The 72,089-nt window shown below is 34.7% G+C and overlaps 2 pseudogenes; both read right to left on the minus strand.

The window, feature by feature from the left end:
• Positions 1-16,595: 16,595 nt before the first annotated feature.
• On the minus strand, positions 16,596-17,898 carry LOC100470563 (annotated as a pseudogene).
• Positions 17,899-19,376: 1,478 nt separating this feature from the next.
• LOC117797287 lies at positions 19,377-20,517 on the minus strand (annotated as a pseudogene).
• Between the last annotated feature and the right edge of the window lie 51,572 nt (positions 20,518-72,089).

The raw sequence follows: 72,089 nt of genomic DNA on the forward strand, positions 1-72,089 counted from the left end.
TCAGTGATTGCGCTGGAATAGTGGTTTTAATCTAGAACTAAAGATGACCCTTCCCAGGTATAACTTTTCATGCCAGGTTTTCAGTTGGTAGCAGTTCTACTCACAAATCAAATGAGACTATTGTCGAATCTGGCTGAAAAGCAGCATTATGTAGCAACGATGTTACCAGTCTCTGATTTCCTTGGTTCTATTCAGAAATAGCTATGAAATTTGTGCAATATGCTACATTGCCCAAACTGTCAATGAACCATTCTTAATTATGCCCAAAAGATTTGCTGCTGTTGTTGTTGCTGTTGTTGTTTTTCCCCATCCCCTCCCCTGGTGGTTTGAAAGTTAGTAAACATTCCTCATTCATTCATTTACTTGTTCAACTAGTATTAGTTGAGCCCCTAGGGTGCTAACCACTGGGATGAATTTTTAGTTCTGGTCCAACTGAAACAGAAACTACCTAGTAATATAGAGAGAGAATTGTTTGTGTGTGTGTGTGTGTGTGTGTGTGTGTGTGTGTAGATATACATACATAAGTAAAATAGAATATATGGAATATATATGTATATAGGATTGTTAATATTAACAGGGAACTAGAGTAATAATGAATTGATACTAGGAAGAAAAGAAACAGCTGAAGAATACAGAGACAGCAGATTTAAAGAGCATTCACTACACTAGGGCTTGGAGAATGCCCAAGGAGCAGCTCCTTACCCCATGCTGAGATCTAGCCAGTGATGCTGAAGGTACAACAATGACTCACTGAAAGAGGAGTCACTGTGGTGCCACACCAGTGCCAACCGATGCAAGTTCGCATTTAGGTTGTGACGGAAAGCAGTTCAAGGATGTATAACTTACCAGAGGCACTCTGAAAGAGTTGTTGATGAAAGTTGACAGGTGGTGGATGCTGTGGGCTACCAGGTACTACGGGAGCCAGAGAGAAGTTGTCCAAATTGCGGGAGCCTAGCAATGGTGAAGTCTCCCATGCAGTAGGAAGATTGCAGTGGTTTCCTACGTCTTATTCTTCTAAACTGCTTGATGATTTTCTAAAGCATGTTATACTATACATTATTTTGCAGTGATTCTATGTTTTGATATAGACCCATGAAGTATTATCATACAAGACAATGGGCAGTGATAAATTTTTAAGGCAAAGTTCCATTTTTTTTTTCCACCAGTTGCAATGTCCTGTAGTGATTGGGTAAAGACATAAGTGAAGTTCTTGGGTATGAGCCTTAAATACGGAATATACAATCATCCATTTTTATATGAAATGGTTCCTAAAGCTGCTTCTGAGGTTCTCACTATATTATACAGGTACCGTATGCATAAGCATCTGCAAAAAGACCACACTGACGTACTTTGGTAATAGGATGGCTCAGTGGAGTTTGGCTAGAGGATTTGCCAGAATAGAATTATGTCCTCCTTTCTCTGCTACATTGAGTTTTAGAATGGGGAATCTTACTATTGTTTTTATTTTCTAATACTTAGGAAATTTGTAAATTAAAGCTCTTAAAAAGAACATACCTTTTTCCCAATAAAACTCTTAAATAAAATATCCTACCTTCTATGGTGGGACCTAATAAATCACGGGAGCTTTCTCAGTTTTTATATGGTGAAGACTCTGACTGCCATGAGATAGTATGCCAGGTTCACTAGAGAAATTTTCTGTAACATGGCAATGTGGCAATAAATGGCTAGTAATTCTGTACTAGTTTACTATTATTGCTGTAACAAATAGTCACAGATTTGGTGGCTTAAAACGAATGTTTTCTCTCACTATTCAAGTCAAAAAACTGATATGGGTCTTGTGGGGCTAAAATTAAGGCTCTGGCAGAACTACACTATCATAATTGTTGCTGGAAAATATGTTGTTTAATTTCTGCATACTGGTGACTTTTCCGGTTTTCCTTCTGTTATTTGTGTCTAGTTTCATTCCACTGTGGTCAGAAAAGATGCTTGGTATTTCAGTCATCTTAAATTTATTTCGACTTATTTGGTAATATAACGTGATCTATCAGAGAATGTTCCATATGCATTTGAGAAGAATGTGTATCTTGCTGCTGTTGGGTACAATATTCTATATATATCTATTAGGTCTATTTGGGCTATGGTGTTATTCAAGTTCACTGTTCTATATTCTATATTCTATTTTCTATCTGAATGTGCTATCTACTGTTAAAAATAGGATAACAGTCTCCTACTATTACTAGATATGTGAATGTTTGCTTTACATACTTGTGGCTTGGATGTTGGTGCATATATATTTATGATTGTTATATTCCTGATGAATTGGCTCTTTCATAGTTAAATAATAGCCTTCTTTGTCTTTTGTGAGAATTTTTAACTTAAAATCTACTTTGTCTGATAAATATAGTCATCGTTGTTCTCTTTTGTTGATCATTTCATAGAAGATAAAACAGAATTTTTGCTTTATTCTTTTTCTCTTTATCAATATTCTCATTTTGTTCCTATATCATTTTCCTGATTTTATTTGGTATTTTAATCAATGTTCTCTTGGAAATTACTGAGCTTGATACTTACTTTGAACTTTTTGTCAGTAGTTCCTAGATCTCTAATTCCTTAGCCTTGGTAAATAGAGATTTATTTTGTCCATTTGATTGTGTCATGTTTTCCAAACGTTCTGTAGCTTTGCATTGGTGTCTTCACATTGAAGAAACCGTCATCTTTCCCCAACTTTGATTGGGAAAGACCAGCACCAGTCAGGCTAGAGATCCTGAGCTTTTGTTCCTAGTTACCTCAGCTGTCCAGTCTTTTTATTTATTTTTCTTTCAGGAGCTCACTATCACTTTTTTTTTGTTTTAGATTTTATTTATTTATTTGAGATAGAAAGTGAGTGAGAGCCAGAACACAAGCAGGGTGGAGGGGCGGTGGGTGGAGAGAGAAGCAGACTCCCCGCTGAGCAGGAAGACTGACTCAGGGCTCGATCCCAGGACCCAGGATCATGACCTGTGCCAAAGGCAGATGCTTAAACGACTGAGCCACCCAGGCGCCTCATGGAGATCACCATCTTATATGTCATTCTTCCGTTTTGATTTTTAAGTCTTTGTAATATAGCATTGTTAAGCAGCTTTTAAAACAGAAAAAGTGCTAAAAGGCTAACATTTTAGTTTCAATGAGTATAAAACTATAACGAGTGAAAGTAAATTTCTACTTGCTTAGATCAAAGCCCTCTTATCATTCATTGTGATAAACATTTCAAATAGCCATGTAGATTGACCACTGAAAGAAATGAAGTTTATTTGGAAATTCATAAATTTTAGTCATTGTTCCAGTAAACCAAAATAAAGAGGCTCTTGAGAGCATGAGCAATACCTCCGTGTAGATAAAAAAGATGGAATATTGCTTTAAACTTTAAGATTAAAACTTTTCCTTTAGGATATTTCAGGTAGGAGATAACAGTTGTTGTAGCATCGTTTAATAGAGGCAGAAGTAAATGACTTTGCACAATCTGTTTGTCTCCCCAGGAGAACTGTTGTGTTATTATTAGCACAACCAAGGGAAATAGATTTTATGTTGGTGAATAAGTTGACAATCTGAATGACTGACTCCATTTTACAAAGTCACATTATAACGAAAAAGTTATATAATAATGCATGGAGCCTGTCTCTGTGAATAATTGGCTTCTTTACAAAGCTCCAGATGATAAATAAATAAATTTAAGCACCATCAGTGATAAATTATTATGTTTACAAAATTAAACTCTAATATACATAATAAATTACATGGTTTCCAAAACACTCAATTTTTGTCTTGTCTTACTGGTTCTATTACCACATTTAAACAGGTTTGACGCTTCAGTCAAATGTCTTATTTGGCTTTTTTTTTTTTTCCCCCAAAATGACTGGCATAGAATGGGGTCTGGTCTAGTTTATTTAGTTTCCTCATCTTTCCTTATTATCTATTTTCTGAGATAACTGCTTAGCAACTTCTTTTCTCTCTTCAAGCTTCCAGTGTATCAGGTGCATGGATGGCTCAGTCAGTTAAGTGTATGCCTTCGGCTCGGGTCATGATCCTGGGGTCCTGGGCTCAAGCCCCACACAGGTCTCCCTGCTCAGCGGGGAGTCTGCTTCTCCCTCTGCCTGCCCTTCACCCTGGCTTGTGCTCACTGTCTCTCACTCACTCAACTCACTCTCTCAAATAAATAAATCTTAAAAAAAAAAAAATCCCAGTGTATCATGTTCTCCTAGTTTTTCTTCTATATGGCCCTCTTTTTTTGTTTTTGTTTTTGTTTTCCTATTTCCTCACCCTACGGAAACTCTGCATGGAATCGTGCACGAGAGCTCTGACTACATCATTATCTTTATTAGATGATTTTATCTAGGTGTTTAGATTTAAATCACATTTATGCACAAATACTTCCAAAGTAATACTTTACCCCAGCCTCACTCAAAATATCTCTACTATATCTCTACTTTAAAGTCTTATGAGCATGTCAAACTCCTATGTCAAAATCCAAGTATTGATCAATTCCCTTTTCAAATCTGCGCATGGCTTAGTCTTTCATAAATTTGCAAAAGCACAAACATTAACCCTATTTCTCAGGGACAGACACCTGTACTTACCTTTCTCTAAACTCTTTCTCCACATCTTACTGACCAGTTCTGCAACTCTGCCCTTGAAGTATGTCATGAAAATAGTTGTATGCATCACCTCCACCTTCATTAGGCTGTCCAAATCAGTGTTATCTCTCCCATATGTAGTAATCATCATTGTTATCCTGCCTGTGGTCTTTTACATTTTATAATATTTGATAAAACAGTATATGAGTATAAAAGTGTGTGTTTATATGTATGATATAGGAGTTTAGAAAATAAAAATTCATTCATAAACCCATCATCAAATGACTATTATTAGATCAGTTATATAAAACTCCCCTCCTCACCTTACTTTTCCTTCAGAGGAAGTAATCATTATAAAAATTTAGTTTTCTCTACCACCAGAAATAGTCGGAAAACTATATGAAGTATGTGAAACAAAAGTTTTTGGGCATTGGACAATAGTACGTGAAGAACTGTGATCTCTGAGAGAAAGATGGCAATTGAGGTGGGCCCAGTGACTGCTGCGGTTTTCGTCCTAGGAGCACACTTGCAGCTACAGTGGAGGGGAATTACAGGGGTGGTGGTGCTGTTGAGGCGAGGAAACTGGAGATCTCAGCCAAAGGGGCTCAGGGGGCTGGATGTTGTAAGACAGTGTTCCCCAAAAGAGGAAGCTCTGCAGGAAAAGAACTCCAGAAATGTGCATAGGGTTTTCTTTGAGTATCTCAGAATAATAAACTATGGGTGCAAAGGGTGATGCATAGCAAAAATTAGCCCTAGAGTAAGGCTACTCCAGATCTGTCCCTGCCCTAGCTTTCCTTCTGTGGTGGGTTGCTCTGCTACCAGTGTGCCATATATTTGTGCACTTGCTCTATTGAATGCCTCAGGTGATCAGTAAGAATCTCCATTCCCAGCTTTGGGTGGCTGGAGCTTAAATATCTCTGTGCCCTGTTTGAGCTCTGGAAATTGTTTAGCTTACGTTGCCCTGGTTGATATTTTTTATAATAATTTTGTCATTAAAATGTTATATTCTCTTTAAACATTAAAAAATTGTCTTCCATATTTACTTGTTATATCCATATAAAGTTGTATGACAAAATAGAGATTCAAATTATTTTGTTTCTTTTGGATAACCAATTTACGCAGCAAAATTTATTGACTATTTCATCCTTTCCTCCTGATCTACAATGGATTCTCTGCTGAATCAAATTTAGATATATGAAAGGATTTGGTTTTAGACCATTTACTATTTTATTGCTCTGTGACAATAATATTTTCTTACTAGATCTTTATAATATCATTATATCCTATAAGGAGTCCCTCTACCAGCAACTTGCTCATTTTAAGTGACTATGTAATTCTTAGGTCTGTTTTCTTCTTACACTTGATCCTTAAAAAAGTATCAGAATCACCTTGTTTCATGAAATAACATGTTGTGGTTTTGATTGAAATTATATTGTATATACAGATCACTATGAAATATAACCAAAAAATGTTTTTAGGAATAAAATCTAAAATTGAATTGCACGTGGATTATATATAATTCCTGGCAGTAATACCACTTAATAAAACTAAGATTGCATCCTTGAATGTGTACATATTTTTAATTAAGAATCACAAAACATGATGAAAATATTAGCTCATATATATTGATCTCATATTAGGTGTAGAGTTATTTACTTTTGATGCACACTGAGGGGAAAAAATAGGAAAAGAGGAAAATAGGCATTTATTAGGGAGACAATCCTACTAAATGAATACACGTCCAGGGGTATTCATGAGACAGAAGCCATGCTATTCCTCAATGGTTATCACTTTAAGTTTCTTTCATAGGATGCGCCTTTCTGATGTTTAAAATGTAGTGGTATGGGGGCGCCTGGGTGGCATAGCGGTTGAGCGTCTGCCTTCGGCTCAGGGCGTGATCCCGGCGTTATGGGATCGAGCCCCACATCAGGCTCTTCCTCTGTGAGTCTGCTTCTTCCTCTCCCACTCCCCCTGCTTGTGTTCCCTCTCTCGCTGGCTGTCTCTATCTCTGTTGAATAAAGAAATTTAAAAAAAAAAATTTAAAATGTAGTGGTGTAAAATTATAGTTTGCATATACATTATTTTACATATTTTTGAAATGTACATTGATTTGGACATATTATAGGGGTGTGTTACTACAATGTGTTTTAATTTTTGTTCCTAAAAGCATTTTAGGAATAAAAGGTTGAAAATTTTCCGAAAGTGGTTTTGACAATATGTGGTTCCCTTATTCACCAACCTGGGATGCTAACCATTTGTTTGAGTTATGTTTTGGTTGTAGCAGTGCTGCATAACAAACAACCTAGAAAATAAGTTGTTTAAAGGCACAACCACTGATTTTGTGCTCTTGGGCATATGAATCAGCTGCATCTTGGCTTGACTCTGCTAAGCTGTAGTGGTTCAGTTAGGTTTGCCTCCAAGATGTGAGTTAGCTCTAAATTGATTTTTAGATCCAAACTGAAAGATCATACCTTATCTAGGAAGTGAAATTCTCATGTCTGTGCACGGGAGCATAAGAGGGAACAAACCAATCCATGCAAGGACAGATAAGCCTCTGCTTGGATGTATCCATATGTCATAGGCCCTAACCTTCTTTTGGCCGAAGTGAGTCACGTAGCCAAATGCAACCTCCATGGGGTGGAGAAATAAAGTACTCCCATAGAAGGGGCCAAGGAGGATGAATATTTTCTGAATCATACCATAATATACCACACTATGTAAGTACGACTTTCCTCGTGTAAAATACCTGCAATTTTTAGGCATGACTATTATTAGAATCATGTTATTCATAAAAAAAAGAGAAAATGTTATATTTCAGAAACATTTGTTTATGTTTCCCTCAAACCTAGACTCTTTTGAGTTCAGGATTTTAATGAGATTTTAAACAGCTTTTTATAACTTCTTTGCATTGCTGTAGTTGTGAGAAAGAATATTAAACAAGTTGTTTGTTAGATATTTCAAAACATACCATGAGTCGTTCTACTAATTAGCATTACAGAGGCGGAAGTGCTGAAGTCCCATGGAAGTGTTATTTATAGAGAATCTAAATTTCATCAGAGTAAACTTGTTTACTATTAACTGCTCTTTGAAAAAAAATATATATAGCTATAGCTGGATTTAATGAGAAGCATAAATCAGATCTAATGGTCCATACCTCAGATTACCATCAATTTATGATGCTAAAATATGGATTTAGGAATCTATCTTTCTATGACTAGTTCAGTTTGTGTTGGAATATTTATAGATGGGAAGAAAAGCTTTATTCTTTTTTAAGTAGCAATAGAACATTGTATATTTCTTTTTCTTTTTAGTTTATAAATATTGAAGTAATAAATATTGCTGATTAAAACTTGAAAATGCAAATATACAGACAGGCAAGCATGTTTGTTAATCTAAAAATCCTGGGTAAGCAAAAAAAAAAAAAAGAAAAAAGAAAAAGTAATTTTGGGCTGAGGAAGATGGAAGATGAGAGAAAAAGAAGTATATGTATCAATGTTTTATTTAGTGGTATATGTTCAGTAGCTTGTGACTCTGGGTCTTTGGGCAGGATTCCAAGGGCCAGATCATACTGGCTCCCAGGTGCTTCGGAGATATTTTTGACATATGCAGTCTTGAGCGCTAAAATGTGGATGTACTCAGTTTAACGGAAAATAGTGCACTTTGAAAACAGAATGAGTATGAGAATATCATTTATACTTTTTAATATCTTACTGTATTACCTAATTTTAGCCTTTTTTCTATCACCATAACAAAGAGAGGTAAGATGAGCTACTGTGGTGCGCTTGGATGGCTCAATCAGTTAAGCCTCTGCTCAGGCAGTGATCATAGGGTCCTGGGATAGCACCCAGGCTCCCTCTCAGTGGGTTTTCTGCTCAGTGGGGAGTCTCTGCCTGCCACTCCACCACTCCCTGCTCACTCTCTCTCTCTCTCAAATAAATAAAGCCTTAAAAAAAAAAAAAAAAAAAAAGGTTAGCTATTGAGCTATTGCAACGCTTCACCCAAAATCTAAAGTTTGTGATTAAGGGATTTCTACTTCTTCCCTCTCGTTTCTTCTCTGCTTATGGCCATATGATCGCTGATCTCCTATCAATAGTTACCTAGATGTTTTCCTAGGTTTCTTCTTATTCTATAGATGGCACAGTGCTAGCTATTTAACATATGTATTCCAGCATTGATTGTGAGAGCCTGGTAGACAATATCAACTGGAAAGCCAGGTAAATTCCTGCATTTAGAGTTAACTCATTTCTAAACATAGACCATATAGACCTGTGGAGGGGACTACTTGGAAAGATAGCTTACTCTTTAATAGAAGTGACAGGTGTGAAAAGGTAATGTATTGCTGCTGTTCTTTTCCCTTCTTCCTCTCTGGAAAGCAGACTTGGTACCTGGAGCAGAGTTTGGCATATTGAAACTATAATGGAACATGTAGATGGAGAAAGACACAAGATGCTAAGGATGTCAGAAGAGAATGATAGAGCCTCGGAACTAGTTAGACTGTGAAACTGCTTCACCAACAGCAAACATTGCCTGTGTCCAATTCTATGTGGAAAATGTGAACCTCTTTTTTTAAGATGCAATTTATCAAGTTTTCAGTTCTTTGCTGCCAAAGGCATTCTCATGTAATGTAGAATATTTATGTAGAATAAAATCATAAACAGAGGATTTCCTGGTTTAAGAGACACACATTTTCAATTATAAACATTAATGTAAAATTTTCCTTTAAAAGGTTATGCAAATGTACACCCCACGAACAGCAAATGAGAATGCTTGTTTTCCTTCATTGCTAAAGTATTAAATGTTATCAGTTTATATATTCACTAGCATTTATTAAGTGCTTAATAAATGTGCCCAACACTATGCTAATTATAAGGATAGGAAAATAGGCAAAAGTAATATGGTGTCTGCCTTCTATGTTTTCAGTGATGCTCTTATGACCGCTTTATTTTTTCTTGATGAATCCTGAAAAGTTCTTAAGTTTGGCTTTGGTATTGCATATTTTGTGTTGCCTCTGTGGTTGAGATCAGGGGACAGTGTAGGAAGTTTAGGAAATAGATTCTAGAGTCAGTCAGCTCGGGATCAGGATCTTGTTGCCACCTGAAGCTATGTGGTGATGGCCCATTTAACTCTTTGAGCCTCCGTCTCCTCACCTGCAAATTGAAGATAATAAGAATATTTATTATAAGAGTTCTAAGTTATATAAAACACTTAAAATAGGGCCTGTCTAATATCACCTAATACTACCATGAGGTTTTTAACATATTTTATAATTAGTTTGTATCTGTATATATAAATGTTACAAAATTTGGTACATTAATTTGTATGTAGCTACCTTACTGAATTTTGTGCTGATTACAATAATTGATTTGTTGATTCTCCAATGTTTCTAAATATTTAATCATATTATCTGAAAATAATCATGATTTCTATTCCTTTTCAATACTTACACTATTTTTTAAAATTTTTGTTATGTTTTTGTTTTGTTTTTTTTTTAAGATTTTTATTTATTTATTTGACACAGAGAGAGACAGTGATAGAGGGAACACAAGCAGGGGAAGTGGGGAGGGAGAAGCAGGCTTCCTGCCGAGCAGGGAGCCCGATGTGGGGCTCGATCCCAGGACCCTGGGATCATGACCTGAGCCGAAGGCAGATGTTTAATGACTAAACCACCCAGGCTCCCTATGCTCCTATTTCTTTTAATCTAATGTAGAGTCACTTAGAATTTCTAGAAGAATACTACATGGTTATATTAGAAGACTTTCTAATTGAAATCCTACAACCATTTTCATATTGCTTCTGTTACTAGTCCCAATGTTAAAGGCACTCATAAAATAATGCAGTATCTTTTTTAATTTCCTTTTTGAGTATAGTTGACACACAATGTTAGATTAGTTTTAGGTGTACAACATAGTGATTCAACTACTCTATACATTATGTTCCGCTCACCACAACTGTAGCTACCTACCACTTCCCACCATACAACACTATTACAGTATCATTGACCACATTCCCAATGATGTGCCTTTTATTCCCATGACTTATTCGTTCTATAACTGGAGGTCTGGATCTCCCAGTCGCTTTCACCCATTTTGCCCATCTTCCTCCTCCTCCCTCCCCTCTGGCAATAGGTATCTGATATAGAGGGGATTTTTCCACTTAACCTGGTAATAAGAAAAAGCCCTTGTTAACCAGAGGTTAGAATGAAAAAGGCATCCCCCACACTATTACTGTGCATTTAGAAGGACTAGATATACAATGAACAATTTAATTTGAACTGATAATTTAATTAACAAATTGAATTATAAATTAAATAATGAATTAACGTTATGTAACAAATTGTTCAATGGTATGGGAAGTATGCAAAAAAATTGCAGCAAAATGGAGAGAGAGAGAGAGACATAGAAACAGAAACTAAGATGGATAAGATGGATGAAGGATGTATTCTGCAAGAAAAATCCCTATTTATAGTAGTTAGGAAACAGATATTTTATAGTCCATGTAATCACATAAAAGAAAATTAGCAACTTAAAGAAAATGTGATCAAAGATGAGCTTTTTTGATGATAAAATGGTTTTACAAGAGAGGTCGCTGTAATACTATCAGTTTGTTCTCTGCATTTATCGGTCTGATTCTTTTTCTTTATGTATTCATTTGTTTTTTAGATTCCACATGTGAGTGAAATCATATGGTATTTATCCTTCTTTGTCTGACTTATTTCTTTTAGAGTAATAACCTTAGGTCCATCCATGTTGTCACATATGACGTGATCTCATTCTTTTTTATGGCTGTATAATATTACCAGGTCAGTTTAAAAATCTCCTCTATATCAGATACCTATGGCCATTAATAATATTGTACAATAAACTCAGCAAACATTTAATGGAATAAAGCAAAAAATATTTGTTTATCATACTATTTCCATAGCTTGGTAGTTTGTGTTTGGCTCAGCCAGGCCTTTGTGACCTCAACTGTGCTCCCTCATGCTTCCTTGGTCAGCTGCTAGGTTAGTGGGGGTTGGATAAGATGTCTAAGAAGGCCTCAGGATTGACAATTCATTTCTCCTTCAAGAGTTTCTCTTTACCCAATAGGCTAGCTGAAACTCGTTCAGTTGTTAGTAAGTGTTTTGAGAGAGAAACCTGGAGCCCAGCTTCACAAATAGACAATACTTTTTTTGTGGGAAGGACTCCAAATGAAGGTACATGAATACAAGAATAATTACAGTTAATTTTTGCAAATTATCTATATGACACCATCTTTCACTCTTACGGAGCTATAGTAGATCGTATTTTGCAGTGAGTTTTTTAAGATTTATTTCCTCATTTGTGACCTAAAGTATTTGAATCATATAGAGTTTAATTATAAAATAACTGGATGAAATTAATAACAATTTGGCAATTTTTATTTAAACACTAATTGTTTGATATGTAAATGCTGATTTCTGTTTTGCCATATGCTTTAAACTCATTAGTACATCACTAGTTCCTGGATAGTTCAACACCCAGATGCCCATGTAACTTTAATTTGGTTAATCAGTATGGCAGATAAATACCTTGCCACCCTGTAGACATTTGTAAGACTGCAACTGAATGGTTCAAAAAAGGAGGCGAATAGAATTCACATTTGGTTGTTTCATATACTGTTAACTTGCTGAAGGAGCACTTTTACTTCTCTAAGCAACCAGGAAATAACCATGCATTAGTCAGAGTTCTCCTCCCCAAAAAAAAAAAAAAAAAAAAAAAAAAACAGAACCAACAGGATATGTATTTTTTGTGATAATGCATAGTTTGTTAGAATGACTCTTCCTACCTTTGCATCACTAAATCCTCCTAGGGATGGTGAGAAGCCATATTACTTAATAATCCCTTTTACTATCCCCCTCTCTTGCCTCCCATTATACCCAAACAAATTCCCTGTTCCTCTTAACTATCATTTGGAAGATGATTGGCAGCATAATGTTGGTTTGAATCTTATTTACATTTTAAGAAATTAAATCTGTCTCTTTAAGTCATCATCATTTAGAGGAAAAAAAACCTATTTTAACTCTATCTTTAAATAAAATACCATTCTTAAATATAAGAATACTTTTATTTTTAATGGATCCGGTTATAACCTTGAACTGATACTTTGCATTTTCAGGCATTAGGGAAAGTAGATATGAGTGGTTAATTCTTAGGAGCAAACTGTGTCCTTCACAGTGGCCAACATGAAACACAGATGCTGGTCATAAAAATAAAAAAATAAGGGACACCTACAGCTCAGTCAGTTTAGCGTCTGCCTTTGGCTCAGGTCATGATCTTAGGGTCCTGGAATCAAGCCCAGGGGAGTCTGCTCCTTCCCCTCACTCTCCCTCTGTGCTCTCTCATGCTCTCTTTCTGTCTCAAATAAATAAAATCTTTTAAAAAATCAAAAATAAGAGGATAAGCTGCTACATGTCAAATAGAAAGTTTTCTGGATTATAAAATATAGTTCTGAATTGGATGTGATGGAGGTTTGTGTGTGTGTGTGTGCACCCGTGCATGCCCACGTATGCTTGCATGCCGTCACAGTAGGGGGAGTTCACACACAAAAACTCCAAAGGAAAATTAGAGATGTGAAAGACATCCAAATGCATTAGAAGACAAAACAAAAAAACCTTTCTCAATAGTAAATGTAATCACTTAATTAGAATCATTAGAAGAGGGAATCCCCGTGATACAGGAAAACATGAATCTGATTTTCTTTTCAAGACTTCTTTTATTATCACTGTTCTTATACTTTCATCACTATTGGGATGCAGAAGGAGAAAAATAGGGTGGCAAATCAAAATGTTGGTGTCTAATTTTACTTTAAGCCCTGTGTAACAAATCAATGTACGGGTCAGGTGGTTTCCAGTGCATTTTTTCAATAAAATTGAAGACGACTTAATCTAGTTGTCAGTGGAGAGATCGTTAAAATGATTTTTGATGATAAGTAACCTTGTTGGGTTTCTTTTTTTTCTTGGCATGTAAATCAGTAGTTTAAAGCATTAAGTGACTTTGCTGTGGAAAAATTGTTTTATTTTTTTTTAATTATGCATGTTCAAGTTTCTTGGTGCTTATCATTGCAGCATTTAGAAATTATCATCTAAATATATAAACTGATAAGAAAAATACCCAACATGCATTTTATTAAGTGAGTCACTTCCAATTAATCTGAACTTTAGACATTTACAAATTATCTACATGTGTTAAATGTAAAATGTTTTGATCCATTGCTTGCTACTTCTAATTACTAGAATGAATACTGAAGTCAGAAGAACTTTAAAAATTAGACTTATGAGCACAACAATATGAAAACATAGAATGTTCATTTGTAATCATGGTTTTGTTGTAGAGAAATATGGGGACATAGACTTTCAGAAATATATATCACAAGGAAACAAATCTCGTGGTCAAAGTAGAATAGAAATATAAGACCAAGGAGAAAACCAGTATCTTCTAACATTCGTTTACGTCAATGATTTTTAAGCTCCAGTTTAGCCATAATCTTGGTCCATAGGTAATATGTAATAGAAGGCCTGGGGGTAGAGGGGAGTTTAAATGGGGTTCTGCTACCTGAAAGGGAATGGGACAAAAATCTATAGATCTGATCTTTTCTGTGTCCACCAGAATTCTTGAAACTGTGAATCACACTTCTGAATACATGATATTTCATGATCTCTACATTCCTTGCAAAGTATGATTATTTTATGAAACATAAATAAATAAAATATTGACTTTAAACTGGGGCATTTACACATTTCCTCTTCAGTGTGTTTATAGCCTGATTTCATAAAACTCTATGCCTGCATTGTTTGTATTTCAATTCTGTTAAAATTTCAGTAAGTGTAAGTGTTAATAAACAGTCTAAATAATGTAAAAGTGTAATGTCTCAAATACAGTCTCCATCTCATGTTTATCTTCAAATTTCCTCCTCGATAATCTAGACTCAAAGAGGTTTATGTGTATCTTTCTCCATTTTAGTGTACATATATGTGCATAATTTGTATAAATATATGTAAAATTTTAAATGTATACAGTATAAAAAAGATAAAGCAAATGTTTCCATTTCAAAAAGCTGAAAGTATTGGGTAATTTAGAGCAGTGTTTAAAATAATGTTCTGTACTTACAAGAAAAAATAGAAGACTCCGTGCTAGTAATAAAGAAAGTGCTGAGAACCCAAGTGCTGAGCGTGGAAACCAAATGGCACAGCAGTCCTGGGTAAGAGAGGAAGGAGTTAACCAAAAGATTCTAAAACATGTGTAAAGATACGAGATAAAGACTGTCTCCTTGAGGCAAGAAGTTGAAACTGAGACCCCTACACAAATACAACCCCTGCATAGAAGTCTCCATACTTTCTTGGGGCGCCTGGGTGGCACAGCGGTTAAGCATCTGCCTTCGGCTCAGGGCGTGATCCCGGCATTNTTCTCCATTTTAGTGTACATATATGTGCATAATTTGTATAAATATATGTAAAATTTTAAATGTATACAGTATAAAAAAGATAAAGCAAATGTTTCCATTTCAAAAAGCTGAAAGTATTGGGTAATTTAGAGCAGTGTTTAAAATAATGTTCTGTACTTACAAGAAAAAATAGAAGACTCCGTGCTAGTAATAAAGAAAGTGCTGAGAACCCAAGTGCTGAGCGTGGAAACCAAATGGCACAGCAGTCCTGGGTAAGAGAGGAAGGAGTTAACCAAAAGATTCTAAAACATGTGTAAAGATACGAGATAAAGACTGTCTCCTTGAGGCAAGAAGTTGAAACTGAGACCCCTACACAAATACAACCCCTGCATAGAAGTCTCCATACTTTCTTGGGGCGCTTGGGTGGCACAGCGGTTAAGCGTTTGCCTTCGGCTCAGGGCGTGATCCTGGCGTTAGGGATCGAGCCCCGCATCAGGCTCCTCTGCTGTGAGCCTGCTTCTTCCTCTCCCACTCCCCCTGCTTGTGTTCCCTCTCTCGCTGGCTGTCTCTATCTCTGTCGAATAAATAAATAAAATCTTAAAGAAAAAAAAAGTCATCTCCATACTTTCTAGTTCAACTGTCCCCATTTAGTCTAGGCCAAAGGCCCGTGATTAATCTTTTTTTTTTAATTTTGTAGGGTTTTTTAAAAATATTTTATTTATTTNCCTCTCTCGCTGGCTGTCTCTATCTCTGTCGAATAAATAAATAAAATCTTTAAAAAAAAAAAAAAAGAAGTCTCCATACTTTCTAGTTCAACTGTCCCCATTTAGTCTAGGCCAAAGGCCCATGATTGATCTTTTTTTTTTTTAATTTTGTAGGTTTTTTAAAAAATATTTTATTTATTGGAGAGAGAGGAGAGAGAGAGAGAGAGTACAATTTGGGGGAAGGAGAGGGAGAAGCAGACACTCTGCTCTGCCGGGAACCTGATGCAGGACTCAATCCCAGGACCCTAGGATCATGACCTGGGCCAAAGGCTGACACTTAACTGAATGAGCCACCCAGGCACCCTGATTATTCATTTTTGAGCAAATTTTTGATGTCCCAAGGCTAGATAACATGACTAACCAATCATGATGAAACTGTTAATAGCTAAATGGGGGGGGGAATATATATATATGGCAAGCTTACCAAAATGTAGGCAAAAAGAAATAAATTTGAATGCTCATATAAAGAAAATAAATCATTAAAGATCCTGTAATGACTATCTAGGCATCTTTTATTTAATTTTTTTAACAATCAGATAAGGAAACATTTATTTGAGGTTTAACATGAAATCATACAAATAAACTTTGTATACACCCAAATCCACATTGAATCATAACACAGATAACAAAAGACAAAGGAAAAACAAAACTAATTGGCAGCTGTATACAATTGGACACAGTTGTGTCCTGTACACTAGAAAGTCTTTTGCAAAACGATCATCTTAAGACCTTTGAAGAGCAATCTGCAATGTGGTCCTGCAAAATGGGTTAGCNTTAAGACCTTTGAAGAGCAATCTGCAATGTGGTCCTGCAAAATGGGTTAGCTTTAGCAATTTCCTTCTGTTTTCTCCAATGTCCTCCTTTAGTATGGCTGGTAACTGTTTTGGTGATTGCCACCCCCTCCAGATACCTTGCCATAAGTCTCTGTTGGCCACTGTTGTCTGCGTATCCCTGTCCATATTCATAGTTCCCATAGTTACACCCAGTATAATCATAGCCACCATAGCCACCGTCGTATTGATCACCACTATAGGCACTATTGTAATTTCCATATCCTTGATCATAATAGTTGTTAAATCCTTGGTTCCAATTTTGGCCCCGACCTTGCCCATGACCCCTAGTACCACGTCATCCACCAGCTGCAACACCTCTTCCTCCTTTTGTTATTGCTGTTGCTATATAATCTTTGGATTGTGCGACTTTGATTTCACACTTCCCAGAAACAATTTGATGATATCTGCTTTCTAACATTTTTTTTACTGGCTCTTTGTCTTTATACGTGATAAAACAAAATCCTCTTCTTTCATTTGTTTTTGTATCCTTGAGAAGTTCAATATTTTCAATCTCCGCAAAGGTTCCAAAATATTCTTTAATTTGTTCTTCAGAAGTATCTGGGCTCAACCCACCCACAAAAACTTTTTGGGGGTTCTTCCTTTTGAAAACTTTGGTCCTTTTNGTCATCCACCAGCTGCAACACCTCTTCCTCCTTTTGTTATTGCTGTTGCTATATAATCTTTGGATTGTGCGACTTTGATTTCACACTTCCCAGAAACAATTTGATGATATCTGCTTTCTAACATTTTTTTTACTGGCTCTTTGTCTTTATACGTGATAAAACAAAATCCTCTTCTTTCATTTGTTTTTGTATCCTTGAGAAGTTCAATATTTTCAATCTCCGCAAAGGTTCCAAAATATTCTTTAATTTGTTCTTCAGAAGTGTCTGGGCTCAACCCACCCACAAAAACTTTTTGGGGGTTCTTCCTTTTGAAAACTTTGGTCCTTTCGGGGTCTATCAATTTGCCATCCCGTTTGTGTTCTTTCAGTTCCAAAACCTTATCAACACTAGCAGCATCATTGAAAAGCACAAATCCAAATCCTCTTGATCTTCCAGTCACTGGATCTATTTTAATTGTGCAGTCTACAAATTCCCCAAATCAAGAAAAATATCAAGTCAGATCTTTCTTCCTTGTATCCCAGCTCAAGCCTCCGATAAATACTTTACCATCAACCTGCTGATTCTTGCTCACGTAGATCTTGGATTCNAAGCCTCCGATAAATACTTTACCATCAACCTGCTGATTCTTGCTCATGTTGATCTTGGATTTCTCTGCAAATTCCTCTCTTTCAGTGTTGCTGTATTCGTTCATGTCCTCCATGGTGTCGGAGTTGTTATAGGGGTTGACGGTGGGGGTTGTTGGCATGCAGCCCAGGTCGTGGCATCTGCGGACACACAGTGGTGTAAGGAGTTCTATAGGCAACTTTTAAACAAAGGATTTAGAATAATCTTGCAATGAACTTTTAGGGAACTGAGAAACAAGTAACTATTTCCCAAACTGCATTATGAGATCAAAATTGCAGTGGTAGTAAAGATGGTAAATTATTTATAAAACAAGAAAATTATAACCCAGTTTCCCTCATGTGTGGGAAAGTTGGCTAAAATTTTGTCCTTTGAAGGTCTCCGTGCCTGGATTATCGGAAGGATTTTTAATCTGAAGACATACATAATGATTAAAAAAAGAAAAAAAAGGAACTCAATCCACCATAAACCTTATATTGTGGCATATAGCTGAGAGGTTGCAACCTTGAACTTTATGTGAACAGGGATGTGGTTACTGGAGAAATTCAGCACCTGCAGCTCCAGGGAAAGTTCCACTAGTTACCTAGCCCAAGCTGTAACTGGATATAAATATGTTGCTTAAAGAGGAGACACTTGAGGGGCGCCCGGGTGGCTCAGTCGTTAAGCGTCTGCCTTTGGCTCAGGGCGTGATCCCAGAGTCCTGGGATCAAGCCCCATATCGGGCTTCNTTTGGCTCAGGGCGTGATCCCAGAGTCCTGGGATCAAGCCCCATATTGGGCTTCTCCGCTGGGAGCCTGCTCCTTCCTCTCTCACTCCCCCTGCTTGTGTTCCCCCACTCGCTTGCTGTCTCTCTCTCTCTCTGTCAAATAAATAAATAAATAAAATCTTAAAAAAAAAAGACACTTGAAAAAGTCTGTACCAAAAGTTTATAATATAAATCATCCTAAGAATTTTCTTTTGTTTGTTGTTTTAAGAATATAGAGAAAACAACCCCTATATGCGTAACATAATTTCTTTATTTAAAACATGATTTCTTAGGATCAAGATTTCAATACATTTTATTTAGAATCATAGGCTGCTAGAAGTGGAGGGAACATTTGGGTTATTCTAGTCTACGTTTCATGTTGCGAATTTGGGATGAGAAGGGTTAAGTGATCTTCCCAAAGTTTACATTAATTGGCAGAAAAGTTGGAACTGAAACTAAGTTTACATAGTTTTCCATAGTTTTATTCTCTCCCCTTTTAAGGGCCAATTCTAAAAACCACTTGGTCTAAGAGGATATTGTACCTCTGAAAAATTTCCTGTAGTGTTCAGTCGAATGAAAGCAGGGTTGTGAAGGAGTGGCTGCCATAAAAAGGGAAGAAGTCAGGCAGTATACTCTGTCCCAGTAGGAATTCACAGAGCAGTATATTGCCATAAAGTTCATAAAGTGAAAATACTAGAAAGAACAGAATTCATAGAGGGCAGAGATCATGGCTTGTCTCTGGAAGTGGTATTCTGCGATATTTTAAATACTATTTTGATCATTTTTTTGTCTGAGAAAATTAATTCTTTTTTCAACCAANCTCATCCACCAGCTGCAACACCTCTTCCTCCTTTTGTTATTGCTGTTGCTATATAATCTTTGGATTGTGCGACTTTGATTTCACACTTCCCAGAAACAATTTGATGATATCTGCTTTCTAACATTTTTTTTACTGGCTCTTTGTCTTTATACGTGATAAAACAAAATCCTCTTCTTTCATTTGTTTTTGTATCCTTGAGAAGTTCAATATTTTCAATCTCCGCAAAGGTTCCAAAATATTCTTTAATTTGTTCTTCAGAAGTGTCTGGGCTCAACCCACCCACAAAAACTTTTTGGGGGTTCTTCCTTTTGAAAACTTTGGTCCTTTCNAGGAAATAGGTTTGTTTTGTATGACATAACAATAGAATATGTTTTGTTTTGTTTTTTTAGTCAACGTTAGTCGAATTTTATATGCTTTGGAATCAGCAGGAAGGTAAAAAAAAACAAACAACAAACAAACAAACAAACAAACNAGGAAATAGGTTTGTTTTGTATGACATAACAATAGAATATGTTTTGTTTTGTTTTTTTAGTCAACGTTAGTCAAATTTTATATGCTTTGGAATCAGCAGGAAGGTAAAAAAACAAACAACAAACAAACAAACAAACAAANTCAACACTAGCAGCATCATTGAAAAGCACAAATCCAAATCCTCTTGATCTTCCAGTCACTGGATCTATTTTAATTGTGCAGTCTACAAATTCCCCAAATCAAGAAAAATATCGAGTCAGATCTTTCTTCCTTGTATCCCAGCTCAAGCCTCCGATAAATACTTTACCATCAACCTGCTGATTCTTGCTCATGTTGATCTTGGATTTNCAAAACCAGAGTTCAGGGATCCCATACACAAAGACTGCTTCAGTAGGCTTGTTGGGGAACCTAAGTGTTTGCATTGCCAACAGGTAACTGAGGGGATCCCAATGTATTGGCCTTAGACCCTTTTGAGAAAAATTGTTTCAAGGCATCCAAACACCTTTAGGGACATTTTCTTACCTTTGTTCTTAACTGTTGTTAATTATGTGTGCTTGTCTTTGAGAAACTTCACTGTAGTTGCACATGGTATATATACCAAGTCTGACANTCTCTGCAAATTCCTCTCTTTCAGTGTTGCTGTATTCGTTCATGTCCTCCATGGTGTCGGAGTTGTTATAGGGGTTGACGGTGGGGGTTGTTGGCATGCAGCCCAGGTCGTGGCATCTGCGGACACACAGTGGTGTAAGGAGTTCTATAGGCAACTTTTAAACAAAGGATTTAGAATAATCTTGCAATGAACTTTTAGGGAACTGAGAAACAAGTAACTATTTCCCAAACTGCATTATGAGATCAAAATTGCAGTGGTAGTAAAGATGGTAAATTATTTATAAAACAAGAAAATTATAACCCAGTTTCCCTCATGTGTGGGAAAGTTGGCTAAAATTTTGTCCTTTGAAGGTCTCCGTGCCTGGATTATCGGAAGGATTTTTAATCTGAAGACATACATAATGATTAAAAAAAGAAAAAAAAGGAACTCAATCCACCATAAACCTTATATTGTGGCATATAGCTGAGAGGTTGCAACCTTGAACTTTATGTGAACAGGGATGTGGTTACTGGAGAAATTCAGCACCTGCAGCTCCAGGGAAAGTTCCACTAGTTACCTAGCCCAAGCTGTAACTGGATATAAATATGTTGCTTAAAGAGGAGACACTTGAGGGGCGCCCGGGTGGCTCAGTCGTTAAGCGTCTGCCTTTGGCTCAGGGCGTGATCCCAGAGTCCTGGGATCAAGCCCCATATCGGGCTTCTCCGCTGGGAGCCTGCTCCTTCCTCTCTCACTCCCCCTGCTTGTGTTCCCCCACTCGCTTGCTGTCTCTCTTTCTCTCTGTCAAATAAATAAATAAATAAAATCTTAAAAAAAAAAGACACTTGAAAAAGTCTGTACCAAAAGTTTCTAATATAAATCATCCTAAGAATTTTCTTTTGTTTGTTGTTTTAAGAATATAGAGAAAACAACCCCTATATGCGTAACATAATTTCTTTATTTAAAACATGATTTCTTAGGATCAAGATTTCAATACATTTTATTTAGAATCATAGGCTGCTAGAAGTGGAGGGAACATTTGGGTTATTCTAGTCTACGTTTCATGTTGCGAATTTGGGATGAGAAGGGTTAAGTGATCTTCCCAAAGTTTACATTAATTGGCAGAAAAGTTGGAACTGAAACTAAGTTTACATAGTTTTCCATAGTTTTATTCTCTCCCCTTTTAAGGGCCAATTCTAAAAACCACTTGGTCTAAGAGGATATTGTACCTCTGAAAAATTTCCTGTAGTGTTCAGTCGAATGAAAGCAGGGTTGTGAAGGAGTGGCTGCCATAAAAAGGGAAGAAGTCAGGCAGTATACTCTGTCCCAGTAGGAATTCACAGAGCAGTATATTGCCATAAAGTTCATAAAGTGAAAATACTAGAAAGAACAGAATTCATAGAGGGCAGAGATCATGGCTTGTCTCTGGAAGTGGTATTCTGCGATATTTTAAATACTATTTTGATCATTTTTTTGTCTGAGAAAATTAATTCTTTTTTCAACCAACAGGAAATAGGTTTGTTTTGTATGACATAACAATAGAATATGTTTTGTTTTGTTTTTTTAGTCAACGTTAGTCGAATTTTATATGCTTTGGAATCAGCAGGAAGGTAAAAAAAAACAAACAACAAACAAACAAACAAACAAACAAAACCAGAGTTCAGGGATCCCATACACAAAGACTGCTTCAGTAGGCTTGTTGGGGAACCTAAGTGTTTGCATTGCCAACAGGTAACTGAGGGGATCCCAATGTATTGGCCTTAGACCCTTTTGAGAAAAATTGTTTCAAGGCATCCAAACACCTTTAGGGACATTTTCTTACCTTTGTTCTTAACTGTTGTTAATTATGTGTGCTTGTCTTTGAGAAACTTCACTATAGTTGCACATGGTATATATACCAAGTCTGACACTGATCAGTTTATTTTATTCATTTTTCTATCAGTCAAAATACATTGCGATATAAATGCATATATACTTAAAATGGCCATGTTTATTATTATCCTTGAAATATGCATCATAAACTGAATATAATCATGTATACATACNACTGATCAGTTTATTTTATTCATTTTTCTATCAGTCAAAATACATTGCGATATAAATGCATATATACTTAAATGGCCATGTTTATTATTATCCTTGAAATATGCATCATAAACTGAATATAATCATGTATACATATGTACTATGTGAAGTCCCTATAAAAGAAATTTGATTATTAGGACATCAGCTAAATAAATTGATGTTATGCAGATATGGCTTTCAGTCAGAGATTCAAAAACAGATATTCATTCCAAAATGACTCCAAAAATACCTTGCTAATTAATTGTGCCATGTTAGAGGTTTAGTTAAACTATACATCAAATTATGTATCCTAAATGCAATTTTTTTCAGAACAGTGTCTCTCTAGGAGATTTAACATAAGAATCTCCTGCAAATCTGCGTTCATAAAATTCTGATTCTGTAGGTATGGAACAGGGCATAAGAATCTGCATTTCCACCATGCTCCCAAGTCATATCACATTCTGAAAAGCAATGCTTTGGAGGATACTTCTTTCACTAAGATGTGACAACCCTGTATTGTGAATTCATTTATCATGGTATTCTGACAGTAGTGTTCTAGTGGGGTTTTGTTCAATCTATCCATGGNGGCATAAGAATCTGCATTTCCACCATGCTCCCAAGTCATATCACATTCTGAAAAGCAATGCTTTGGAGGATATTTCTTTCACCAAGATGTGACAACCCTGTATTGTGAATTCATTTATCACGGTATTCTGACAATAGTGTTCTAGTGGGGTTTTGTTCAATCTATCTATGGGAGTTCATTGAAGGTGTATGTTGGAGGTTTCTTTTGTTGAGGCAAAAAAAAAAAAAAAAAAAAAAAAAAAATTTCACTGTCTTAGGTAATTTTTTTTTTCTGTATTCATACATCAAATGCCCTGCCCATTTGTGTTTTCTGCAAGCTAATTGACCTAAAATAAGAATCACTCAACAATTGAGCTTCCACCGGGCAAAAGTGAATTTGCCAGGCTTTGCTATCTTAACCTAGTAAATCCTTGGTGAGAAATAAGGCAAGATCAACATCTTTCTGTCAAACTAAATGCCTCATCAGTGAAGAAATAACAATATTCATACTACCAGAATCTTTTGGTTGAAAGGTCAAAAACAGAGGTTTCACATTTTGTATACTGTAATAAAATAGTTGAAACATGTTCAGAGAGATATTTTGATTTATCCATTTGAAAGGGCAAAAGAAAACACTGTAGAGAATTATCCTTTCAGGAAGTCTTGAAATAGCTATTATAGATCATTCAATCTTTAAGAAAGTCTTCATACAGATTAGGTCTTGGGAAATACATAGGCACCACCCCTGTGCTGAAGTCAGAATATTATCCCATTTCCTAATTTAATATTCCATTATTCTAATTTAACTTCCTGCCTCCCACTTGCTTTTTCTGCTTCTTGCTAAAAGACCGAAAGAGCAAAGTGAGGCTTACTTTCTGTTCAGTTATTTTCCATCCTCATGTGAAATATCTCAGAGAAGAGAAACAAAATTGATATCTACCTTGAAGGTGAAGAATATTACACTAAAGTCTCCATCCTACTTTTGTGGATTCCTAGAACTCGGAGCTTGTCTCCACAGCTTTAAAATTAAAGGGTAGCTGCCATTATATTTCTTTTTTTTTAGTTAATTAGTTTGTCACAGAGAGAATGAGAGAGAGAGAGAGAGAGAGAGAGAGAGTACGCACAAGCCGGAGCAGCCGGCAGAGGGAGAAGCAGGCTCCCTGCTGAGCAAGGAGCCTGATGTGGGACTCAATCCCAGGACCCTGGGATCATGACCTGAGCCAAAGGCAGACGCTTAAACCGACTGAGACACCCAGGCATCCTGCCATTGTATTGCAACTAGAGTTCTGCACACTTTTGTCCATTCTAAAAACTCTAGTCAGAATTATTATGATTTTTGCACTGTGCCAGTGGTTTCCAGCTTGCTTCCCATTAAAGACTATCATGAGAAATATATTGATTCTTTCCTAACTGAAGCTGTTAAGCATTTAAATGCTCTGTTGTGCATAGTAATATACTTTGAAAGAAGGAAAACGTTCCTGATCTATAAACAATATAAACATATGGAATCATAATGACAGAGACATTAGAGTTAATATTGATATAACAACGCATTCATAGTATGAATTAGAAAACAGAAATTAATTTATCTCTCTAGCTTCATTTTTCTTTTAAGCAAAATGAGGCCATTTATACCTGCTTCATATCTCCTCAGACGCTATGAGGATAAAATTAGACAATGTGTATAAAGTAGGTTGATGGTATTTTTTTTTAAATTTGTTCCATAGCATTACATAGCATAAAGTTGAACAAGCAGGTCTGGAAAGTAGCTCTTGTGTTTCCTAATTCTCTCTGTTATAGCTATCATAGTATCTCAATGTACTCCCACACACGGAAACAAAAAGTGAAGCTAGAACTGGTTCTGCAGAAACACAGAGCAAGTGAGTAATAAGGAAATAGAGAAGATAAAGTTGTTAATAGTCAGAAAGTTAAAAAGAAAAAATGTTTCGAATTGTTGAAAAAGTATTTCACAGATCCTTAACCCATCATACCTATAAATTTGTCAAAACCCTTGTGTAGAGAACTACGCCTAGGGTGGGGCAGGAGTGGCCAGGAATGCTGTCTACTGCAGGGTTTCCTAATGGGTACAATATGAAAGTTGCCAGCCTTTGTTTAAAATATAATAGATATTATTTATGCTGAGAAATTCTCCTCAACTTTGTAAAATTTTCAGATTTCATCAAGTAATTGACTTGTATTAAATAACGTTCTTCATGTCCTGAAATTTATTATTTCTAATTATCAAAATACAGTATTTTTATAGTGCTGTGGTTTGTTAGTAATTTTAGGGAAAGCAACATTTTTTAATTGACATTTTTATTTACATGGACTTACACTCTTATAGAAAAGTTTGTAATGTTTCTCTCTTTAACACTTTTAAATTGTTTTTCTACAATGCTCTGGTTCATATATAAGAAAAACTTCAGAATTTTATGAATATAGTTCTGGAGAGATCTTTAAACTTACTGAAACTGAAAGTTTCAGTGTTCCATAAAATATGCTAAAATTTATTTAGAAACACACCAAACCCTTTTTGCTTAAGTGTAGTGTGTTAATCTTCATTAGAAGTATTTAAGCTGATTTTTAAAAGTGGATTCCTGTTTTACCTTTTTCTCTACCTAGTCTCACTGTATCAGATTCCTTTGAATAACGTTCTTGAATCTCTTTTTACAAGCATTACAGTGACTCTTTAAACATGAAATCTTGAGAAAGCTCTGAAAATTCCTTCCCAGCTTTTCCCCCAAATAATTTAATTCTTCATAAGAAGGATTGCCCTGTAGAAAACATAAAGCAAAGTTTAAAATTTGGCAAGAGAGATTATCACTCAGTGAAATTCAAAGTGTGTGAAAGTAAGAGCAAGGGCGATGTATCTTGTTTTTTGGTTTTTTTTTTTCTCGTGCCCTTCTCCCTCCCAGTCTAGTTCTGACTCCTGAAGCACATGCAGTGTTGATCTTTACAGTCCCTTAGAATTCTAATGACAGAATGCATTACATTTTGGATCGGGCTAGACTGAATTGCCAAGTCAGAGAAATTGACTAGTTTTCACAGAGGTGGCTAGTGTAGCCCACAACTGAGAAAAACAAACTGTCATTTGAGTTCAGAGAACTACATTCTGAGTTCAGAGAACAGCAAGCCATGAGACCAGAGCCCAATGAAAGGCACAGTTTTAAGAAAACTGTCTTTGCAATCTTCTCTCACTTGCCTTCCCCTATTTGGGAGAACTGGAGTTGAGATACAGGAGCATAGATGGTCTTTTGAGGGAGGACAGATCATGAAAAGGAGTTACCCTCAAGGAAAAGATACTGGCTGGTTCTCATTACCACCATGGCATGTAGTAGTCATTTTAGAATTTGCTTGTATTATCTGTGGGTATCTGAAAGCAGGCATGATTATCTACTTCCCGAGTAAGATAACTGCTTGGCCATTGGCCTCAGTGACTAACACACGATTTTGAATTGATGCAGGATCAGTGTAAGCAATAGATGGGTTGAAAAGAAGGTGCTATGGCCAACAAGATTAGGAAAGGGAGGGGCGCTTGGGTGGCACAGCGGTTAAGCGCCTGCCTTCGGCTCAGGGCGTGATCCCCGCGTTATGGGATCGAGCCCCACATCAGGTTCCTCCGCTAAGAGCCTGCTTCTTCCTCTCCCACTCCCCCTGCTTGTGTTCCCTCTCTCACTGGCTGTCTCTATCTCTGTCTAATAAATAAATAAAATCTAAAAAAAAAAAAAAAGATTAGGAAAGGGAAATCCTAAATGTACATTTCGCAAGGAGTGCAGACAATGGACGTTACCCTTGCCTATAAGAACACACCCCTAACCTCCAGTGTTAGAGTTGCGAAGGTCAGATTCCACACCTACTTGGCAATTACACATTTGCTGGGACTGCTAGTGTGTGATTCAGAGTTTCAGGCCTATTAGGAATGTGCCACTAGGCTTCCTTTCTAGATGTTGAACTGAGTAAGTTGACTCTTCTAAGTGCCCTCTGATGTGCTGATGTTCGAGGCATATGTTTGAACTTGAATCAACATGGCCTGCCGTGCCCTGTACTTATCCACGGTAATCCTAAAGACAATAACTTATGATGACCAGTATGAGTGGAATGGGCAGCAACTTAATCTCTTTTATTTTTGTATGATTCCTTTTATAACTAACAAAAAAGATGGTGATCAATTGATACACCCTCAAATAAATACTCATACAAAGTGTATCTTTTATTTAAACTTCCCCGCTTTTCTTAGTCTTTTCACCTAGGAAATGAATAGATGGGCAAGAAAGGTGAGTGTGAAAGACTGTCAGGTGCCCCTAACCCCTCCTCTTTCTGTCAGACCACTGCAGACACACATCTGGCCTACAGTAGTGAGAGAAGAGCTTTGAATTGAATATGAATCCTAGGCTTTATATTAAATAACCTGAAATTTCTAAAGCCACAAGAGAAGTTAACAACCCAAACAGACTGAAAATGTTAAGATTTCTACTGAGATATCATTAAGGGAGCCCTTGACTCAGGTGGAAGAGTGGGGGTGGGGCATAACTTGAAAAGGCATAGAGGTGATAAGAAAGAAAGGGAGAGAGAAGGAGGGAGAGAGGAGAAATGGATAGAGGGGAGGGAGGAAGGAAGGAAGGGAAGGAGGAAGGGAGGAAGGAAGGAATTATTTAATGTTTATGGTTCAAAGAATTGAGTGAAATTAAACTATTCGCAATATCCTGATTTTTAGTAACATCCCTTATTTAACATTTAGCTTCTTTAAGAGAGGAAGTACTAGACTACAGTCCTCTGTTGAAATAACATATTGAAGAGGCTAAAAGATTTGGATATGTAACATATCATCTCCAAACATTATTTCCCTCATTCTTTTCTTTTTATGTTCTTTTCTTTTCACTTTTTTTTTTTTTTTGTCTATATATACCATGAGGGGTGGGGCAAAAAGTTTGACAGTGCCTTTGCCCTCAAGAGGCTTCCAATATTGCTAACATTCAGGAGAAATCACAAATATGAGGGTGTAACAATTATCAATGTATTGCCTCTCAGCTGCAAATCCAGCCTCCTTTGTCCTATTTTGTTCTTTTTGCCAGATGGTGCAGTATTAGGATTTGTCAGTAGAAGGTGCTAGAAGTACATGGAAGGGCAAAGGTGTGTCTCCGGAATTTTTGTTTCTTACTGCGGCACACAGTGGCTAGTGCCCTATACAACCTGCAAAGGTCCTCAGTCCTCCTTGGGGAGTTTCAGAGCACCACCACAGTACCTTCCCAGTGACAGTGTCATTCCCACAAGCAGCTTCCCAGCAAATTCCACCAGCAACCCCGAGGGCATCTTCTCAGAGTATTTGGGTAATTCCTGTGAACTTCCTCAGCACCCCAGCAAGTAGTGAGTTCCAGCAGTCAGAACTCAGTGAAGTTCTCTACTATCCAGTGGGCCTCACCAATACTCTCTCTACTAAGGTTCGCATCTCAGACTTAGTAGGAGCTGAGGAAGCTCTTCCAAATTTCTTCCTGCCTTAGATGCTTTGCCTTAGCCCTAGAGGTTGTGGCTTCCTTCTATAACTGCTATCCCTATATTCTTTTGAATTACCCTTTACCCCTTAGTAGTCAATCTTTGGTTATTAGTTAATAATTCTTTATATCTCCCCACCGTTTATTTCTCTCATTTTTAAAATGATAATAATTCTGCTTACCTCATGAGATATATAATAATGCTTGGTATGGAATATTTTGTGAGTAGAGGACCAAGTAAGATATTTCTGACTGATCTTCCTAAGTGTCTTAGACTATTTGGGCTGGTAAAACAAAATACCCCAAACTTGGTAGCTTATGAACAGCAGAAATTTATGGCTCACTGTTCTGGAGTCCAAAGTCCAAGTTCAGGGTGCTACCATGGTGGGTGAAGACCCTCTCATTGTACCCTCACATGGTGGAGGGGCTAAGGACCTTAGTGGAATCTCTTTTATAAGTCACTATCTCAAACATTCGAGATCTCACCTTAATAACTTCAGCCCTTCCCAAAGACTCCACGTACTAATGGTAGTGCCTTTGGGGTTTAGGATCTCAACATGACTTTGAGGAGTACAAATATACAGAAATAGAAATAGAAAACAGTTTGATTGACCATATATAAGAATGTGAATCATTTTAAATATAAGGTAATATTCATTGTCTTCCAGAATTTTCATATAAACTCATATTCAAAAGCTTATTTTCATGCTATATCCTATTATTAGGCATAATACTCCTTTGCAGATCTAGATTTAAAAAGGTCTATTATGTTATGTTATGTTATGTTATATGGGATCAAAAGATACCAGCTTCCAATTGTAAAATAAGTAAATAATGGAGATGTAATGGATATCAGGGTGACTATAGTTAATACTGTATTGTATATGTGAAAGTTGCTAAGAGTAAATATTGCAGGTTCTCATTGTAAGAAAAAATTTATAACCAACCTAAAATGGTGATGGATATTAACTAGACTTTTACTGTGATCATTTTGCAATATATACAAATATTGAATCAGTATATTGTACACCTGAAACTAATATAATTTATATGTCCATTATTCCTCAGTACTTTTTTTTTAATGAAAGGCAATAAGAAATGTCCATAAATTCAGGACCTGGCATATTTTGAAAAAGGTTACTTTTATCCCCCAAAAATGAGGGGAAAAAAAAAGGAACTTGAAAAGGCCTGGAATGTATAGGGCTAATCAAATTACAGTTAAATAAAATTACTCAGAACAAGTACACAAATTAAGGTGGGGGCCTCCCCAGCTGCTGTTCCAGATCACCTCAAAATAGTCACCCTTAAATTTAGAGAATGACCTGTGTACGAAAAAGCTTAAAAATAAGCCAGCTAAACTATATCTATTGTTTAGTTGGATGACTCATTACCATCCTGCCTACTTCAGAAGTAAATTCCCGTCTATGAGCACATACAGCTAGTTTTCCTCTCCATTTTCTGGCCTGATTCCTATTGATAGTAATTTATTCCTTCAGCTGACATTTTATAAATTACAAAGTTAGCTTGTGATGGGTCAAGGCGACTGTCAAGACCTCAGGTGGGCAGTGACTGATAGTAAACCCCAAAGGATCACATGTTGTAGAAGGAATCAGGTTTAACTTTGATTCGCACTTTACGCTTTCCTGTTGCCATCTGGAACACACACACACACGCACACACACACACACGCATGCACGCACGCACGTGCACACACACACACACACGCATGCACGCACGTGCCCACGCACACACATACAGGAGCCTATTTGGACTCCATATCCTATGATTAGATATCATACGCCATAGCAGATCCAGGTTAGAGAAGGTATGTATTGCTACATTATATTACCTCGCCTATTTAAGGCATTTTCAGTAAACCATCATAATGTCAAGAAGTTCCAAATATTTCTCCCAAGATCACAGTTCTAAAAACATTAAAAATATTTTCTGACCAGGCATGTTAATCATTTACTAAAACAATTCTTACAATGTAAGAAGTGATTATGAGTGTTGCTTCTCAGGGGCCATCAGCTACAAATCACCTAAATCCAATTTAGTATAATTTATTTTATATTTATAAATTAACTGTACTGAATTGCCTTAATTTTGAATTTTCATGGTTATTATATCCATCAATAATCGGTAAGAATCAATGAGCCTGTATAGCATACCACACGTCATATTATATACCACATGCTATACAAAATGAAGAAAATTATCACTTCATATAAATACTTCATAATCTACAAACGTTTCACCTTTAAGATTCTCCAGTTGGTTAGAGTAAACCAAATGCTTTTATATTCCATATTACATAAGAACTATACTTTCTTAACCTGTTTAGCAAATCTTGTGTTGATTACTTTGTATCTAATTAGAAATAATTTGGCAACCAGAATAAAAATCCTGATATTCATATGCCTTAACATGTGTAGTCTGTTGGGGCGTTTTTAAAATTCTAAATAAATATAAAAAAGAAATTAAAAATTAAAATTACATCAAAAGCATAATGGATTAGATGCCTTCATTATTTCTCAGAATATATGTGGAAGGAAATTATATGAAAAAATTCCTGAAAATGCTTCTGGGGATTAATTTCAACCTATAAATTTTTGTTTTTCTTCCATATTATTTCTAGAACAGGTACTCAGTACAGCTCATTTTTCTGAGCGAAGCAAAGATCCATTATAAACACCTTTTTATTTTTGTTTTGTTCTTATTTCAAAATTCTCATTGGTACTTAACTTCTCTGTCATTTCAAGGACTAGGTGACTGATTATTAAAATTATTAAAACACTACTCTAAGTTATAATGTAATAACTTTTGAGATCTTCAGTGTGTTTTAGATATAAACAAAGTGCCATGCCAATGAGAATTATGATGACAAAATGCTTGGCTTGCATCTCAATCTCATGTCCTAATGAGTATGAGAATTTAATGGAGATGGCGGTGCTTACACAGTTTCAACTGGCACTGGGGGAAAAACTGCAAAAAGTTACAGTTGATTGAAATTACTTGGCAGAAACAGTCACTTAATATGGTCCAAAAGTATAATGTTTACTATTATACTGGCGAGATTTTGGAAACAAATGTACTTAACTGACAGACACTTACATGGAATATTTCAGATATTGTAGCAGATGAACCCTTTATGAATGATAAAATGTTTAGAATCAAGTGCTGACAAATATCTTTCCTAGAAGAGCCTTGCTCTTCACTTCTATCTGCTATGCCAACTTTAAAACACAATGTTACTGGCATGCCTGCAAAAGCAATTGAAAAGAATGGAAGCACTTATAAAAATCACCTGGGAGGAAACATTTTATTGCATTTTTACAATCTGGCAGTTAAAATACACATTACAAATAAAGAAATAAAGACAACGTTAATTGATTTTGCTATTTCTCTATGTACTAGGCCCTGGGATGGAGGAAGTATGTCTAGCAATTTTTTAAATAAACAAATTGAGAATGTTTTAAAAAGTACAAAGTCTTTTTTTTAAGATTTTATTTATTTATTTGAGAGAGAGAGAGCTTGAACCAGGTGAGGGTCAGAGGGAGAAGCAGACTCCCTGCTGAGAAGGGGGCCCGATGTGGGGCTGGATCCCAGGACCCTGGGATCATGACCTGAGCAGAAGGCAGATAATTGACTGAGCCACTCAAGTGCCCCAGAAAGTACAAATTCTTATTTAAAACAATGAATATCAGGATTTGGAGAGGGTGCGTTAGGCTTTTATATACATGTAATGTTTGCATAGTATGTATTTTAGGGTGCCACTTGTCCTCCACACACACACACATCTCTCCATCATGGAGAGGCAAAATATTTTTCTGCCACTTAATGTGATCTACACTGGTTTGTTATAAATTCTAGTATATAAATATCATACCAGTTTTAACACATATTATCAGCCTCAGATAAATCCTTGAAGTTAGCTTGGTAGTCTGGATAATAAAGTTCCCTGTGGATGGTACTTTTAAAATGTAGATATTGGAATCTATTCTTTCTTTCTTTTACTTTCTCTCTCTTTTCTTTTCTTCCTTCCTTTCTTTCTCTCTTTTACTTTCTCTTTTTGTTCTTTTTCTTTCTTTCTTTTTTTCTTTCTCTTNAGTGAGCACCTGGAGGAGGGGCCCGGGAAGGACTGCTTGGGGTGGCTTTCTGATTCCGAGCCTGAGGGAAAAACAACCGTCATTCCTTCCTCCCTCCCTTCCTTCCCTCCTTCCTTCCCTCCTTCCTTCCTCCCTCCCTCCCCTTCCTTTCCTTCCTTCCTTCCTTCCTTCCTTCCTTCCTTCCTTTCTGTTTTTGGTACAGAGATCCCTAAGTGATAGCAAGCTGCTCTGACTGAATGTGTACTACACCTTGAACTATTTTATGTCATTTATATATTGCTTCATTAATATTTACAAAATTCTTGGGAAGTAAGGTATATTCTCAGATTATATCTGAGGAAACTTAGGCTCAGCTTAGTACTTTTTCTTTTTTTTTAAGAAGATCTTATACTAGGATGACAAAACTTTTAACTCCAAAACTGGCTATAAGAAGATTATAACAACTTATTGCAGTGGTAAAAATCTGCCTTAAAGCAATTTTGATATTCGCAAAAAAGGAAAATAAGGATTCAAAGCAAGAGTATCAGTGAATAGCAAGTAAAGCATTTCTGCCTGAAGTCATGTAATTACAAAGAAAAGTTTGAGATTAACAGGCCCAAATTAAAAATCAAATGGTGCTGGAGGATTGCATATGTATATTACTTTCTCTTTCTGAATGTCAGGCTGTTCCTCTCTAAGTTGGAGGAGATATTAGTTGGCTTATTGATCATCCTGTGATTTAAATGACAGAAAATATATATAGCATAATACCCACAGAAGGATACTCCACAATACTTTAATCTTTTCAAATTTCATTCTTTCTCCTTTTTTTTTCTTCTCCGGATGAAGGTGGTTATAATAGAGTAGCACGGTATGAGAAAGGCTGATTTATCCAAGTTAAAAACTGTACTTGCACGGCTCAGGTAGGGCCATCATAAATTGTCAGAACTAAATAATAAACTATGCAAATGCCCAATAATAGAATGAGGGATTTTAACAAACATCTCTCAAGAAATGTGAAACCAAAACCAAAAACAAAACAAAACAAAAACAAATACTCGGAAAGAATATATTGGTAGAAGACCATTCTCCATGGATCTCTTGCCTTTCTAAGTATTTTGTGAGGAAAAGCACTGGCTATTTTCTGCACTAGTTTTTCAAGGATATTTATATAGCAAACAGCTTTGAAAGACACAGTGTATCCTAGGAAAAAAGGAAGGTTTGTATACAGCCTTGAAAGATAGAAATAGTGTTTTCTTCTGGAACATATAATTCTTGTTAAGGAACAATGGCAACAAGTGTGTTGTCTTATGATTGAATTCATCATTCCAACCTTAGATCAGTTTGGAGGTGTCAAGGCAAATTCTCATCCTAGTTGGAGTAAGGGAGCTTTCACCCGCTGATGGAGTTTCCTTGAGATGGATAAACTCACACAGGAAAACGCAGAAGAAGGATTGAGTAGAATTTCATCTCTTATTACTCTGGGTTGGGTTTACAGCGCTAATAAAGGAAACCCACTGGAGAGCATGAAAGAAGTGCAAAGAAATCTAAACAAATTCTATTGCCCCTTATGTTGAAAGTGGATAAAAACTTAAGAGATACAGTCTTGAGAATGGAGCAGAGAATGCCCCATATTAAAAAGACTCCTGAAAAATTGTTGCCATTCTGTGAGTCAAGCAGAAGTCAGCTAAATGGAACAAATTCCAAGCTCCAGTCTGAAAGCATGTGGCTATGGCTTCTTAGTAAAGGAATTCCCGAAGCCAAATAAATGGTGTTAGTAATGACAGCCATGCCACATGATATAAAGCTCTGGAGAGACAAAAATACTATAAGCTCATTTAGTTGAGCTATAAGGAGTTGCCATAATATTTGAAACCAGAAGTCAATGCATCTTGTTTAAGGGAAAGGAATCAGTCTCCCTTATGTCCTCCTTCGTAATGAACTTAACTGCTTTAAGAATATAGCGAAAGGGAGCAAGCATGAATGCATGAAGAAAGGTGGTGCTGAGGTTTCTCTGTCTGCAAGGGGGACCAAAGTGATACGAACTCACCCATCTGAGTAAGCTGGGGAACTTCAGAAAGGGAAGGGACTCAAGTTTTTATGAATCTGTTAGATGCAGGTGTCCAAATCACCAATCTGTTCAGTCTTGAGGAAAGGGAAGCCCAGATTAACTGATGAAGTGGCAATGGTAGCTAGCATGACCTTGTGAGTGGTACCCTTTGGGACAACTCAATTTATAGTTTTAATCACTTCTGCTGAGTGTGTAGTGGTAATGATGCTTTTCTTGCTTTCTCTCTTAAAGTATTAAATGATAGAAAGGATTCTTTTGATCAGGAAGAACTCATGCATGAAAGTGCTAATGGGACACACAAATAGCTTCACAATTTATCTCCCACCTAAACCTCAGGCAGTCCAACAAAAACAGGATAGAATCCCAGGAGGAAGAAAGTAAAATCGCAGGTTTGAGTTAGAACGTAAATTTTACAGGTGTAGTAAACTAGCATGGTATCTCAATATAGAAGCCCTATATCACTGGTAAAAAGCCAGGTTGAGGTTGAGGTTTATGGGGGATTATCAGCAACGAATTTCAATTTTGGTCCTTGAGTCCCTGTGTTTTGGCGTATTACTGCTATAAGTGAATGCATTGCACGCACTGATGACACTTGATATGCCCTCTTGGAGATTCCCAACTCCTTCCTCTTAACCTACTGGCAACTAAAGACTATGATTAATTTATGTTTATAAGGCAAGGCCTCCAGTATGTATTTGCAGTACTCTCCCAAGCATATTTAAGCCCCTGCCAGTTGGCTCCAGTACCGAGGTCAGGATTTAGGGTAAGCACCTCTATCCTCAGACGTTCCAAGTTTTCACTAAATCAGCGGTGCCTGATTGCTTGGTAAGGCAGAGAAGTCCACGTCAAACACCCTGACTAAAGTACTTCACCTCCCTCAGCGGAGAGAGCTGCAAATACCTCACAAAATTCAGGAGGTGGTCCATTAACTAAAGTTCACTGGGACTGTGTGGGCATATCGCAATGTTAATCCTTTTGGTAATCAGAAAAAAAAAAAATGTTGTGTTTTCAGACCCCATCATTTAAAAAAAAACCTCAGGATATACTTGAGACAGTATGTGTTTTCTTAAGTATTCTACCTGGTCCTTTATATCAGTGAAATCCCACAGCAGCATCTATTGAATGGAGCCCAAATCAAGGCTGTTCTGTAATTAGTTCAGCAAGATGTGACACATTCTATTTTGAGAGACCCCCAACCCAATATAATCCCTTACATGTAAAATGCACAATCAAAATTTATAGTTTTAGGTTTGTATATATAAATGATAAAATTCTAAGGAAAAGTAAGGAAATAATTTATGAAAGTGACTTTTGCCATGGTAAATATATTTTTTTATATTTTAATTACTTGAATGATTTCTATATGAACTGATTGCAGACAAGTATGGAGGTAAAAATTCTGTGTCCAAAGGATTGCAAAGAGGTTTCACAGAACCTGTCATATCCTGGTTCTTTCCTTTTGCAATTTTGATTACATGCCATTTTCCATTTGCTTACATTCTAACTTGGGAAATGTTTTGGAGTCTGGGAAACCTGAGAACAAAGTTTTTGGTATGGCCAAAACTGCTGCCAACATTTTTTTTTATATATATAATTTTTTTTTTCTTCCAGGCAAATCTGTAATGCTGGTTTCCCAGTTATTGTTGAGATATTTCTCATCACTGTGGTACTATTAACTTTTGTAGGACGTAATATATGCCTTAGGAACAATACTTAGTGTTGATATTCTCCACTATATTTTTGGTCATGGATCCCCAAATGAGTAGTTTGAAAGTGCTGGCTGGCAAAAAGGGAAAAATCCATGGTGTTTTCTGACCTATTTCCTATATAAGATAAATAACTGAATATCAGCAAGAGAGATACCTGCTGTGTGACTTACACATGGAAGAGAATTGGAAAGGAATTCCAAACTGAAAGTTATTATATGTTTGTGTGTGTATATATATATATATATATATATAATATATTATATATTTATTTATTTATTTATAACATTCAGTGTTATATTAGTTTCAGATGTACAATAGGATTCAACAATTCTTTACTGTATGCAGTACTCATCAAGATAAGTGTACTTTTAATCCCCTTCACCTATTTCACTCATTCCTCCACCAATCTCACCTCTGGCATCCACTAGTTTGTTCTCTATATTTAAGAATATTTCGTTATTGTTTGTCTCTTTTTTTTTCTTTGTTCATTTGTTTCTTAAATTGCACATATGAATGAAATCATACTTTATTTATCTTCATTTGACTTACTTCACTTAGCATGATACCCTCTAGGTCCTTCCATGTTGTTGCAAACGGCAAGATCTCATTCTTTTTCATGGATGAGTAATAGTTCATTTAATTATTCATATTCACACACACACACACCCCACAACTTCTTTATCCATTCATCTGTGGATGGACACTTGAGTTGTTTCCATATCTTGGCTATTGTGAGCAACGGTTTAATGCACATAGAAGTGCATGTATCTTTTCAAATTAGTGTTTTTGTTTTCTTGAGCAAATACCCAGTAGTGGAATTACTGGATCATATGGTAAATCTATTTTTAATTCTTTGAGGAATTTCCATGCTGTTTTCCACTGTGGAATATAACTTAGTTATATTCCCACCAGTAGTGCGTGAGGGTTACTTTTTATCTCTATCCTCACCAATACTTGTCTGTTTGATACAAGCCATTCTAATAGGTGTGAGGTGATATCTCATTGTGGTTTTAATTTGCATTTTCCTGAGGACAAGAGATTTTGAGCATCTTTTCATGTGTCTGTTGCCCATCTGTGTCTCTTTGGCCATTTTTCAATTCGATTATTTGGTTTTTGGGTATTGAGTGAAGTAAGTTCTTTATATATTTCAGATGTTAACCCTTCATTGGATATATCATTTGCAGATATCTTCTCCCATTCAACAGGTTGCTTTTTTGTTTTGTTGATGATTTCATTGGTTATGCAAAAGCCATTTAGTTTGGTGTCGTTCCAATAGTTTAATTTTGCTCGTTTCTCTTGCTTTAGGAGACATCTAGACTGTTTCTTCAGCCACCATCAAAGAAAAATAGTGCCTATTATTTCATTTAGGATTTTCATGCTTTCAGCTCTCACATTTAGGTTTTTAACTCATTTTGAGTTTATTTTTTGTGAATGGTATACGAAAATGGTCCAGTTTCATTCTTTTGCCTGTAGCTCTCCAGTTTTCCCAGCACTGTTAGTGGAAGAGACTGTCTTTTCCACAATTCATATTCTTGCCTCCATTGTTGGAGATTAATTGACCATATATTTGTGGGTTTATTTCCAGGCTCACTATTTTATTCTATTGATCTATGTGTTTATTTTTGTGTCAGTACTGTTTTGATTACCACAGCTTTGTAATAACACTTGAACTCTGGGATTGTGATACCTCCAGCTTTGTTATTCTTTCTCAAGATTGCTGTGGCTACTTGGGGTCTTTGGGATCCCATACAACTTTTAGGATTATTCTAGTTATGTGAAAAATGTTGTTTGTATTTTGATAGGAATTGCAAATTAATTATTTTAAATGCATAATTAGAATACTACATATATCTTTAAAAAGCTATTTTCAGATATTCTTCCATGCTTATTTTCATGAATATAATGTCTTTCAGAACTAAATAGAGGGCGCCTGGGTGGCTCAGTCTTTAAGCGTCTGCCTTCGGCTCATGTCTTGATCCCAGGGTCCTGGGATCCAACCCCACATCGGGTTCCCTGCTCAGCAGGGATCTTGCTTCTCTCTCTCTCTCTCCTTCCGGCCCTCCCCCTGCTCATGTTCCCTCTCTCGCTGTCTTTCTGTCAAGTAAATAAATAAAATCTTTAAAAAAATAAATAGAGGCAATACAATTGAGAGTAATGACAAGTGAGTGGAAGGAAAGAACTTGTCCCTTCACAAAGTATTTGAGACAAAATAAATGGACTAGGTTAGAGATCAGATTATGTTCTGATTTTTTAAGCTATTTGTGTTTTTTCAAAAAATTTTCTTTATTAGTGTGTAAATAGAAAAAAGTTTATACATGTTCAGAATCTGCACCAAAATATCCATTCTTTTAAATGAAATATATTTCCTCAAAAAATTCTGTCCTTAAGATGGAGAAAAAATTGGGGCGCCTGGGTGGTTCAGTCGGTTAAGCATCTTTCTTTGGCTAAGGTAGTTATCCTGGGGTCCTGGAATCAAGCCCTATGTCTGTCTCCCTGCTCAGCAGGGAGTCTGCTTCTCCCTCTCCCATTCCTGCTCCCCCTGCTTGTGCATTCTTTCTCTCTTTCTCTCTCTCTCAAATAAATAAATGAAATCTTTTAAAAAAAATAGAGAAAAATTTGTTAAAATTCTTATTACAAATTATTATAAATTTATTATAAATTGCTCAGACAAATTTGTTTAATATTACCAATTTGTCAAAATAGTGCCTTTCTTTTTTAATATTAGGATTTTGCAGATTTTTTGGCAATTTTTCATATTTTCAAAACTCTACCAAAATATCGATATTCTAGGTACTTAAGCCTACTACCTACTTTGTTATTTGAAAGACAAAAGGGAAACTTATGACAAGGACCATTTTACACTGCCATCGATAGTAGTCACTGATCTCAATTGAAGTAGGTAAAGACATTGGGCCAATAAAGAACATAGATTTACATAGTGCAGTGGTTTTCAAATATGTCTGTGTATATGGCTCGTCTGCCAACCTTAAGAAAATGGAAATTCTTATTTAGTAGGTCTGCAGGAGGCCTGGTATTTTACATTCTTACTAGCTGCCAAGTAATGTCAGTGCTGCTGGTACACACACACACACACACACATACACACACACACACACCCCTTATCATTTTCTAGGAAATGACAACACAGGTGAAAAAAAACATCGAGTGATTTTCTCAAAATTAAGGCACACCTGGTATCAGCACATGTTGGGACCACTGGAGTTCACTGCAGCAACCCTCTCCAGATGGGGTAATTTGTTAGCCAGCCTGGGAAAGCCCCTAAACAGAAGACTTAAGGACCTCCAAGGAATGATTCTTATCTTAAACTAAGATCCATTTTAAGTTTCAAAGCAGTGTGTTGTGCTGTGTTTTGTTTTTAAAGCTGTGTCTGCTGCAGTGACCTGCCATTAGCCCAAAGCTGCGATTAGTTTCAGCACTGGTGTTTTGTATCAGTGGTAGATTTATTAAAAGTTACATGGTTTTTAAAAGAGGACCAAATGTGTAAAGAAATAAGGGATTAAAAATTAGAGATTAGTAGTTTAGCAGTTTGCATTTTTTAAGATGGGCTATGGATATAATTGTCAATTAACACTAAAACCATGTCTTCCTCAATACTTCCCTAAAGGCCAGTTTTCTGTCTAACTATCAAAGACATCAATTTTGTTGGGCTGAGATTTGATCTTTGGAAACCCAGCAGTCTTAGTTACTTTTTAAAATTATTTTCTTGAAAAGTTCAAATGCTAGAATAATGAAAGCTATTTAAAAATGGTTTGTGATTCCATTTATGATTTTTTGTTGTTTAAATAGTGCAAAGCTCAAATTCAGGCATTAATGCTTTTCGTTACTGATATATACTGTATATAAATCATCTTAAATTTTCAAGTGCATACTTTCTATTTTGAAATAGAGGAATTCAATTTGTCCTTTTTGCTTGTTCATTTTTCTGATGGCACTTAGTATATTGCTATAGACATTGTGGGTGCTCAGTAAATGATTATGGACATACTGAGAGTTTACGTCCAAATTTTATGACTGATCTATTATAAATCTGGAATTCTGCTGCTTCATTTTCACATGGTTTTAATGCCTAAGGGAGTATGAAAAGAAACAGCTGTATCTCTGTTATGACACAACCAGTTGCTGAAATGATTGGACAGGTGGTTGACGGACCCAGTGGCAATTCTGGAACAAGTGTTAAGGCTTATGTTAGGTCACTTTTCCAAGCTTGATGTTCCCCATTTGGTACAAGCTTCTGAGAATGTTATTTTGTCATAAAGTATATCATGTGCTAAAGTCATTCTCTAGATGGATTTCATGTTAATGTGTTTTACTTGAACGAATAACTCAATACGCATGCTGCATCCATTTTTCATTTTTCTTGTCCACTATTCCTTACCTCCAACTTTTTATGCTCTGAATGCAAACTTTTATCATATTCAACTTTACATATATGCTATCCATATGTACTGTGTATTTGACATAGTTTAGATACTCTTTATAGAATATTGTATAAACTGTTTCTAATACTCTGTCTCTAATACTCTTACTCTTACAGTGTAAGTAAGAGGCTATAAATAAGTCACACAAGTTTTCAGTCCTAGTTTATGTCCATTTAATTTCACATGTTAATTTTTGTCATAATTGAAAAGTTGAAAATGTGCAGTCATAGTAAATACCATCCAAACTGGACCACATAGTCAAAATTATTTTTGAAGCTTTATAATAGCATTTTCAAGATAATATAGATATTTTTATAAAAATATGTTTATGATGTAAAACTTTAAAAATTGGAAATAATTATGTGAATAGTACAAAATTTGCATTCCTACTGCCTTTTGATGGGTTTTGTTAGGGGGTTATTTTCTTCCCTTTTGTGCTTCTCATCTCAGATGGATAAACACAGATACTAAAAATTCACTTTTGTTTTGGGGTCTGCTTTCTTTCTTTCTTTCTTTTTTTTTTAAAGATTTTATTTACTCGACAGAGATAGAGACAACCAGCGAGAGAGGGAACACAAGCAGGGGGAGTGGGAGAGGAAGAAGCAGGCTCATAGCAGAGGAGCCTGATGTGGGGCTCGATCCCATAACTCTGGGATCACGCCCTGAGCCGAAGGCAGATGCTTAACCGCTGTGCCACCCAGGCGCCCCCGGAGTCTGCTTTCTATATAAATTCTTGAATCACAATATCCCTTTGCCATTATAGTATGGCATGGGGATTATTTATAAAATTGTCTACATGATATTTTCTCAAGTGAATGAGGCATGGGTTATGTAAGTATTATTCGTACTTGAGCATTTCAGTTATTCCCATGTTATTACTCCTTGGATTATACATTAGATATTTTAGATATTTAGAATTTTGAATTTTGCTGACATAACAAATACAAATTTATTTCCAGGGAAGTTGAGTCATTTCACCATCACAATAGCATTTAATTAGAATGCCTCTTTCAATTCAATAATAATATCGTCAGCTTGTTTTTTTTTATTTTTACTTATGTCGAAGTCTGTGATAATTCTTTAGTTATATTTCTCTATTGGATTATTTAGAATATCTTACACCGGGGCGCCTCGGTGGTGTAGTCGTTAAGCGTCTGCCTTAGGCTCAGGGCGTGATCCTGGCGTTATGGGATCGAGCCCACATCAGGCTCCTCTGCTATGAGCCTGCTTCTTCCTCTCCCACTCCCCCTGCTGGTGTTCCCTCTCTAGCTGGCTGTCTCTCTCTCTGTCAAATAAATAAATAAATAAATAAATAAAATCCTAAAAAAAAAAATCTGTTTAAAAAAAAAAAGAATATCTTACACCATTAATACTTCCTAATATTTGACATGTCTACCAACATTATTATGAAAAATGTTATACTTTTTATTAATTTTATGAAATGTTTTAATATCTTGAATAGTTCATACTATACCTTTGCCCACGATTTTGTATTATATGTGAGTGCATGTGTTTTAATTTGATGTATAGCAGTTTTAAATGCTTATTTGCCGAAGTGTACTGAAATTCGTGTTTTTCACTTCTTTTTTGTTATTTTTTAAGACTTTATTTATTTGAGAGCGAGAGAGAGAAAGAGAAAACATGAACAAGGGAAGGGGTTGAGGGAGACTGGGAAGCAATCTCCCAGTTGAGCAGAGAGCTTGATACTGGATTGGATCCCAGGACCCTGAGATCATGACCTCAGCTGAAGGCAGATGCTTAACTGTCTAAGCCCCCCAGACTTAACCAACTGAGCCCCCCCAGGCACTCCTCTTTTGTTGTTTATATGCTTAGAAACATATTTCCCAGACAAGATCAGGAAACTATTCACTACTGATTAATTCTGGTTTGCTTTTTTATATTTAGTCATTAACTTTAACTAGAATTTAGAGGAGGTAATGATTTATCTTTTTTTTTTTCTGAAACAGCCACAAAAACGCATTTATTGAATGATCCATTAAGTATTTATTATCCAAATACACATTTTTTCTGTTTATTTTTAATTAAAGTATAGTTGACATACAATATTATTATTAGTTTCAGGTGTACAAAACAATGATTTGACATTTATATACATTAGAAAATGATCACCATAAATGTAGTTACCATCTGTCATATTGTAAAAAGTTATTACAATAGTATTTATTGACTTTATCCCCTATGCCTACTTTACATTCCATGACTTAGTTATTGTACAATTGGAAATTTAGACCTCTTAATCTCCTTCACTTATTTAGTTCATCCCTTTAACACACCTCTCTTCTGGCAATATCAGTTTGCTTTCTGTATTTATGAGTCTGTTTCAGTTTTGTTTCATTTGGTTTTTTAGGTTCCATATATAAGTAAAGTCATATGGTGTTGTCTTTCTCTATCTGACTTATTTCACTTATCATTATACCCCCTAGGTCCATCCATGTTGTCACTGATGGCAAGATTTCATACTATATTATTGCCGAGTAATGTTCCATAGTATATATATGCCATATCTTCCTTCTCCATTTGTCTATCATTGGATATTTAAGTTGCTTCCATATCTTGACTATTGCACATAATGCTTCAGTAAAGGTGGGGGTACACATATCTTTCAAATTTGTATTTTTGCTTTCTTCCAGTAAATAACAAGAAGTGGTATTACTGGATCATATGGTATTTCTACTTCCAATTTTTTGAGAAACCTCCATACTGTTTTCCACAGTGGCTGCACCAATTTACATTCCCTCTAACAGTGCACAAGGGTTGCTTTTTTTCCACGTCCTCACCAACACTTGATGTTTCTTGTCTTTTTGATACTAGCTATTCTGAGGTGATAATCTCATTGTGATTTTGAGTTGCGTTTCCCTGAGAATGAGTGATGTTGAGCATCTTTTCATGTGTCTATTGGCCATCTGCCTGTCTTCTATGGAAAAATGTCTATCCAGGTCCTCCGCCCATTTTTTACTTGGATTGATTTTTTTTTTTTTTGGCATTGAGCTATATGAGTTATTTATATTTTTTGGATATTAACACCTTATCGTATGTATGAATTGCAATATCTTTTCCCATTTAGTAGGCTGCCTTTTTATTTTGTTGATGGTTTCCTTTAGTATGGAAAAGTTTTATTTTCATGTAGTCCTGATAGTATATTTTTGCTTTTGTTTCCCTTGCCTCAGGAGACATATCCATAAAAATATTGTAAGACTGATGTTCAAGAGTTTACTGCCTGTTTTTGTTTAGGAGTTTATAGTTTTAGGTCTTACATTTAGGTCTTAATTCATTTTGAGTTTACTTTTGTCTATGGTATAAGAAAGTGGTCTAGTTTCATTCTTTTGCATGCAGCTATCCAATTCTTTAAAAAATTCATTAATGTACCCTTCCAGTTATGATAGAGTAGCTCAATATAGTAAATATAAAAGCCAAAGATTTATATACAAAGGCTCTTTTGAGACATTATGTATAATATCATATAATCTTTGCAAGAAGGATAAGCACAGGAATTTAACTCCACATTCAACTCAGCTCTCTTTACCGGGTGTTGTCAAAATCTTATAGCAGAGAAATAGAGTCCAAGCAAAACAAAACAAAAAAATCCGTAATATATGTAATCAACAGAAATGGAATTATATAGCCTGAGGACACTTTTGGAAATGCACTGCAGCCCTGAAACAGGAACAGGAGAGGGAAAAAAAATAGCTCTAACCTGTGGAAAAACAGGAAAATGTGTTAGTTCCAATATTGCATCTGGAGGAAAAGCATCACAGTAGGCTGTGCAATGGCCTCAAAATTGTCTGCATCCTAATCCCAGAAACTATGATATGTTACCTTACATGGTGTAAGGGACTTTGACAATGTGATTAAATTAATCTTATAATAGGGAAATTATCTTGTACTAAGTAGGCCGCATATAATTGCAAAGATATAATTGTTCAGAGTCAGATAGAGATACAATGACATGTCAAAAAAAAATAGTATAGTACGAAGATAGAGTAAAGATCTACAAGCAAATGAATGCAGGAGACCTTTAGTACCTACAAAAGGCAAAGATTCTACCCTGTAATATTCAAAAGGAACATAGCACTGTTGACATCTTGATTTTAGCCCCCAGGGTCCATTCTGGAATATGATCCCCATAAATTTAACATCATAAATTATGTTGTTTTAAACCATTAAATTTGTGATAATTTCTTATAGTAGCAACAGGAAACTAATACAGAATTGCCAACCATTTATTTCTAAAATACAATTTTGTGGACAATTTCTCTAGAGAATCCAGCATACCGTATGATTGCAATACATATTTCATTGAATTGTTGAAGTACAAATGTCAGAATAAGGAGATGTGATGACAGAACCTGAAGTTACAATAATGAATATTGAAGACGTAATAAGCAACCATTAGCCAAGGAATTCCTCTAGAAAATGGAAAAGTCAAAGAAATGGATTTTCCCCTTCCTGTAGAAAGAATACAATCTCACCAATGAGTTGCAGGTTTCTGATCTTCAGAATGATAAGCAGTAATTGAAGTTTATGGTCTTTTAAGACACAGATTTTGTGATAGTTTGCTTTAGTTGCTATGGTAAACCTATATAGACAGGATCCCTTGTGAAGACTGCACTCTCAGGAAACAGTCTTAGAGTACCTACTTAAGACTGAATCTTTGTCAAAATATCAGAGAATGCTCCATTTCCCAACCCTTGTGACCAGGCCAACAAGCATCAGATAAAAATAAGAAGGAGAACTTCAAGAACAAGATTTTCTCTGGAGAGTAGGCACAGGGTGGGTAGAGTTAGCCATGTGTGGAGAACATTTTAAACAGGGCCCAAGGACTGAAAAAGATAAAAACAGAAAGAAAGCTGAAAGACTAAAAGGTGAAGAAACTAAAAAGTTAAATAGAAAGATAAATATATCATGAATATTAGGACTGACACAAGATCATCCCTAAGTCAAAATGAGATAGATAATACAAACTTACAACTCCATGAAATAAACAAAATATGTAATTAAAATTTTTCTGTAAGACAAGTCTCAAATAACTTCACTATATTCACTAACTTCCAAAAGTTTAAGAATTAACAGCAATTTAGCACAATCTCTTTCAGAATATAGAAGAGAATAAAAAGTTTCACAACACATTTTTGAGGCCAGCATTGCCCTGGTATCAAAATCAGACCAAAACATGGCAATAAAAGAATATATGTCATAAAATTAAACACGAAAGTCTTCAGGAAAAAACCAGCAAATTGAATCCACAGTTGTATAAAAATTATATATAGTGATTAAATAAAATGTATTCCAGGTATATACAGCTGGTTCAATTTTTGAAAACCAATCAAGTAATCTATCATATCAACAGGCTAAAAAAAAAAAAATCACATGATTCTATCAATGCAGAAAAATCCTACCATCAATGTATGTTAAAAACTATCAGCAATTTCTAAATAGAGGGATAAAATTAAAAAGAAATAAAATAGAAATAAAGGAAAACTTCCTCAACTTGATAAGATCACCTATTTTTTTTTTTTTTAAGCAATTGCCAACTAACATTGTACTTAATGGTGAAGGACTGAACATCTCCCTTCAACAAATATACATTGTTGCCATTCTTAAATCAGTTTGCACTGGTTGCTCTGGTCAGTACATATAAGGCAAGAAAAAGAAACAAAATGCCATATATTGAAAAGGAAGACAAAACTGTGCGTGTGTGTGTGTGTTTAATTTGCAGGTGAAATTATGGTTTACTTAGAATATTATAAAGTATCTCTAAAAATCTCTGAGAATTAATAAATTTCTTCAGGAAGTTCATAGAATTCAAGATCAATTCATAAAAAGAATCACATTTTCGTGTACACTAACAACAAACCTTTTTTTTTTTTAGATTATTTAAATTCAAGTAAGTTAACACATAGTGCATTATTAGTTTCAGGGGTAAAATTTAGTGATTCATCAGCTGCATAGAACACCCAGTCCTCGTTATATCAAGTGCCCTCCTTAGTGCCCATCACCCAATCACCCCATCCAGCCCCCCTACAGTAACCTGCAGTTTGTTCCCTATATTTAAGGGTCTCTTATGGTTTGCTTCTCTCTCTGTTTTTATCTTATTTTTCCTTCCTTTCCCCTATGTTCATCTGTTTTGTTTCTTAAATTCCACATATGAGTGAAATCAAATGGTATTTGTCTTTCTCTGACTTATTTCACTTAGTGTAATACACTCTAGTTCCATCCATGTCATTGCAACTGGAAAGATTTCATTTTTTTTCATGGTTGAAAAATATTCTATTGTATATATGTATATACCACCTCTTCTTTATCCATTCATCAGCCAATGGACATTTGGGCTCTTTCCATATTTTGGCTATTGTGGACATTGGTGTTATAAACATTTGGGTACATGTGCCCTTTTGAATCACTATTTTTGTATCTTTTGGATAAATACCTAGTAGTACAATTGCTGGGTCATAGAGTAGTTGTACTTTTAACTTTCTGAGAACCTCCATACTGTTTTCCAGAGTGGCTGTACCGGTTTGCGTGCCCACCAACAGTGTAAGAGGGTTCCCCTTCCTCTGCATCCTCACCACATCTGTTGTTTCCTGAGTTGTTAATTTTAGCCATTTTGAGTGGTGTGTGTGGGTATCCGTTGTGGATTTGATTTGTGTTTCTCTGATGATGAGTGATGTTGAGCATTTTTTCATGTGTCTTTTAGCCATTTGTATGTCTTCTTTGGAGAAATGTCTCTTCATGTCTTCTGCCCATTTCTTGACTGGATTTTTTTTGGTTTTTGGATGTTGGTTTTGATAAGTTCTTTATAGATTTTGGATACTACCCCTTTATCTGATATGTCATTTGTGAATATCTTCTCCCATTCTGTAAGTTGCCTTTTAGTTTGTTGATTGTTTCCTTTTCTATGAAGAAGCTTTTTATCTTGATGAAGTTCTAATAGTTCATTTTTTACTTTTGTTTCCCTTGCCTCTCGAGACATGTCTAGTAAGAAGTTGCTGTGGCTGAGGTCAAAGAGGTTGTTGCCTGTGTTCTCCTCTAAGAGTTTGATGGTTTCAGGTCTCACATTTAGGTCTTTCATCCATTTTGAATCTGTTTTTTGTGTATGGTGTAAGAAAGTGGTCCAGTTTTATTCTTCTGTATGTTGCTGTTCAGTTTTCCCAACAGCATTTGTTGTTCTTTTTTCCATTGGATATTCCTTCCTGCTTTGTCAAAGTTGTAGAAGTAATAGCACTATTTCCAATCAACTATGAAAATAAAAAGCTTTTGTATAATTTAACAAACTTGTTTAGGACTTTTAAACTGGGCACTTAAAAAAACAAAAATGAAGTAAATTTTTAAAATATCTAAATAAATGATAGTATATCTTCATGAAGATAGTGTATGTTCATGGATTAGAAAATTTGACATAATGGAGATGTCATTTTTTTCCCAAATTTATGTACAGTTTGCCATAATTCTTACAGAAATTCAAGAAAAAATGTGTATATATAGATGGACTTATTCCAAAATTTGTGTGGAGAGAAAATGGACTCAGAATAAGTACAATAATTTTGTAAAAGAATAATAATAGGAAGAATTACTCTGTTGATGTTAATATCTACTTTATAGCTGTGGTAATTAGACAGTATTGTTCTGCTGGAAGATGGACACACAAATTAAAGGAATAGAATGTAATCTGAGAAAAAATCTACGCAAATATGCCCAATTGATCACTGACATTGATACAGAACAATACGGTGGAGAAAGAATAGCCTGTTAAGTAAGTGATGTGGAACAACATGACTTTCACAGTAGGAAAAAGAATTTGGAAGTAAATCTCAAACCTTACATAAAATAAATTACTTTTAGAGAACTTTTAGAAAAAAAAAACTTAAAAATCTAAACTTTTTAAAAAAATAGAATATACTCGGAAATTAAGGCCAAATAATTTTTAGAGTTGATACCAAGAGTACAATCCACAAAAAGAAACCTTCATAAATTGGACTTCAAAATTAAATTTTTTTTCTATCAAAAGACCCATTGAAGGAAAAAAAAAAAGACTCACTGCAGATTAGAAGAATATGTTTGGAAAATACATATCCTACAAAAGCCTTTTATCTAGAAAATGTAGAAAATTCTCAGGTATCAATAGCAAAGCAAAACGGAAAACAAAGGAATAAAGGCAAAAAACATTCCTGTTGGAAAATTCGCAAGAGAAATGAACATACATCTTCTATAAGAGGACACACAAATGCCAAATAGCACTTGAATATGTTCAACATTATTAGGCGTTAGGGAGATACAAATCAAGACCACAATGAAATACCATTGCATGCCTGTCAGAATGACTAAAATATACAGTACTGACAACACCAAATGCTGACAAGGATGCAGAGAACCTGAATCATTCACACATTGCTGGTGGGGATCTAGAATGATACAGCTACACAGGAAAAAATATGACAGCATTTTAACAAAACTAAGCATTACCTGCCGTAGAACTCAGCAAATTTATTTTTGGGCATATATTCCAGAGAAATGAGAAAATTATATTCACAAAAAATTCACACTCAAATGTTCACAGTAGCTTTATTTCTAATGTCAACAACCGGAAATAACCTGAATGTCTTTCCATGACTGAATGGTTAAACAAACTATGATTTATCCATATTATGGAATATAATTTAGCACTGAAAGGAATGGATTATCGAGAAATGCAACAATTTGGATGTACCCTAATTGCATTATGCTAAATTACAACACCAATCTCAAAAGGTCACATATTATTTAATTTCATTTGTATAAGTCTTGAAATGACAATATTATAAAAATGGGGCATAGATGAGTGGGTGCCAGGTGCTAGAAATAATGAGAAGCAAAGTGTTTGGGGAAGCTATAAATGAGGATCTCTCTGAAAGAGATCCTTGATAGTTTTTTATCTTAACTGCAGTGGCAGATTACATGAATCTCCACATTCTATAAAATGACATAGAATTATATTCTCACATTTTGCCAAAGTTAATTCCTTTGTTTTGATATTGAACTATACTTATAATAGCTGTAACCTTGGTAACACTGGGTGGAAGGATCATGAGAACTCTATGTACTATCTTTACAGCTTCCCATGTATCTGTCATTATTTCAAAGTAAAGTTTTAAAATGTTTTAAAAAGGGCAAAAGGTCTGAGCAGACATTTTACCAAAGAAAATAAGTGGATGGCAAATAAACACAGGAAATATACTTAATATTATTTCTCCTCGTAATAATAGCAATAATATCATGAGATTCCAGTTCACACTCACTAGAAGGGCTGTAATCAAATAAGCAGACAATAACAAGTGTAGGCTGGGATGTGGATAACGGGAACATGCAAGTATTGCTATTGGTAATGTAAAATGACACAGCCACTTTAAAACACTTTGGTAAATTTTTATAAAGTTAAAAATTCATTTACCGTCCAACCTACAATCCTTCCCCTAGGTATTTTCACAAGTGCCCTACAGACTTTTGTTTAAATAACATATATGAATGTTTATAAGTGCTTTTATCACAATCACCAAGAATTGGAAATAAACAAGTTGTACTTCACCAGGTGAATGGTTAAATAAACTGTGGTACATACGTACAATGAAATGTTGCTCAACAATTTAGAAAATCAGCTATTACCAAAACCTCAATAACTCGAATACGTAGTTTAAGTAAAAGAACTCAGATTCAAAATCTACATATGGCATGATTTCATTTATATGGCATTTTGGGAAAGGCAGAATTACAGCGACAGAAAACAGGTTGATTGCCAGGAGATGGGGAGAGCAGAGTGGTTGGCAGGAAAGGTACTGTACTTGTCTATTTTATTACAAATATATAATGTAACCTTGCCGAAAAGGATTAGCAAAGGAGCTGTGTAAGCAATTTTAGAGAGCCATATTTTTAGTGAATACTCTAAATATAAAGTCAAAATAGAAATGTCTGTAAAAACTATACCCTTATATATCTAGGTAATGGGAATCAGGTTTCTCACCGTCAAAGAACAGTTTACAATAAGCAAGTGTGTAAGACTAGAGAGAGGGGCGCCTGGGTGGCACAGCGGTTAAGCGTCTGCCTTCGGCTCAGGGCGTGATCCCGGCGTTATGGGATCGAGCCCCACATCAGGCTCCTCTGCTATGAGCCTGCTTCTTCCTCTCCCACTCCCCCTGCTTGTGTTCCCTCTCTCACTAGCTGTCTCTATCTCTGTTGAATAAATAAATTAAAAAAAAAAAAATCTTAAAAAAAAAAAAAAAAAGACTAGAGAGAACTTTGTGTAACTGAATTATAGTGGGAATATCAGTAGGAAGTCACTTAAAGTTATATATAAGCATATACACATACATATACACACAGAGATAGACTGTAATTATGACAGGTGTATATAGGAGTTCAAATACATTCATGTTTTCTAACTGCATTCAATGAAAGGATCAAAAGTGGTGACAACCAGTAGTAATGACCATACTGAGGCCCACATTTTATATTGTAAATACTATTCTCCAATAAAAGGAGCCAGTTCTCCCTGGAGAAATGACTGATTTTGAGGTGAGGGCAGCATATAAACAAGATAAACCTGGAGCATCTTGTGATGCTAAAAAAGACAAGAGCAACAAAAGAAAGGATAGGGACCTGTGAAAAAGACACAGTAGATGAGTGAAAGAGCTCCCAATGGAGAAACTGGCACAGTTTGAACAAATAAATATCTATAGTATTGTATAATAACCCAAAGAATAAAATATATGCATATACCTGAATCCATACTGGTGTAAGTAAATATTTGGATATGTAAAATAAAAGGGAAAGAAGGAACAAATCTTCTGTTGACTAAGTCCAAGTGTTGAAAGAAAGAATGAGGGAAATGGAAAATCAGCATTAGAACATAATCATTGCTCTTAGGCAAGGTCCACTGATATATTCCAAAATCAATGTGTGAGACTTTGAGAAACAGGACATTTGCAAAGCTTTACACTATCTCTTATAAAATGTTAATTTACCGTGATAGTTTTAACATAGGCCCACAAATTCTTTCATATTCTTCTTTCCCGAAATGGAACTTAACTTCTCATACTTCTTCTTAAAGATGTCCTGGACAGGATCGCTTTCTTCTAATGAGAGTCTGGAAAGAAAAAGAATGACTTTATAGTAAGGAAACTTGGCAGGGAAGTTCCCTGAATTCTGTGGGAAGGTTCATATCCCCAGTGATAATTCATGTTGCTGTTATGTTCCCACCTGCATGATACAGAGAGAAAGATATTTATCTGTGTGATATTTTCCCTCAAATCCATAACCTTAGTCTAATGACAAAATATCAGGCAATCCCCAAATGAGGGACATTCTAAAAATATCTGACCAGTGGGGTGCCTTGAGTGGCTTAGTCGGTTAAGTGTCTGCCTTCAGCTTAGGTCATGATCCCAGGGTCCTGGTTTCCAGTTATGCCTTAGGCACCCTGCTGAGCAGGGAGCCTGCTTCTCCCTCTCCCCCACTGCTGTATTCTCCCTCTTGCTCTCTCTCTCTTTCTCAAATAAATAAAATCTTAAAAATATAAAAATATCCAACTAGTATATTTCTAATATATAAAGATAATGAAAAACAAAGAAACTGACAAACTGCTATCCTGATTATATCCTAGAACAGAAAAAAGGAAGTTAGTGGAAAGAAAACTGGCTAAATTAAAAAAATATATATATATATATAGTTTAGTTAATAGTGCTATATTGATATTAAATTCTCAGCTTTAATAAATGTACAGTTGTTATATAAGCTGTTGATATTAGGGAAGCTGTTTGAAAAATATAAAGGACTGTCTTGACTATCCTATAACTCATAAATCTAAAATTATTTTAAAGAAAAAAATTTTTAAATTATGGTTCTCTTATTTTTGCTTTCCATTTCATGTGTTGCTAATAACACATACTTTCTCCCCCTGAACTTAAGGTACCAAGTCAACTTTCTTTCTTTGATTTGCCCTCTTTTTTTCTTAATTTAATTGAAAATTTTGAGCCAGGTGAAACAACAGCCTGTGTGGGAAGTCAACATACTTAATCAGAGCTTTGCTCAAGGCCAAGTCCCCTTGTTTTCGGGGAACTCGTAATGGATCTTCTTTGCTCATAACCTTTTTCATCGTATTTTCTGTTGTTTAGATCCAGAAGATGTTTGCTCTTCCTACTCTGAAAAGTCTTACATTTATAGATGTAACTTAGTTTCACCTCTGCTTGAAAATTGGCTAATTCTTGTCTGAGTAAATCTTTCTTATAATATCTTGCTTAAACACAGCAAGCAACAGTCAATATTCAATAATGTACCAACTTTTCCAAACTTCTCTCCCAGAGGTTGTTCTAAGTAGTCACTTGACTTGCTTTTCAGTTAATGTAGCTACACTTGTACTAAATATTTTCTTACTGATTGTCATGATCTCCTCTTCAGCCTCCAAAATCAATCTACTTGCCACCTAAAAGTAGATACTATTTTCTTTTGAATAATGTGAAATTATTAAGTATTCATAATTTTTTAAAAAATATTTTTTGTAAAATCCGTATTTCAGTACAAAATTATACAATAATCCTTGTAGGCTATATTGTACTAAGAAATATACCCAGATCAAGGTGGCTTAAATGAAATGAATGGTTTTTGCTCATGTAACAATTAGAAGGGACTTTCTTGTCGCCAGAACCATAGGGCTACAGGGGGGCTCCAGTTTCCTCAACATAGGATTCAAAGATGGCCTTGAATATGACTTCCATCTCTAGCTCCCAAACAATGGGAAAGAGGGGAAGTGCTTATTGGAATATATATATATATATATATATATATATATATATATATATATATATTCCTATATATAAGCATAGTATATATTACATATTATTTCATACATAATAGAGAGTATGGAGGACTGTGTATTATACATGTATATTATAATAAAATTTATATTTTTACATTGTATTATGTATATTAATAGATATTACATCTATACGTATTTTATATATAAAATATGGAGAGAGAGAGAGAGCATGCATACTTCTGGAAATCTGTTCATAGAAAATACTAGCTGCGCTCACTACATTGCTTAGAAGTTATTAAATGACCATATATAATTGAACATGAACAGTGAGGATGGGAAACACGATCCAGCTCTGTGATGACAAGTGTTGTTCACATAGAAGTTACAGTTTTTATTTTTATTCACAGAATACAAATACTTGGCTGAAAAAAATGTGGTTTTTAAAAATTTTCCAGTTAATATTTTAGGTTTTGAAACAAATTTTTATAGAGTGAAGTAATTCTTAGACCACAAGTTAATATTCAATGTTTTCATTGCGGTTCTTCAACCACGTGGTCAACAATGAATATAACATAGATACATATAGAAATGCTCTTTTAAATATACTTCAGAGTAATCATTTAATGTTGAAATAATTCCAGATAAAGTTTTAAAACTATTTTTCACTTTGAAATCATTGCAAAAAAACAGAAGTCTTAATTGCATGTAAGTAATCCGCTATTAACATATATTTTAGCAATTTAAATTAAAAAATATATTTAAGGGTAGCTATAAAAAGTTCCATCTGACTATCACATGAAATATAGCACACATGTTAACTAAGCAAATTGTTTTATTTAAATGATCTCTTTGGCTAAATTTAAACAGTAAGCTGAAAAATAATAAAATCCTTTTAAATACAAAATTTGTGTTTAAGATATCCGTGAAAGTTATCCAGTATACGCTTGAATGTGCTTTATGATATGTACAGCATTTATTTTTAAGATTAGATTCATAGGAAAATAATTTAAATTATATAATTACATTTACATATAAATTAAGACATGCAGACATAAATATGTCGATATTGTCCATTTAAATTTGATTTCCTATAAATATTACTAGCTGATGGTCATTTGAAACTTGCAATTATTTAAATATAGGTACATCTCTCTCACAATACCTCTGTGAGATAAAATTTCAGGTTCTTTGACATTTCCTTGTTATATCCAGATTGTATTCCTTTTCTCATAATCTTGAGTATGTGAACCAGTCTGAATTACTTAAAATATATTTAGGATTTCTAGTTTTTGGTTTTGATTATCACTGGAGATACAGCCTTACAAAGGAATTATTCTTTTCTGCTTTCTAATCTAGGACACTCATGTCAGAATTCTCTCTTATACCATTCTAATTAACATGGCATTTCCATGTAACTTTTCTCATTCAGTAAAACTTACCAAGTATGTTAGTTGCTAGACAAAACAGTTATTCATTTTTCATATTTCATAATTGGGCAAAAGCAAGTCAGTCACTGTGGTAGTGGTAGTAGCATGTGTTGTGATAGAACATTAGCTCAGGTTGTCAGGTACCCAATTTGTTTAATGCTTCGCTTAACTCTGTGTGAGGTAGTTAGCTAGCAACCTTAAACATTTTATGGGTTTTTATTAATTATTTAAAATATATTAATTCGTTTGGCTGTGAAATTGTGTTAACACTGCAACATGGAATCTTGGAGAAAACGTTACATCCAGGTGAACTGGATTTGGGTTTGTGACTTTGTGCGGTAGAAGCTATGTGACCTCTGATAAATCACTTATATTTTTTTAACTTTCTCAACTGAAAATAAAGCAATTCAGTTACATTATTTCTAATATCTTTTTTGTTTTAAATTTCTGTGATATTTAAAAATATTTTATTAATTTCTTTAGAGCACGCATGTGAGCAGGGGTAAAGGCAGAGAGACAGGGGAGAGAATCTCAAGCAAGGCTCTGTGTTGAGTGCAGAGCCCAACATGGGGCTGATCTCAGGACCCTGAGATCATGACCTAAGCCGAAACCAAGAGTTAGATGCTCAACCAACTTCGCCATGCAGGTGCCCCTAAATTTCTGTGATTTTGTAGGCTATTTTATATAGTTAACCATTTTAAAACCTTTTGAAATATATATTCCCCGCATGCCTTCATCTTTTAATTAGCTAAAAAGGAAGCACATACAAAGTCATGCATGCCGACACATATACTCATATACACACACCACTGCACATATGGAAATAAGTAAAACAAAAAAACACTAAACGTGATTAATTTTTTTCATTATTTTTTAAAGATTTTAGGGGTGCCTGCGTGGCTCAGTCGGTTAAGGGTTAATCTTCTGCCTTGGGCTCAGGCATGATCCAGGAGTCCGGGAGGGATCGAGTCCCAAGTTGTGCTCCCTGCTCAGTGGGGAGTCTCCTTCTCCTTCTGCCCCCCACCCTGCTCTCATGCTGTCTCTCAAGTAAATAACATTTATTTACTTGAGAGAAGAGAGAGAGAGCAGGAAGAGAGGGGCAAAGGGACAGGCTGACTTCCCGCTGAGTAGCGAGCCGGATGCAGGGCTGGATCCCTGGACCCTGAGATCATGTCCTAAGCCGAAGGCAGATGCTTAATCAACTGAGCCATCCAGGTGCCCCTAAACATCATTAATTTTAAATATGTATAGTTAGATATTATAGGTTATGTTTTCCACATCAACATGTCAGAGATGGAAAAATGGATCTATGTTGATGAGCATATATTTAGTGATGACGTTTGGTTTCCATTAGATTGACTCTTAGTTTAGTTATCTTGGAAATTAAAGAATTTATTTAAATTGTGTTTTGGCTATCTACTGATGTGTAATAAATTGAGACAAACTGAGTGACTTAATCTTATTCTTTTCATATCCCTGTATCTTGGCTGATTCAAAGTTCAGGAGTCCCCAACACCACTCTCAATTTTAGCATCAACTGCAAGTTCAAGGGTCCCCAAGATCTATCTCAATTCTGATACTAAATACAACTGCAGGGTTCCCCCTGTCCAGCCACAGGTTCAATTATTCATTGGAAGGATCCATCAAATTCAGTAAAAATGTTATTCTCACAATGGTGGTTTATTATAGTAAAAGGATAGAGATTAAAGTCAGCGAAGGGAAATAACACATAAAGCAGGGTATACGAGAATTCAAGCACAGTTTCCCATTGTGCTTTCCCAGTGAAGCCATCCAGATAGTCCCTACTTCTCTGGCAACAGTGTGTGACAATATGCATGGAACACTGACAACCAGGAAAGCTCTCCTGAACCTTGGTATCTAGAGTTTTCATAGGGAAGTGGTTGTGTGGACATGACTGACTACCACCATGGATAACCTTAGTCTCGCTTCCAGGAGTCTTCCTGGTACCCCACCTCTTGCATGGCCCCCATCATAAATCATGTTTTAACATAGACTGTCTAGCAGGGCCAAAGGCCCCCAGGAAAAAAGATGCAGGGGTTTCAAAGGTTTAGAGTTAACTCCCAGGAGTTGGGGTAAAGACAAAGCCTTTCTTGAGTAAGATTAATCCTTTACTGTATGACTGGGCTCAAGTGTATAATTATTTTGCTCCGTATGGTGTCAGGGTTATTTATGTGATTAAATTTAGCTGAGAGATTGACTGGGTTGGAACATTTAAGATGACTTTATTCTTCTCTCTGGAGCCTCTCCTGGGGATACCTAGAAATGCTGGGATCCAGCAGGAACACTAAAGCAGAGTAGTCAGAATTCTTATACAGTGGAATGGGGCTCTAAGAGGGTGATAGCTGACCTGAAAGTTTTCTTAAGATACAGATAGGCTGAGAAGTCTAAGAAATCACTTCTGTCACTTCCTATTAGAGAGAGTGTGCCACAAAACCAGCCAAGATTTAAAGATGAGGAAATAGCCTCCACCTTTGATGGGAGGAGAGGGATTGCTCAGACAGAGTGAGAGAGATAGTTAGCCATATTTCCAGGTAATTTTCTTCCAACAGTATGTTTAAAAGATAGTAATAAATGAATTGAATATAAGCTTTTGTTCTATGTCATTTCCTTTATCATGGGACCCAATTATATAATGGAGGGAAGCAACAAAAATTTTTACAATGATTTTTTTCTTTTAGATTTTATATATAAGTGAATCCATATGATATTTGTCTTTATTTTACTTTGAATAATGCCATCTGTGTTCACTGTTCATCAATGTTGTTGCAAATTGTAGTATTTCCTGCTTTTAATGTCTAGATAGTATCCATATATGAACATCAAAGAACATTTAGGTTAATGGCTACAGTTCATACACTAATTTGCATTCTCACCAACAGTGTATAATAGTTATCTTTTCTCCACATCCTCTCCAACATTTTTTATCTCACATGTTTTTGATAATAGCCATCCTGACAGGTGTGAAGTGATACCTCATGGTGGTTTTGAATTGCATTTCCCTGGTGATTAGTGATACTGAACATCTTTGCGTGTACCTGCTGGCCATCTGTAGTTTTTATTTGGAAAAATGTCTATTCAGGACCTTTGCCCATTTTTTAATTAGATTATTTGCTTTTTTTTTTTTGTATTCGAGTTGTATAAATATTTATATAAAATTAACCCCTTATCAGATATACAGTTTGCAAATATGTCCTCTCATTCTGTAGGTTGCCTTTTCAATTTATGGAATATTTCCTTAGTTGTTCTGAAGCTCTTTAGTTTAAACAGATACCACTTGTTTATTTTAGCTTTTGCTGCTGTGCTTTTGGTATTTTATTCAAGAAATCATTGCCAAGGCTATCTCCCCTACGTTTTAATCTAGGAGCTTTATAGTTTCACATCTTACATTTAAGTGTTTGATCCACTTCAAGTTAATTTTGTGTGACTAGTATGTGTTGGAGGTCCAGTTTCATTCTTTTACATGTAAATATCCAATTTTCCCAACATCCTTTACTGAACAGATTATCCTTTCCTCATTGTGTAGTCTTGGTGCCCTTGTCAAAATTTAGTTGACTGATAAGTGTGGGTTTATGTCTGGGCTCTCAATTCTGAATCACTAGTCTATGTGCCTGTTTTTATCTCAGTACCATAGAATTTTAATTATTATAGCTTGGTAATAGCTTGAAATCAGCAAGTGTGATGTCTCCAGCTTTGTTTTCTTTTTTCAAGATTGTTTTGACTATTCAGTGTCTTCTGTAGTTTCCTACAAATTTTAGGACTTTTTTTCCTATTTCTGAGAAAAATGCCATTGGAAGTTTGATAGGGATTACATTGGATCTGCAGATCATTTTGGGTAGTATGGGCATTTTTATAATTATTAACAGATTTGAAGACAAAAATAGATATTATGCAATAATAGTACAGAGCTTCAAAACCCCACTTTCTTACATCAAAAACGAAGGATGTATTGTATGGTGACTAACATAATAAAAATCATTATTAAAAAATAAAACTTATAAAAACCCACTTTCTGCAATGAAAGTGCTGATGAAAGTCAATTAAAAAATGATGGACTTGAACTACACTTTGAACCATATGTGCTCTAAGATTAGAAACTCTTACATCATTTAAATTTAGCAATACTTTATGTTAAGGGTAATTGAATGTTTTAATCTTGGAGTCAGAAATTTCTATCAATTCCATTTACATATACACACAGATTTTGTGTATAATTGTAATCATTCTGTGATACTCTTCTATGAACCTCAGAAAAGATTCCCGACCATGGGTTTTTAATTAGCTGAGTAGTAGGAGAAGGAAACCATTATAGTGATAAATGCTTACATTGTACAGAATATTACAAAATCAGGTCAATTCTATTTATTTAATCAAAAATAAATCAGACAATCAGAAATGTTAATGCATCTAGGAAAATGCTTGGGACTTAGTGTTAACTAAGTTGGATTTCTTCTTAATGCTTTGATGAATTCATACCTCTGTGTACACATATTTTTTCTTTGCTTCAATTCTTACAAGATGAATATCTAGTTCAAAATGTACTAACATTGTCACAACTTTTGATATATGTTACTAAATTATGCTTTAAAAATTTTATATGACAAGGTATGTTTCACTTCACAGATGCTAAATCAGTGTTTATAAAATTCTTTAAATCATTTACCAATCATATAGATAAAATGTTATAGATAAAAAGAATGTTAATTTCCTTTAATGTATTTTTATGTCACTAGAATCAGCATAAATGATGTGCAAATGAATGAATGCACCCATATGGTGTTTAATTATCTTGCTAAAACATTAATTTTCCCTTAGGTTCTGCTTTATACTAATTCCTGTACTCCTATACATCTTAGAACATTATTCCTCATGGAAATAGATGAATCTAGTATAAAAGTTACCATGTTCTTCCATTAAAAATATGTTTGGAAAAAATCCAGTGTCATTTCCGTAAAAAATATGTGTATCGTTATTGACACTAACAACTTACATGAGATATTTTTATTTGACCCACAGTACATTAGTATTTATCATACCATAAAGGGTTTTGATTTGATTACAGAATTGTTGTAATATTGTTATATCAATTATGTTATTATTTTTATTGAGGTTCCAATTCAGCTCCTTTAAAATAGGATCCTTATTCTTACTCAGAGCAATACGTATATAATTATGAATACTTGTAAGTCATTTATAGGCTAAAAAATCTTGTTTGAAAGAATATGGCTATTATATCCTTTTCTCTTACTATTTGTGGAAAATTAATATGAGAATATCACTAAATTTTCAAGCCTTCAGGAGCAATCACTACCTAGGATTCAGATGTTTAATTCTAAATCCTACATCAGGTTGTCACAAAGTGAAGTAAATTTACACAAATTCTGTAAATCTTACTTTTCATCTGTAAAATTAGTGGTTTGCCTTAGATATTATCTAAAATTTTTCTGTTCTGTTTATAATGATGTAATTAAGAATAGAAAAAAATCATGAGATCACTATCGCCAAGAACATAATTTGTTATTCCCACTGTCTTCCTGCGTTGTCTTAAGCCTTGCATGAAAGAGGCAGATATGCTGTTATCATGTTCAAGTACGAAAACAAGCAAGCAAGCAAACAAACAAGAGGCAGGAATTCTGGCCATATAAAACGTATACAATGAGTTGTCTTATGATTAACAGAACTTGAGTTTTTCATAGTTTTTCAGAATTTGAACAGATAATTCTTGGAACGTATCTGAACTTGGACTTAACTTCCAAAATCCACATATGAAAACTTTGAACTTCTTGTCCCCTCCCCCTACAACAGTCGTCTCTAGGTTTTCTGACTTTAGAATACTTTAGCAAAGTCTTAAGCCAATAATTTTTGTTGCTGTTGCTACTTTCACATTGTAAGTATGAATGACAACTTTCTGTATCTAATTTTTATCAATCTCTGAATTTTGTCCACTTATTTCCTTATCAGCATTCTAAGCACACTTAATTGAGCCCTTTTCAATTTCTCAAAGGAACAGGGCTCGTTTTTGTGGAAGGGCTTTCACCTTAAGGTTATTTCTTTTGAGTAGAATGATATTTTACTTTGATAGATCAGATTGATTACTGGTCAGTCATTATAATAGCTCAAATCTAATTACCCTTGTCTAATCTCATTTTTTAATGTTTTGCTTACTATATCAGTCAATCCCTCATCAAGTTCTGATTCTGAAGTATATCCCAAATCTGTTCACTTCTAACTCTTCTTAGTACTGTTGACTAATCCACCAGCCTAATTTTCTTACGGTCTTCCTAATAACCTTACTGTTCTTGATTGTTCTATCTGACAAAGAGGACTGTACCTCCTTTTGTAATCAGGTTGTTGTTTGTCTTAAAAAAAAAATCTGGTTGTATTATTTTACTTCTTTAAATCATTTCAGTGGCTTTCCACTGGATGTATAATGCTATTCAAACCCTTTATATGGCTCACCTAGCCATACATCATTTGGTCCCTATCTGCCTTGTGGACTTTTTCTACAAATCTTCACTCTGTTTAAAGAATCTGACTGTCCCAGGAACACAACAGCATCATTCAAACTCAGGACAGTTATACCTCTTTTTCTGACTGCCAGTAATAATATTCCTTTAGATTGTTACATAGCTCTCTTGTCCTTGTGATTAGGACTGCTGGTCACCTGTCTCTTTTCTTGAAGGCCTTACCAAATCGCACTGTATAAAATACTATCCTCCCACTACCGCTCAGAAAAGCTCTACTTTACTTTGTTTTATTTTATTCGTGGAATAAGTTACAGCCTATAATTTTACTGTTTGTCTTATTATTATTTATCTTTCCCTAATGGGCCCTTATTGGATGGAGACTTCGTCTGTTTTTTCACCACCGTGTCTTGCCATTTTGCCTTCATTCAAAAATATTTATTGGATTCCTGGCAAAATATAGACAATCAGTAAATAATTTTGAAAAAAAGAATGAATCCCCAAATACTTACAATATTTCTATATTCTAAAAAAAAAAGAAAGAAAGAAAAAGATAAAGAAATACCATCAAATTTCCTTTATTGATAATAGGGCTAATATTATCAAGATTTATAACAAATAATTTTATCAAAAACTGTAGAAACTTTCTACTCTGGCCAGAAGCAGTATGATTCACTCCAAGTTTTTTTTTTTTTTTTATTCTTAATTAGCTAGTCAATTCATTAGTCATTAGAGAACTTTAAAATGAATAATGCTTTAGAAAAACCAGAGATTATTATAATTTAGGGAAATTAAAAACTATTAGCCAAAATATATTTAGAATATCAGACTGAATAAGAATAATTGAATAAAATTAATGATTCTATTCATGACGTTGACAATGATTATAATAAAACTGACTTTAAAAACTATGTAATGTACATATGACAATAAGCAACATAAAATAGGAAATAATAACTATTTAAAAATTAACTACTTTTAAAACTTATACAGCTAAAAACATGTATTTGAAAGCATTTGTAAAATAAATCACATACTTTTTATGAGAAAGGAACAATGTAATGAGTTTTCACAATCTTAGATTTAAATGTAAATTATATGGTTTTTGCTAGGTAATTTTTTCAATGATTTTGCACCTGTGTGGCAAATAAATAGCAAGGTATTCTTGCTACCACAATGCCTAATTTTTTTTGTATTTGTTTAATATGTCCTTGTCAACTTCATTTATGCATAAAATTCAGTTAGAAATTGTATATAAATCAAATATGGTCATTGCTATAATATTTTTATTTGAGTCCATAAAAATTTGAGTTCCCTTTCCAACTATATATGTTGATACAAAAATATGAAAATCACATAGGCATTGTAAAAATTAAGTACCCTTCAGATTTCTGAAAATGCAGTGGCTCATGAATCTTTTTAGGCAAGAGAAAAATGTACAATTAGGCCATGTGTTGTATGCACCATTGTATTACATTTTTGTATTAAATTCATTATGTAGATAATTATAATATCATTTGGATTATAAGCATATTATATATTTAAATAGATTACATTTTGTGAGATCAAAAATACGTAATATGAAGATGTGACTGTATCCATTTACTCCTCTTGTTAAATATGTAGTGCGTATCTCTCAAAATACATAGGGTGTTAGTAGATGGAAGAATTAAATACCTTTCAAATTTTTGTTGATGATACTAACCTTTTAAGGGTAAAGCATTTGGGAAAACATTAGGATAAATGTTACCTTATTAAAAGTAAACATATTTTCAAAAAATTAAGAGGATTAGAATATAGGGAAATGCGTGTTTGGTTAATATGTCATGTGCCCTTGAGAAGGAAAGGGAGTCAAAAACTACAAGGATTATATTGGTTTAACATATAGACTGAAATTTGAGTACTCTATATTACACTTTGAGATCAGAGCAGAAGAATGTTTGATTTGCCAAAACTGCCATCCTCAGTAACAAAGTAGTACTGGGGCACCTGGGTGGCTCAGTGGGCTAAGTGTCTGACTTTTGATTTGGGCTCAGGTCATGATCTCAGGGTCATGGAATGAGCCCCACATTGAGCCCCACATTGAGTGTGGAGCCAGCTTGAGATTCTCTTTCTGCCTCCTCCCCCCCCCCCACTTCCCCCAACTCCACTCACTCTCTTTCTCTCAAAAAAAAAAAAAAATGTAATTAGTACCTCACTCCTCTCTATTCTCATAGTACAAAAATCTAATAAGAAAATGAAGAAATCTCATTCAATCAGTTGAATTTAATACCCAACCTATACATAATCAGTTTAAGGAAAATTGAGGCCCTTTTCACTTTTATGTATTGCAAATATTAAATTTCATATTAAAGTATTGAATCAATTAGTTTGCAAAAAATAGAAATGACCAAGAAAGATTTATTTTGGGATTTGCAGATAGCTTAATATTAGAAATATCAATTTATATAATTCACCATTCTAAAAAATGACAGGAGGAAAACCTTAAGATGAACTGAATGTATTCAAATAAAAGTGCGTAATAAAATGCGATACACATTATTGAAAGATTTGGTTCTACTTACAGAAATAAACTTTGTGGAAATAGTCAGACAGGCCAGCCCTGCTTGAAAACATGAAGGGATAGGCAAGAGGAATACTTACTTGTGTAATTTATGATATAGTGTTGATCTGTTTTAAGAGTGCTCTAATAATCGAAACTTCCCTCACTCCAAACAAGCACTAGAAGGAGGGATAAGAGAATAGACTGAGGACACCCTAATGATCACTTATTTACATTACCTACATTTTTTCCAAGAGGACAAATGCCTAGGCCATGGGAGTATGTTGTCTTGGAACAAAGTGAGGGGAGGTCATTGCAAAGACAGGTGTCATATACTTCTCTAAAACCAAAACCAAATAAGTTTATTTTCCTTTTTTCACATTATTAAAAATATTGTTTAATTTTTAAAATCATATGGGTGTGCTTGGAAAAATTTTAAAGTAATATTTTTATAATTACACAGTGTTTTTGTAATCTAATATTTTCATTACATTATTTTCATTTTTTCATTATTACATGTTGTATATTTACATTGTTGTTTTTGAACTAAATATAATTCCATTATGTGGACATGTTATAATTGATTTAAATATTCCTATATTTCTAAGCACTTCTGGGGTTTCTTTCTTTTTTTTTTTTTTTTGGTTGTCTACTTATTTTTTTAAATGCCAGTATAGTTAACATAAAATGTTATATTAGTTTCAGGTGTACAAATTAGTGATTCAGCAATTCCATACATTACCAGTGTTCATCATGATAAATGTACGGTTAATCCCCATCACTTATTTCACCCATCCCTCCTCCCACGTCCCCTCTGGTAACTATTTTGTTCACTATAGTTAAGAGTTTGTTTTTTGTTTTGCATCTGGTTTTCTTTGTTCATTTGTTTTGTTTCTTAAATTCGACATATGAATGAGATCATATAGTATTTGTCTTTCCCTATCTGACTTATTTCACTGAACATCATAACCTCTAGGTCTGTCCATATTGTTGCAAATGGCAAGATCTCATTTTTTATGGCTGAGTAATATTCTATGGCGTGTGTGTGTGTGTGTGTGTGTGTGTGTGTGTGTGTGTTCATATGTAAATGGTTACTTGGACTGCTTCCGTAATTTGGCTAGTGTAAATAATGCTTCAGTAAACAGGGATGCATATATATTTTTAAAGAGTGTTTTCATATTCTTTGGGTAAATACCCAGCAGGGGAATTACTGGATCATGTTGTATTTCTATTTTTAATTTTTTTTAAGGAAACTACATACCATTTGCCACAGTGGCAGCACAGTTTGCATTCCCACCAACAGGTAGAAAGGCTTTTTTTTTTTTTTACCACATCTTTGCCAAAACTTGTCTTTGCTTGTGTGTTTTATTTTAACCATTCTGACAGATATGAGGTGACTTCTCATTGTGGTTTTGATTTGCATTTCCCTTATGGTGAGTGATATTGAGCAACTTTTTATGTCTGTTGGCCATCTAGATGTCTTCTTTGGAGAAATGTCTATTCATGTCTGCTGCCCATTAATTGGATTATTTGGGTTTTTTTTTTGTTTGTTTGTTTGTTTGGTTTTTTTTTGGTGTTGAATTGTATCAGTTCTTTATATACTTTGGATACTCACCCTTTATCAGATATGTCATTTGCAAATATTTTCTCCTATTCACTAGGTAGTCTTTTAGTTGGTTGTTTCTTTTGCTGTGTGAAAGCTTTTTATTTTCATATAGTCCCAATAGTTTAATTTTTCTTTTGTTTCTCTTGTCTCAGGAGACACATCCAGAATGAAGTTGCTATGGCCAATGTCAAAGTACAAGTTGCTACTGTCTATGTTCTCCTCTAGGATTTTTATGGTTTCAGGTCTAACACTTAGGTCTTTAATTCATTTTTAGTTTTCTTTTGTGTACAGTGCAAGAAAGTGGTCCGGTTTCATTATTTTGCATATGGCTGTCCAATTTTTCCAACACTAGTTGTTAAAGAGAGCTTTTACCATGGCATATTCTTGCCTTTTTTTTTTAAAGATTAATCAACCATATAATTATGGGTTTATTTCTGGGTTTTCTATTTCATTCCATTGATCTGTATGTCTATTTCTGTGCCAATATTAGATTGTTTCAATTACTATAGCTTTGTAATATATATTGAATCTGAGATTGTGATACCTCCAGTTTTGTTCTTTTTTGAGATTGCTTTGGCTATTCGGGGTCTTTTGTGGGTCCATACACATTTTAAGATTACTTGTTCTGGTTCTTTGAAAAATGCTGTTGATATTTTGATAAGGATTGCATTAAATGTGTAGATTGCATTGGGTAGCATAGAAAATTCAAGAATATTTGTTCTTCCATTTCATGAGTGTGGAATACCTTTCCATTTGTGTCATCTTTAATTTCTCCTATCACTGTGTTATAATTTTCAAACTACAGATGTTTCACCTCTTTGCTTAAGTTTATTCCTAGGTTATTTTATTATTTTTGGTGCAACTTTAAATGGAATTGTAATCTTAATTTCTCCTGTCTTTCTTTTTAATTGTACATTGAGACTAGAGGTACATTTGTATTTTGACAATTGCAACTTTTCATCATATATTTGAACATTTTCCATGTATTTGTTTGCCTTCGAACTTGTGAAAGTGTATTTCTTTCATATTTTCCAAGTTGTGAGTGGTTTGGTGCTTTAAGGTTAAATGTTTAATGGATCATTTTGGAATAATATTATGGTAACTACCCAGAATTGCTCCTCTAGTTGTGCAGATGGCACAAGACTCAACTTCCAAGTGGAAGACAAAGAATAATAATAGTGCAAAGTAGTGCAAAGTGGAAACCACATTTATTCTTTCTCCAAAATCTTTAGTTAGTGCAGTAAATATTTCTCCCTTAAGATGATGAGTTTATTTAGCCTTTTGCCTAGAAGCAAAACTAGTAATAATTAAAGTGTAAACATAAATATTATTTATATTAATGGACATTTCAGAATAAAAATAACAAAGATAATGTATATAAATAAAATCCATTAAAAGCAGAAATCAGCAACTGGCTATTATGAGAAAAAGGTGTGAGCGTTAAAAAGGAGTGAAACAAAAGCTTTTATCCTAAAAAAAAAAATGCTTGTTTTTCATCCTTCATCCATAACTAGTTTTTAAATTTCTCCAAGTGTTTTATTTGTTTGCATTAGGGTACATGAAACTTTTAGCACGTTTAAAGTTCAGAAATAAGAGAAGTAAAATCAACAAGTCACCAGACTAGTGATTAGTGAAAGTTTATTGTACACACAGCAAAATGATAGTTTCCTGGCTGGGATCACTCAAACCAAAACATGAAATGAGGCTCGGGGGGTATATTGTTACAAAGCAGCTTATATAGTGAGAAAGCAGCGGCTGTTTCATTTTCACAGTGAATGGTTACAATATCAGAATTTGCTTAAATGATAGGGACTTAGTTCTTCATTACCTCATACCAACCTTGGGGAAGGTTTGTTTTGCTTGTGATTTTTAGACGCGTGGGAAAGAAATGACCCAGGTGAAGTTAGTCTTGAAAAATAAACTAAATGAAGCTTTGTTCATATGTCCTAATTGGTTTTGTCTGCTCAGGGAATTGTCAAAGCTGGTCTCCCATTTCTTCTTTTATTTTTTCAGCATCTATCTTACTGGAAAGGCACACAGTGATACAAATAAGGTTTATCCTTAGTTTTCTGGATGATAAAGTACAATTTACCAATTAAGGTAACTGGTTGTACTTTTTCTACAGATAAAACAAAATTGGCAACTCAGACCTTATTTAAAAATAAAGCCTTTACCCAATAATTATAAATTCCATCTTTACCATATGCCATATTTTCATTCTATGCTTTTTGTTTTTACTTTTTTGTTTTACTTTGTCCAAATTTACTGTTTTTAATTATATAGATATTTTAGTTATCCTGTATTATGCAGTATTATAGGGATATATACATACAAATTTCTGATCAACCTAATATTCCCTTTAAGACTATTAATACATTACTTTATTTTATTGCCAAAATCCATAGTGTCATTTAAGCCTCTGTAAATCACAATATGTTTTTATTATCCCTCTTCTAGTTAACAACAGGTGTAACCTTAGAATAGATTATTGTTATTAAAGTCTTATTATAGATAATTATATTCAATTTCAAAAATAATTATCACCTTTGGAAATTATATAGAATAGTTTAGATTTTTCCAGGTTTTTAAGTGATTTCTGTTTCTTAAGTGTAATATTGTACTAAACAAAAGTAATTTTTGAGGTGTTCCCAGGAAACCTATTTTTTGATTTCCTAAAATCTGAGTCTGTTCTTTTGCTGTCTTCACTGATAAATAAATATATTTGATAGTTCACATTCTCATTTTCTTGAAACGATGACACGATTAATATATTTTGATATGTAATTCATCAAAGGCAAATCTAATGGCAACCTTTCTTTTCTTTTTTTTTTTTTTAATAAGATACATATGTCAAAATTGAACTAGTTTGTGAAAGAAAGATCCATTAAGATATTTTGGACAATAAGACAAAAAGGAATATGAAATAAATTTTTAAAGATGTAAAATCTGTCAATCTTTACAGGGCAGAAATCAGTTGCAAATCTTGGTGTAAAATCCTTTTGCATTACTTTGGACAAGAATCATGTGCATTATCATCCATTAGTCTACCGCGTAGATGTATATAGCTCCGGAGATAACCCTGGATATTACATTCAGAAATATTTTTTTCTCTCTTCCAAGGTTTTACCGTTTTTCCTGATAGTCTCCTTACCTGTGATCATTAATGATCACAAAGATTACGATTTTTTTTAAAGATTACTATTGATGCAGTAAACAAAACACAAAAACCTCCCACCGTTCTGTTCTGATTATTTATATAAGTGCAACGGGAATGTTAATTCACCGTACATTATTTCTTGAGTTCGCTGTGCAAATCTAGAGACACATAGTATTGAACAACTACTCTTCAAGCCACAAATTTAACTATTAAGACACTATCTAAAAGATTTCATAAGGAAAGTTGAATCCGATTCATAAAAGCCTTTCATATTTGCTCGAAAATCAACCTTAGGAGGCTCTACTAGGTGTCACCTTCAATATTTATAAATTTAGGTGAATTCCTCTTCAGTATCTCCAGATTTCTTGATCTACCAATACAGGACCTTCCCTACAAGTCAGGCTGGAACCCTGGAACCCATGAACCAGCCAGTTTTCCTGAGAGGGCTCTGTAGGCATTGGCTCCCGAAATATAGCCATCCTTCATTCCTTAATCTGTTCCACCTGATTAAATGAACAACCTTCTTAAGATCTCAGTTACAGTAATGATTTGTCTTAATATCCTAGTAAAATGTCGGTGAACACTTACCGAACATTTGCAAATAAATATATTTCCATGAAAAGTAACAAGGCCTAGTAGATTCTGAGTACTCAGGGGTCAGTGAGAATTCAATAACATTTTAAAAAAACCTTTTACTTTTTACAGCCAGAGTTTACTAAGTTTCCTTGGGTTACCTGGAGTTTAAAATGGAAGAGAAATAGATCCCTCATATATACACTAAAAAAGAACATTAAAATAATTTCAATCTTCCAAACAAATACCTATTATAAATTCTTCTTCATAGTTCATAGCATTTTATACAATTAATTCTTGTTACATTAGATCTTGGATGAGTAGTGTGCTTTCAGAAACTCTCTAGATTAAGAAGTGTTCTAGAAATCCTGACTCTGTCCACAGGGACAGTCGGAAAATTTCTAAGTTACATGATCTCAGAAACCTGTACCCAAGAATCTATCCTTTGAAGATGCAATACTTTTAAATACCAATACATTATTTTTCCATGAGGCTCTGAGATTTTCTTTTTTTGTTAAGAACACAGAACTCTGGTCTATAATTTAGAGACTTTAAGCCAGAATCAGAGTAAAATTAAAACTCGCTGTAGATGACAGAGATTTAATGGCCAAAGTTAATATATCAAGGTAACTCGTAGTAGCAGGATGGAAGAGAGTTAAACTGTCTATTAAGTTGCATACCTAATTTTTACATAAACACTTTTAGTCATTGCTTACTATGAGATTAAAAACATTCTATGGTAGTAAGGGCATTGAAATCTTTGGGGACTTGTAGTGAAATGTAGACTTTTTGAATCATTTATAGTAGTAATACTTCACCTACACGATTTTTACCTAGGGTAGGCTAAGCACCTCTTCTGATTTGATAACTCTTCCCATGAAGTATTTGCAATAGTAACAAATCAAACCATCATATTTCAAAAATCTTTCTTCTTAGAAAGCAAAAAAAAAAAAGAAAAAATGATTTTCTAAGGACCTTCTGGGACATTTCAAAATAGTCTTGTATAACGGATATTTTATTTTTATATTCAACAGCATTTTAAATTTTCTAAAGTTGTCAAAGGAGAATTTTAAATTTAAGATAGGATAATAAAAGATACTTTGCTAATTCTCGATACAAAGTGACAATAAAACATTTGAAAATTAGTATAGATGATTGAAAATACCTTAGCTCATCCATAAGCAAGAAATCATTATTATTCCTTTTTTTAAATAAGAAAAGAGTCAACATAAAGCATAAAAGTTTATTCTAAGACATTGAATTGTTTCTAGCAAGACGGATTACACATAAAGTGAAAATTCGTTTATATTATAGCCAGTGTTATTCATCGCTAAATCAAGGAGGCAAACCTATCAAGGTTTAGTGAAATTTGCTTGATTGTAACACATTTTATTATTTCTTTACAAACTCAGTCATTATAGGCAAAAGAAATAAAATTCACTTACTAAGTTTTATCCTTTATTATTCTAAAACAAACTAATATTTTTAAATCAACAGTTCTCCCTCAGGGAATTCATGAAGTGGAAACTATTGTCACAACAATACCATGATTTCTGTTAAAATGCACCATATTTGGGGTGCCTGGGTGCCACAGTGGTTAAGTGTCTGCCTTCGGCTCAGGGCGTGATCCCGGCGTTTTGGGATCAAGCCCCACATCAGGCTCTTCCGCTATGAGCCTGCTTCTTCCTTTCCCACTCCCCCTGCTGTGTTCCCTCTCTTGCTGGCTGTCTCTATCTCTGTCGAATAAATAAATAAAATCTTTTAAAAAAATGCACCATATTCATCATTGCTATCTTCAGATGAATAGAGAAATATATATTTAAATTTTTTTATGGTTTACTTTTTTAATATGATCAGCATTGATGGCTGTAACCTGCATAGACAATAGCTCTGTGGGGATGTTACTAAGTCCAAACTTGTAAAGAGGGCTAGACACCAAAGATGTCTGAGATTCAGTGCTATAGAACACAGTGCTCTTTTTCCATGAAAAACAAAAGCATATGAATACTTGTATTCCTCTGTCACTATTCCTTTTAGTATAGGCTCAACTACTCACATTAATTCACATTAGCCAAAGTAATTCATTTCTATTTCATAGAGAAAACTGAGGAGTGGAATGAACAATTGAGAACTGGCATACACAAGCATTTAGCTGACTAACAAAATCATGAACACACATAACATAAACTCTACAGCCACACATTCTTTTCTTGTCTCAAAGTGGCAAAATAAACAGCAGTAATATGACCCAAAGATATAATCTCTCTATAGAATATAAAGATAAGAGTTAAAGTGTATGTTTAAAAGTTTAAATTTATGTTTTATACTGAATATTTCAGAATTCTCTCTGTATTAGAAATTAGATATTCAATAATTATCCATTAATTAAAATCATTTTTTATCAATCCAAGGTTTTAAGTTATCAAAATACATTGGAAATTATCAGCAAGCTGCTATACTACAAAATATGATTACTATTGAAATAATCTAAAAAATTATGTAGAAATAATGTTACTTTATTTGACTAGGAAGACTGTATTAGCTTAGAAAAGCTAAAAGAGGTAAAATAAAATGTAGGCTTGTACAATACTTAATACTGTTAAATTAAAGAAAAGGTAGACTTTTTAAAATACCAAAATTATTAAAC

The sequence above is a fragment of the Ailuropoda melanoleuca genome, chromosome 20 (assembly GCF_002007445.2).
Source record: "Ailuropoda melanoleuca isolate Jingjing chromosome 20, ASM200744v2, whole genome shotgun sequence".
NCBI lineage: Eukaryota > Metazoa > Chordata > Mammalia > Carnivora > Ursidae > Ailuropoda > Ailuropoda melanoleuca.